The 53,905-nt window shown below is 40.8% G+C and overlaps 2 protein-coding genes and 1 pseudogene across 2 annotated transcripts; 1 reads left to right on the forward strand and 2 right to left on the reverse strand.

The window, feature by feature from the left end:
* Positions 1–1,383: 1,383 nt before the first annotated feature.
* On the reverse strand, positions 1,384–33,594 carry CANX (calnexin). The gene is made up of 15 exons (XM_029217062.1): positions 33,413–33,594; positions 16,544–16,720; positions 16,194–16,267; positions 15,684–15,742; positions 14,854–14,995; positions 14,332–14,413; positions 13,634–13,826; positions 12,013–12,202; positions 9,611–9,724; positions 9,149–9,305; positions 7,808–8,023; positions 6,789–6,908; positions 5,754–5,880; positions 5,489–5,568; positions 1,384–3,715 (listed from the first exon to the last, which is right to left on the reverse strand). Exons 2-15 carry the CDS (start codon positions 16,715–16,717, stop codon positions 3,662–3,664), a joined length of 1,782 nt encoding a protein of 593 aa, XP_029072895.1. The 5' UTR covers positions 16,718–16,720; positions 33,413–33,594; the 3' UTR covers positions 1,384–3,661.
* A 2,430-nt stretch (positions 33,595–36,024) lies between these two features.
* On the reverse strand, positions 36,025–36,594 carry LOC114892179 (annotated as a pseudogene).
* Positions 36,595–49,187: 12,593 nt separating this feature from the next.
* CBY3 (chibby family member 3) lies at positions 49,188–51,195 on the forward strand. The gene is given in 4 exon segments (XM_029216845.1): positions 49,188–49,237; positions 50,509–50,605; positions 50,607–51,071; positions 51,073–51,195. Coding segments are annotated over 4 exon segments (735 nt in total).
* The last annotated feature ends 2,710 nt before the right edge of the window (positions 51,196–53,905 follow it).

Raw genomic sequence — 53,905 nt, forward strand, 5'->3', positions numbered from 1 at the left:
CCCGCCAGATCCAGACGCTCCCGGCACCATAGCGCTTCATAATTTTATTCCTCCTGTAGCTTCTTAAATGGGGCTTTGATAAGTTAAAAAGTATCCAGGGTTTTTCAGTGTCAGCTGTTTTCGTTCGACCTCACGGCTCACATTCAGCCTCACAATTGGTAAGAATTGTACACGGGTGAGGTGAAGAGGTTTCTTCTCGCGCTGTTCTGAATCGAGACTATATAATCTTCCCTTATATAAATTTTGAACAAATTTCAGAAGTTCAATTACTACAACAACAAAAGCCCTAGCAGACAGGAAGAAGAGGATGTGAAGGGGTCTAGCTTCTTTTCTGGTGTGTGGGGGGGGTAGAACTGCAAAGGATGATGCTTCAGTAAAAAAACAGGGAGCCTGGCCTGCAAGCTTTACATTTAAAAGATGGTCTGTTAGGTAAAACTGAATCTCAACAAAATACAACTAAAGACAATTACACTCTAGTATTATACCTAGTAGGCAAAGGGAGTGGGAGACTGTAGGGGAAAAAACAGGAGCAATGAAACTACAGACCGTCTCTGTTGGGCCAAGACAAACTAGAGACAGGTATTGGCACCCTAACTGCTAAAAAGTTAACAGGAGGTGCCAAAAGGCTGCACAATGAGAGACACCATAAACAGCTCAAACTTTGGTATAGTAACATTACTAGGCCAATGAAAATGTTTTATTTTAAAATCAGAAGAAAAAATGGAGTCCTTATTCAAATAGTACTTGTTTTTATACAAATGCAGTAAAAAATACAAGTTGCCCACCAAGGCAATAGTGCTTAGGGCTCATGAACGCCATAACATAGTCTTGCTTTTACCATTCTTCAAACATAAATTTTACACCAGAATTAAATAAATTTCTTTTCTAATGGGAAAGATAATCGTAACTAGGAGCAGTACATTTTGGGTACTCTTCAGTAAGCAATTCAAAAGCCTAATAATACTGCATAAAAAAGTTATGGCCTAATGTTCAAAAATATCTCTGAAATATGTAGGAATATATAAAAGATGGAGTCTGATTCTGAACAAAGATTTATTTTCTAATAAATGTTTAAAAGTCGAATGGTTCCCATAAATCTCAAAGAATAATCTACAAATTACCATTCCCTTTCTGAGCTGCTATACCTATTATAGAACTGAAATACCGAACCCCAATCCAGCAGGAAAAGGATGCAAAGCCTACTCTGAATTATATTCAAATCCACGTGGTGAGATGTAGTAATTATTTCACCGTCCATAATAGTTTCTGCAATATTAGAAAATTTCATGTAGTAGTCAATTAAAGGAAGATCAACCCACTATTGAGCCAGTAAAACACACAAATTGAAGGTTATTATGAAAGAAGGTCAGTCAAAAGCATATGCTTAACACAGGGCTTTAATGTAATACCATTTAGTAATGCAACAATTGGAGAAAAATGAAGAGTATTTTATGGATGAGAGAAACTGAGGAACACATCTGATGGAGTGGGCATTTTACAACAATGGGACAAATAACCAGCATGTAAAATCATAATGTAAGTGCCTTTTAAAGAGCTGAATACTGCTGCTGGTCATTCATTAATGTGTCAGACTTCTAATCAGAAGGCTGCACCTTCAACAAAGAGTGAAAAGAAAACCAAGAAATGACTTTTTGTTTTGTCTTTCTTTTTTTGGACAAACGTTGCTAAATTACCCTTGGAAAGGCAAATGAACAGTCTACTGATTTATGCTTGTTATTCCACAGCTCAGCTGGAAGAAACCGTAATGTCAATGGAGGGTAAAGAAGGCAGATTTCAGGAAATGCAATGATCCCACACACTTGCTTCAAGGAGAAACCTGCAGACATATTTTCAGGTCTTGCTAAGTAACTGTTTATTTGCACTCAATACATTTGGGAAAGTCTGCTACATAGCTAAGGTCACTGTGACCACAGAACAACAGATGAAAAGGATAAAGCACTGAACAGTAAGAAAAATGCATCCCACCCTCATAAGAATTTAAGTGAACCAGTAAAAAAACTGAAGATAAACAAAATAAACAGATACAGCCTTCATCTTTTATGAATATACTTCCTCCCCAATATCTCCCCAATATAAACACTCTGGAGTGTTTATATATTCAGTGCAAGGAACAGTATCATCGGTACATTTGAAACACCTCTGAAAAAACAATAAAGCTAAAAAAAAATCTAATTCTGAATACATTTCAGTGTGGTGTAATAATGATGTTATTACACTATAGTGATGGGGGAGAGGCTCTGATAGCACCCATCTGCATTCCACATGAAAAAACAAACCTAAGATCATTTCTTAAAAATTATACAAGCCACATACTTAAAAAAAGTTTTGAACAGGACTGCTTTATCATGTAATTTAAGACAGAACTGTTACATGAACTGCAAATAAAGACTTAAAAGATTTAGCAGCTACAAAAATCAGAAAACTCATGCTAAAAGTCACTTCTCCATAAATACTTTTAGCCTGTGTTCAATTACAGTCAATTCTGAATTGGCTCGCCTCTGGATTAGACTTCTAAAGTCTTTACACGGAGTAAAAGAAATGGTAAAGATGAAGGACACTATTCTATCGTGTACTTTGACCCTGGAAAGGTGTGGGTCTGCTTAATAAAGGAAGAAACATACACATAATCACAGTAAAGCTTAACACTATGCAGAGCTCATAAGCATTTTCAGCAACGGACTGCAAGCTGTGCTGTGAAGACAATGCATAGCAGAGAAGAAAGCTGGGAATTTGGGGAAATTGAGAAGGTAAAACAGTGTCAACACAGTGGAAGATGTGATGAAAACATCTGCCTCTACTCTGGTAGCGTTCCTTAAGAAGCCACCTGCTTGAGAAGGCTGGAGCCCAGACACTCCCAGGGTGTGAAGAATGAATGCCCGAGTGCCACATTATGCCACCTCCTCCACTAACTGCAAAGCTGTCTGGGAACTGAGCTGTTCCAAAGGCAAAAGAACACACATACTTCATGGCCTAACCAACATCAAGTGAAAAGTTTTTTTCTTTTTGTATGTCTATTTTTAATACAATTTTAACAGAACCTTTATATAAATTTGGGCTTCCATCCAATCACTCTCCTCAATTTCCTTAGGAGGAATTGAATAATGGAAGCAAGCAAAACAAGATTATAACCACAAATGACTGCACTTTAAACATGATTATCAATTTTAAGGGACAAAGACACGTGAATGTTTTGTAATACCAAACTTAAAAAACAAAATCAGTTACTTCAAATTCAGCCCCCTAGCATTTTTAAAGGTTGGTGTTATTTCTGCATGGACAGATTAATATATTAAATTAAGCCAAGATTTTTAAAGACTGACAAAGTTCTATCACTCTATTTTAAAAAACAAAGATGTTTAAAAACAAAAAAATACAAGTTAGTTGCTTCATGTTACATTTCACAACCATTATGTTAAATGCTTTCTTTCTACAGAAACAGGGTCCTTTATGTCACAACTGCAATTATTTACTGCTAGATGTTTAAAATTACACGGGCTAGTGTTCAGCTGGAACCTGTTGATGGTGACTCTGAAGGTTTTCTGAGTTTCAACCTAAGATGTGCCAGGTCCTCTCCTAGGACCCACACTTTGCAGGGGAAGGGCAGGGAGAGGAAATCACAGATCAAGTTCTTAAGATTGTTTCACTCTCTTCGCGGCTTTCTGTTTCTTGGTGATCTGTTCAAAATTTCATCCTCCTGTTGGTTGAAAAAACAAGAAATTCACTATAATTAGCATATTTTTAAAAAAAGTAAAAGTTCACCAAGTTTTCAAATGAGCCAGGCTGAGTATAACCCATCTGAGGAAAAACAGGAAAAGAAAAATGATTGGAAGAAAATGCATCAAAAACAATGTTGGCTCAAAGGTGGTGGGATTGTATGTGTTCTAATTCAGTCTTTGTTTTCTAAATCTAACCTATAAGCATTTTCTTTAAAAAGGACCAGACACCAGGCTTTCACATGTTATCCTGCTTAATCCTGAATAACTACTGGCCTGTGGACACATTAGTCCCACTTTGAGGCTGAGAAAGCCTCAAAGATTCATGAGGACTAAAGGCTATCAAAGCTGAGTCCCACATAAAACTCAAGACTACAAACCCAGTGCTCTTTCTACTCTACACACACTTATTGTGTGAGGAAGTTTGGGGTATATAAAAACAGACTGGTCCCTACCTGAAAGAACTATGCATTCTAGTTGAGACAGAATACGTCCACTGAAAATATAAACAACATTGACCTTTATCAATAGAAGGGCAGAGTTGTGGTAGCTGTAAATGGAAACTGGGTAGTTTCCAGAAAGGATCAGAATGAAACAGCAGTGCTTAGAAAAGGGACCTTGGTAGACTATTCTCTTTCCCTCATACCTCATATCCAATCCACCAGAAAATCCAGATCAGAAGCTCACATCCTTCTCTCCTATCACCCTGCTCTGGGCCACCATATCTTGCCTGGATTATTACAGTAATCTCCTAACTAGGCTCCTTGATTCTCCCTGGTCTGTGAAAAACATAGCAGCCAGAGTAATCAGGTCTGATCACTCCTTTGCCCCAAAGCCTACAATGGCTGCCCATTTCACTAGGAGGAAAAGCCAAGCCCCTACAACAGCCTAGGAGGCCTCACCTAATCTGGAACCTTCCCCATGTTCCTTTTCTCCACCCTCTTAATCTACTGACCGTACTGGCCATCTAGACTACCACTTCAGGCCCTTGTACCGGCTGTCCTCTCTGCCAGGAATGCTCTTCCCATGGACATCTCCATGGCAAAGTCCTTTATCTCTTTCAAGTCTTTGCTCAAATGTCACCTCTCCACTGAGGCCTACCTACCATCTTTTAACATTACATACAACACACCCCGCCTCCAGCATTTCCAATACCTTTTCCTGTACAACTTTTATTTTTCATAGTCCATTGCTTTTTAACATACTGTTCTCATTTACTTCCTTATAACGTCTACTGCTTACTGTCTGTTTCCTTCCACTAGAATTTAAGTTCCCCAGATGTAGCGTATCTTTGTCTGTCTTGTTCACTAACAATACCTGGTACACAATGGGTACTCCACAAATATTTATTGAATGAACGAAAGAATGACTCCATCAGCAAAAGGGACAAAAATTTTAGAATGCAGTGATTTGTCCAATAAATATTTTTAAGGGCACAGTGAGGAGAGGTAGATGATGACACAGAACTAAAATAATAACCTGAAGTTGCCATCTTAGAAAGCATTTTGTTAGTCTTTCCTTACCTTCTATTTATTACAGAAAACCATTTTCAGCACAGAAAATACTTTTGAGATTCAGATGTAATTTGAAATTTAATTTTTTAGTGCTAAGAATTCCACTTTTACAAAATTGGCTGTAATGGAATTTTTACTGCCACAGCCATTGAAAATTACCCTATGAAAATACTCTCTACTTAAATGTACCTTCACTGAGTTGCTTGAAACATTAAGATATACTCTTCCCCTTTCTATTACCTCTGCTTCAGGTTTCCTATCTTCCTCCTCTTGACTGACAGTGCCACCATCTTCTTCAACGTCACTTTTTTGCTTCTCTTCTAAGACAGAAGACAAAGTAAAACAACTGAGCAAAATCTTATACTTGTTTTTGGTAACTAGAAAATCAGCATTAGAACACACCTCTAGAGTCTGAAACAATCTTGACAGTAACTTGCTTATAAGGGTTTGAAACGTCTTCTTAGGATGTTGTTTTAAAGCAGATATTTTGGGGTCTACTTCTTACCAAGTTTCTCTTCACCTTCCTCCTCCTCATCTCCCTTTTCCTTTTCCTCTTCCTTTTCTTCTTCGTCCTCCTTCACATCTGGTTGAGGAGCATCAGTCTTCTTGTACTCCACAGGACTGGGCTGTTTCTGAAATATTCCCCCAAAGCATGACAGTTTTGTTCACATTTTATATATTACGTTACCATATAATTACCGAAGGCCTATGAGCAAAGTTCTGTACAAAGGCTATATGCTGGGGTAGATACAAAGAAATGAGTAAGATGGAATTCCTGCTTGAGAGCTTCCTCTTCACTGAGCATGTGTATGGTTCAAGGTAGAAGGAACAGTAGAAGCTAAGGGGTCAGGCAGGAATGTGCAAATCTAACTAGTCAAAGGTGACTGAGGTACAGATATGCAGAATAGTGGTGGGGGGATAAGGCTGGAAAGGAAGATTGGGGATCAGGTTACAAAACATCTTGAATGCAAGGTGAAGCATAATCCTCATTTAGTAGAAGTAGAGGGTCTAAACAAAATTTTTTTTTTGATTGCATATAACAAAGGCTAAAGAATAAGGCTGTATCAGCCCTACATGTGTTTTGCGGGGGAAGGGAGGGTAGGGATGCTGAGGGAAAAATGGATAATGAGAAATCAAAGACTGAATTATAAAGTATTTGAATAGAAACAGCTATGCCAGAAGGAAAAGCTAGTTTGTGCCCAGATGGCTCAGTTTTATATCTCTAAGTTGTTTTTTTCTTTTCTTTCAGAAAGCTTCTGTCAAATGTGAAGGAGAGTAACATAGTAGGCTAATACTATTAGAAACCGAGGGGCTAACAATCCTACTTCAAACTGGGCACAATAAATGGCCACTGAAAGTAGTGAACAGGGTTTCAGAAGTCAACACCAAATGTGGCCCAGTCACTACTGAGCTGCTACAAAGAAAAACTTCAGGCAATGTATCTTAGTTATTTTTAACAATATAAGAGTGAATCAAAAAAAAAAAAAGAGTGAATCAAAATAAAAAAACAAAGCAAAAACAAACCAGCAACAACTCATACCTTTCCAGAACAGCAGAAGAGGATGACAAGAAATACGGGCAGAGCTACAGTCAAAATGTAGACCACCCAGAGCCATGGGCGCTCCTCGGCTGCCTCAATCATCTGCCCCACTACACCTGGCTGAAAAACAAGACAGGACTCATTTCAAGTTTTGGCTTTTGACACTAAATACAAGCTGTACTGTCCCACTGTTCAATTACCGCATGGCACTACTCAGGCACCTTTTTCAGAGGATTCAAGCCTAGATGTTCACACAATGTAAAAAGGAAATAAGAGAAAAATTTCGATTTTCCTGCTCTCTTTATCATCAAGGGGATTTCCCCTTCCTAGGTGTGAAAGCTGGCTTCTTAATCACCTACAAAGGTTTCCTTAACCTCAGGGACCAGTGAATGAAGAATTTCTTGATCTCAATGTCTCTCCAATTCCCATCTTGGCCTTATGACCAATTATGTGAAAATTCCATTTATTGGGTAAACCAAGATTCAGTATTTAAGAGTGCATTAGCATATACCCTAAATGGCAAATTTTGTTAAATATCTTAAAAAAATTTTTTTTAAATTGGAGTATAGTTGATTTATAATGTTGTGTTAGTTTCTGCTGTACAGCAAAGTGAGTTAATTATACATATATCCACTCTTTTTAGAGTCTATTCCCATATAGGCCATTACGGAATAGAATTGAATAGAGTTCCCTGTGCAATACAGTAGGTTCTTTTTAGATATCTATTTTATACATAGTAGTGTGTATATGTCAATCCCTGTTAAATGTATCTTAACACAATTAAAAAAAAAATACCCTACACATACCACAAATACAGACTCTAAAGCCATTATATTGGCCTAATGAAATCATGTCCAAAGCCCCAGTATTTTGTCTTTAGCAGACAAAGGTCACACTTTCTATGCCAACATCCCCCAAAAAGGGAAAAGACAAATCTTAGAAGATAGCTTTTCACAACAGAAGCAATTAGTTACCTGTAATAAAAGACATAAATGCACAATAAACAAGCAAGCACAAACCTCAGCAGCCCCATCCGCAGCTTTCTTCAGACCCCATCCATCATTGGCCCAATCGTCAACTACTCTTCTATCACCAGAAACAATAAAGTTGTCAAAAAAAATGTCTGAGGTCATAGACCACAGTTCTAAACCAATAGCACTAAAAGGAGTCATCTTGAAAGGCTCCAGATCTTCAAAGAAATCTGGATTTGGTATTTTCCGGGGTTTCCAGATTCCCTAGAGAAAAATATTTTAAAAAATCATTTCAGATAATGATCACCACAAATTTATGGTGAACCTAAATAAGAATTAAGATGAATTCTGCATTACCTGCGAGTTAAGTGCTGACCTTGTAAAACTTAAGTAACAGGAAGAAAACAATAAATGCTACTGATGCCTCTAAGACATCTGGACTCCAGCTACTTTCAATTTCATCCATGACCTTGATCCAAACACCTTGCTCTACCTGGCACATTCCAACAGCCTCCACTCTTATCAACTAACTGCTGGTAGGAGTGGGAGCATAAATCAGTACAGACTCCTTCAGTGGTGATTTAAAATGTACACAATCTTCAACCAGATATTTCACCTCAGATAACTACCTAGAGAAATAGTTACCACATATACTCAGACATTTACAAGGAAAATTACTGCAGCAAGGACTCTAAAAGCAAAAATGGCAATTCACCTAAATGGCCATCAACAAAACAGCTAAAGCGCAATTTTTAACTTATCTTATTGCTTGCACAAGTACATTTAAAAACAGAAAAGTATATACATAGTAGATACATAGAGATACAGACCTACACTTTACATTTTGAAGTGTGACAGAGTAGAAATTAATGATTTTAAATAATTTGACTAGAACAGAAACAGAAGTGAGACCAGGGTCTGAGTTGTTACATTTCCATAGTAAACTTAAAGCTTTAAAATATCACCACCTGTATTACCATCTCATTTGAGCCTCACAGTCTTTTTATAGTTGAAGATACTGAGGTCAAGCAATGAGCTGACTTGTGTTCCCTGACTTGTGGTCAGGCAACCAACTCCCATCATAATCCTCTATCCACCCTACCACAGAGATTGCCAAGTTGGATTCACATGGTAGCAGGGTGCCCAAACCACAAGTTTTCCATTTTTTGTTTGCTTTTAAACACAAGTTACAAAGCAATTATGAAAGTTCTTTCTAGTTTCTAGGTTTACCTTTTCAACACTTAACACATAAGTTTTCTCTCAATTTTGAAGTTTACTTTGTTTTCAGTTCAATAGTTTGAATACAGGGGATCAACCTGGCAGCCTCACTATAGACAAAACTTCTATCTGAACACAAAGAGATCTATGAAACCACAGAGAGGTACAAACCTGGTAGTTAGGATTGTCAATCATGGGCGGCTTCCATTTGCCCTTATAATTAGGGTTGTCAATCATAGGTCGCTGCCAGACACCACACCCAGGAGCCGACTCACACTTAGGGTTGGCAATCTGAGGAGCCTCCCATTCTCCATCCATATCTTCATCCCTGTGGAGATACAAACAAACTACAAATGGGTTCTGTGATGCAGGACTGTGAAAAGCTGCCCCAGGGCTTCCCTGAAATCCTGCAGAAATACTTTCACAATGTCGTACTACAGAGCATCATCTTGTTTCCACATTTCCAGTAGTAAGGGTTTTTCATGACAGATGCATTTAAAAAAAGAGATGAAAATGTAATCAATTTCGTTTGTTGAGCTCTACACTTAAATTTGAGCAGTTAGCTGTATTTAAATATTAACTTTTACTTCAATAAAAAAGCAGGCAATTTCAAAAGTTAACTAAAGCTCATACCAATCCTCTGGCTTCTCTGCATCTGGGTCAGGTACATATTCAGGTTCATCATCTAACCAGCCTTCAGGCTTTGTGGCTTCTTCGTCTGGAATCTTAGCAGGGGCATCTTCATCCCTTAAACACAAAAGAAAAAGCCAATTACTGACAACATTGGCCAGAGAATCACAATGTGGTCCCACTTTGTGAATCTTAAACAGGGCAATCTAAAAATATGTAGGCCTTACTTAATCAAAAAACTTAAAATAGTTCCTCCTATAAATATCTAAAATCATATACAAGGGCCTAGTATGCAGAATTTATAAAGAACTCTTACAACCTAATAATAAAAAGACAACTCAATTTAAAAACCAGCAAAGGATTGAATAGACATTTCTTCAGACATAGAAATGCCCAATAAGCACATGAAAATATGTTCAACATCATTAGCCATCAGAGAAATGCAAATCAAAACCACAATAAGATACCACTTCATACCCAGTAGGATGGCTATAATAAAAAAACTGATAAAACTAAGTATTGGCAAGGATGTGAAGAAAATGAAACCCTCATACGTTGATTGTGAGCAAGTAAAATGGTACAGCCACTTTGGAAAACAGTTTGGCAGTCCCTCAAAAAGTTAAACATCATTACCATATGACCCAACAATTCCACTCCTAGGAATATACCCAAAAGAAATGAAAATGCATATTCACCCAAAAACCTATACATGAATGTTCATAGCAGCATTATTCATAACCACAGCCAAAAAAGGGAAACACCCTAAATGTCGATCAAATAAGGAATGGATAAATAAAATGTGGTATTATCCACACAATGGAACAGTCTTCAGTCATAAAAAGGAATGAAGTACTAATCCATGCTTCAACATGGATGAGTCTTAAGAACATTATGCTGAGCAAAAGAAGCTAGACACAAAGGACCACATATTATATTATTCTATATCCAGAATGGGCAAATCCACAGAGACAGAAGGCAGATTAGTGGTTGCCAGGGGCTGGTGGAAGGGAGAAATACGGAGTAACTGCTTCATGGGTATGGGCTTCTTTTTGGGTGATAAAAATGTTCTGGAATTAGACAGTGGTGATGGTTGCACAACACTGCAAACATACTGTAAAACCACTGAACTGTACACTTTAAAGGGTGGATTTTAGCATGTGAATTATGACTCAAACAGTTACTCTTAAAAGTTCATCAAGAAGTACCTAATTTCAAAGCTTTATGCAGTTATTGTTAGAGCCACTTTAGCTGGTAAGCAGAGACATCTTCTATTCTTGGTCAGGATTATGCTTGGTTTTGAAATTTGCTAGTTTAAAATTGTGTAAGAACTTAAACTTGTATATCATTCAGCTGATCTTTCAAGCTGAACATTCACTTCTCCACCCCCAAAATAAAACAGCTAGTTAAGGAATACAATACTGAACAAGGCTGAGTCGAAATATACAAATAAACTCACCCACTACACCAGTGCAGCATAAAAGTATCAACTAGAATTTAACTGTGAAGCCTAAGAGGATACTTACAAGTGGAACATCAGTTTTATCACTTCTTTGTTCACTTCCTGACATTTCCAAAAGTCACCATACCAGAGTTCAAAGATGGTCACATACAAGAGTACAACCCACCTGTTTTCTTTTCTTACCACTCTCCAATTTGCACCTTATGTAAAAGGCTACTCAATTTCCCCCACACGTGTTAAGCTCACTCCTATTCCTCTACTTTTGCACATGATATTCTCCTTCAACCAGGGAATACCATTTTCCATCTTCACCAGTTAGTTAACTCTTGCCCACTTTCAGTTCTCAATTTGATTTGCCCAACTCCAAGAAACTACTGAAGTTAGGTATACCTGGTGCTCTGGTCACAAGTAACACATATTAGACCATTCACCCCATGCATGCCAACTTCAGGTGCCTGTCTCACAACTAGACTGGGAGTTGTGTAGGCAGCTGGTGTGCTTGTGGTTTTGTATTCCAGTGCTCAACACAGAGCAGAGATCTCCTGAGTATTGTTTAAATAGGAAAAAGGTTATTTTTCAAATTAAAATTTACAATTTTAGGACTCCAGCTTTAAATGTGAATTCATAGAAGCATTGGAAAGGCCAGGCCGAAAGACCCGAGGTTCTGCCACAAACCAACCGTGTCACCACAGGCAAACTCTATCATCAGTTTCAGCATTTGGTGGCTTGTAAAATGGTATGAGGCAGCCCAGATGATCACGATGGCCCTAGTAATCACTAGGTGGTCACTACTATTTTCAGCTATAGTAGTCTACATTTTTCCTAACATTTAGACTGCATCACAGATTATCCAAATTATCAGATTTCAACCACCATTCAATTGTTCAAGCCAAATGGAATGTATGAAATGCTCCACTGCATTCAAAGACAGGTCCCAAAGACTCACCAGTCATCTGGCTTGACAGCATCAGGATCTGGTATTTTTGGTCTTTCATCCCAATCTTCAGGCTTCCGGTCTTCTGGGTCCTCAATTTCACGTGAAGGATTTACAGGAGGAGTCATGTCATTTAACAGATTCCCACTGTTTACAACAGACTGGTCCACTAATATTTCAAAACTATTATCTGGATTCAAGACTGAAAAAATTAAATGCAATTTTAAAAAGTTAATTAGCCACTCATTCCCAAGCTCTCTTTACCACAACACAAACAATCATATTTCTAACAGAAAGCAGAAGTATGGAGTAAAGACCTTGGGCGTTAGAACATGGTCATGGAGCCTTAGGCAAGTTAGCACGCTTTTTCCTTATCTGTAAGTCGTAAATGTTAGTTCTTCAGGTTTTTAGGAATTAGAACAAATGACAGGTAAAATTTTTACACACCAAAAGATTCCATGTATGAACATTAAAAACATCAAAAAAAACAAAGGTACATAAACTAATGCAATATTGGTTTGACACAAATGGTTACACACCAGTCAACAGGCAAATAAGTTTATTTATTATAACTGTCCCCCAACAGAAAAGGCCCATTTCCTCATTTTTTGAGTTGGTATTACCACTATGTTGCCCAAATTTCAAATTACACAAAATTTCAATTACATGTGGTTTATTAAACCACATGTCTACTCAGGTTGTACTTTTGGAATCCAGTGAAGAATGCAAACATAATTTTAAATCCATAAAGGTATCTTAAGTGTGAATTATGCTAAAGCCTGCATCCTACATCTAAATGCCTAATAGGCAACTGACTAGGTCACAGCACATCCACAGTACTATGGAAAATGACAGAGTACTATGCTGCTGTCCTCAATGACAATGAAGGTTATCAATGTTATCAGTGATATCTACTCTCACAGAAAGATTCTCATGCTTTTGTGAAGAGAAAAAGTGAAATATAGCACACTTAACTTCTAATAAAAATTACATGTGTCTATACATATATACATGTTTATTCACATATAGCCAAATACATATCACAGTGTTGATATTTCAGATAATTTTAAATGTTTTCTTTTTGCTTTCTTTTTCCTTTTAAATTCCTATGCTGAATATATATTACTTTTGTTATAAAAAAGAAAGGTTATTGCATTCTTTAGGAAAAGAGGCATGTCTATATGTGATCTTAAAGCAGCAGGAAAAACTTCATTAAATAAAAAGACCCATTCCAATGTCCAAATGATTAAACTCAACTGTCTAGGTGTTGAAGCATCCAAACAAGTTCAACTAGAAGATACTTTGAAAAAAACTGTACACATATTTCTATTGTATGTCCTATAACTTAACATCCCATCAACAAGAAAATAAACAAAGGGAGGAAATGAAGGGTGGGGATCAAGCAAAGAAGCTCTTTATGGGACATACAAGCTTATTCTTAAAATTGTTTCAAACCCTAGCTCTCAATTCAACCTAAGGAAGAGACATTTTAGTGCTGAGAAATTAAGTTCTTCTCACAACTAAGATATTAAGTCAACAGAGATTCTTATTTGCAGGCTTACAATCTTTAAATTAAATGGATGATAAATGTGTAGTGCCATAAAAACCAAAATTTATTAATAGTTTTTCTTACTTAATGTATAAAGATGTGTTTTCTTATCAGTAAAATAGGTCTTCAGATCTGCATCTGGCCTCTTAGCATGCTTTTCTTCATATACACCCGTTTTGGGGTTTTTGTGGCGAAAGATGAAGTGCAATTTATAGTCCTCTCCACATTTATCTGGACCAAACATAATCGTGTAAGGGGTCTTGTCGTGGAACTGATCCTTCAGAAACAAAAATGGATTAAGTAACTCAAAGTGTTGAAAAGCAACCTTTCAAAAGTGTGATATGTCCTCTTATAAAATCCCAAATAGTGTCCTATTAAAGGAAAAGTTTATTCATTTATGAGGTTTGTACAGATACCAGTGAAAAGAAATAACCAGAAATTACCGGGAAATTTTACATGAGAATATGTGAAAGTGCTTAAAAACACAAAATAATGCATATACCTAGATAGTTACTGCTTCTTTCATAAAACAAAGAAATAAGTTTGCTAAAACTAAAAATTACACAGGACAGAAACCAAGGATAAAACAAAACAGCTTTGAAATTTACATTTCAAATAAAAAGCACAGAAATGTCAAGGTCAGTATTTCCAGCCTCCAAAATATTTCAACAGCAGGAAAAATGGCCTTATTTTCACTGGTCTTAGAAAATTTTCTTTCCTTTTCTCTGAGATTCTTAAAAGGTAACTGTGGGAGGCCACATAAAGAAATAGGAAGTACCTACCAGGTTGAGCTCTGGGGTTTTGGAAAGTAGTTTCACATAGGCACCACCACATTCTATTCCATTTTGGAAATTAACCTCATACCTAATTTCAGAGAGAAAGGCAGAGACCATACGGCATTTTGAAAGTTCAAGTTTCTTAATTTATTTCCCTTTCCCCCACTTTGGTCACATGTCTTATCACAGGTCATATGTGAAGATTCCATCTTCTATTGTTATACTTACCCAATCCCCCAAAATTAAATAAGTAAAAGAAAATTAAATCTTAATGCAGATTCCCAGTAAATACTGTTTGCAAAATCCAGAAGTTCATTTGCTATCAGTAGGAAAAATAGCTGAGTTATTTCAAAATAATTTACTGGGCATGAAAAAAATGTTACATTACAGGATGCTTAAATACATCCTAAAATTCCTACTGTAGCATGTAATTATTCTCATAATTTTTTTTTACATAGAGTAATAGTTTTATAATATAATGTCTTCACTCTTCCTAGAAAGGGTCTATCAAGCAATTGTTTCACTCACTGAATAATGAGAGGCTTGGTATCAAAGATGAAGGGCTTGTTCAGTTTAGCAGAGATAGCATGATGCTTGGCTCGAGACATCAATACAAGTCCTTTATCGCCTGGAAGTTTTGTTTCCTTCATTTCATCTACCTCCCATTTTCCTGCAAGACAACAAAAAAGGTCCCACTCCCTAATTACACCTCTGAAGATCCTGAAATCGTAACAAACAAAACTCCAAGTTGTGCAAATCCATCATACTGACAAATGTTTAACATGTTCCATTTACCTCTGAGAGCTGGTCTATTAATATTAAACACACATAATTGACAAATGTTAGGATATGGTTTTTGAAAACCTATAGCACATTCATTCTACCAATGCCTAGAAAAGACCTTCCATTTCCAAAATACAGCACCATGGGTAATAAATCTCCTTCCATTTTATGGTGTAAAAATAAACATTAAACAGGTCTAACCCTATAAAATACAATAGAACACACAAAGAAAGCAAACTTCCAGTGAAAAATCTTAAAATGTATACATACTCTTTTTTTTTTTTTTTTTCCCGGTACATGGGCCTCTCACTGTGTGGCCTCTCCCGTTGCGGAGCACAGGCTCCGGACGCGCAGGCTCAGCGGCCATGGCTCACGGGCCCAGCCGCACCGTGGCATGTGGGATCTTCCCGGACCAGGGCACGAACCCGTGTCCCCTGCATCGGCAGGCGGACTCTCAACCACTGCGCCACCAGGGAAGCCCTACACATACTCCTTTTAAACTAGTCTTGAGAGATACTATGGAAATACATCAAACCTCAATCTGCTATTATATCTAAATCAAATGCAACTCTCACCATCATATTTGGCAATTTCGTCATCAGTGTCATCTTTCTTGGCTTTGGATAAAATCCACCTGTAATTAAGACATACCCCTACATTAAGATTCAAATTATAGTTGGCCTGTAAAAAGAAACAATGTAAACAATAATAAAAATAGGAACTATCCAGCTCTTCTTAGCTTACCTAACCACTCTACTTTCAACTTTTAAATGTCATTCAAGTAGTGATAATATATTGTACTCAACTCAAAATTCTGTAAGAAAAAGTACCAAACCCATGAAATAATTTCACCTTTTAAGACTCAAGAGAAAACAACTTTCTCAAAGAACAAAATACAGGGTGAAGGGAAAAGAAATGGAAGCAAGAACCACATGTTCTAAATCACTATTTTCCTAAAAGGGATGAAAGATATAAAATAGTTAAACATTTCACTATATAAAATAATATCCAAAAAGGAATATACTATTCTATCTTATTTATATGATGTCTGCCTCTAAGATTTTTTCCCTCTAAGAAACACTTACCCTGACAGAGTTCCTCTGTCAAAGCAATCAGCAAAATACACTTCCCCTGTTGGAACTGGAGCTTTGTAGGTGACCTGTGTTAAATATAAAAATGAATTAAGAATTGAAATATTCAGCAACACTCCTTTCTCAGTAGGATCTATTCTCTTGATTTGCTTTCAAACTTTCATAGCTGGCCCTTGAATTCAATCCATATAACTTATCTTTGGGACAATATAACAAAGGCTGACAGAGAGATCAATAAAAATTTTAGCAAATTTTGCTTTCCCTGTGATAAGGATCCAAAATTTACCTTCATCCTTTGGTTATCTCAAGAGGCAAAATGAATAGATTCAAAGACCACTTCAAACCTTTGGAGATGGAGGAGTGCTGGTATCTGCTTTCGGTTTTGAGTCTTCTACCTCTTCAATGACATCATCAAGGTCATCCTCAATGTCAATCACATCATCTTCATGTCCATCATGAGCCTGAACAAGAGCAGTTCCAAGGACCAGTAACACACACAGCAACCACTTCCCTTCCATGATCTAAATATAAAAAAGGGTACAGTTAAATGCATCACCTCCTTTTAAAAAAATTTTGTAAGACCCCTAACCCCTCTTTTATTTATTTGTTTTTGTTTTTTTTTCTTTGCGGTACGCGGGCCTCTCACTGTTGTGGCCTCTCCCGTTGCAGAGCACAGGCTCCGGACGCACAGGCTCAGCGGCCATGGCTCACGGGCCCAGCCACTCCGCGGCATGTGGGATCTTCCCGGACCGGGGCACAAACCCGTGTCCCCTGCATCGGCAGGCGGACTCTCAACCACTGTGCCACCAGGGAAGCCCTAACCCCTCTCTTATTTAAAATTAAGGCTTTCAAATCAGAACTTCATTGTAGTTCATTTTACAGATAAAGAAAGTGAATCCAGAATGATAAAGCGGTTTTCCTAAAATCAGTTAGTTAAAAGATTCAATTTCAATAAAAATTTCAAAATAAAACTCAAACATAAACAGGTGTCCCCATATATAATATCATGTTGGCTACACAAATTTATGGTGTTCAGATACAATTTCAAACTAAATTCCTGCATTTGTAAAGAGCTCTACAATGGACAAAGCCCCTTTTACAGGTTAGTTTAAATGAGTTAAAACATTACAATGAAGTAACAGAGGAGCTAACTAGCCTCACATTAAACACTTAATTTAGATGCTGCTCCTCTTGTCCAAAGACCATCAAGTGTAGATATGGTTTTAAATTAGTGTTTTAAGACTCAACAAAAAAATATATTAAGCCACAGACCAGCTATCTTTACCTCTTATTTTCTAAGCCTGTAAGTGCCTTATGTATTGTATTAGACTGTCATGGATGGTAGTCGGTCCTTTTCCCAAAACCGCAGACCTAAAGATATAAAAACTGAGCCACAAAAAAAAAAAAAAAAAAAAAAAAAAAAAAACTGAGCCACATGGATGCACAAAAAGATTTGGTAGTAGGTAGTATAGAGTTTCAATTCTCCAAGAGGAAAAGAGTTCTCTCTGGAGATGGATGGAGGTGAAAGCTGCACAACAATGAGAATGTACTTAATGCCACTGAACTTAATAATGGTTAATATGGTAAGTCTTATGATAAGCGTTTTTACTACAATAAAAAAGATTTTAGGGGCTTCCCTAGTGGCGCAGTGGTTAAGAATCCGCCTGCCAATGCAGGAGACATGGGTTTGAGCCTTGGTCCAGGGAGATCCCACATGCCACGGAGCAACTAAGCCTGTGCGCCACAACTACTGAGCCTGCACTCTAGAGCCCGTGAGCCACAACTACTGAGCCTGTGTGCCACAACTACTGAAGCCCACGTGCCTAGAGCCCGTGTTCTTCAACAAGAGAAGCCACTGCAATGAGAAGCCCACGCACCACAACGAAGAGTAGCCCCTGCTTGCCGCAACTAGAGAAAGCCTGCACGCAGCAACGAAGACCCAACACAGCCAAAAATAAATAAATAAAATAAAAAATTTTTTTTAAATTTAAAAAAAGAAAATAGCTTAATTTTTTTTTTGGTGTCTTATACATCAACTTATTCCAATGCTGAATTTGATGCCTAATTCCTTATAAACTCTATAATCCTTTAAAGCGAGTAACAGTATGTAGAACTAGATTTTCACATATCATTTGGTGGTATTTGTTTTATTTACATATCTTGGGTACTGTTTTCACAAAATGAAAGAAGGTAAAGTTCACTGGATTCCTAAATGCTTAGCATTTAGGCAGTAAAGAAAATAAAAGTGCTAAAAAAAAGAAGTGCTAAATAAAATCATTGATAATGTTTCCTAGGACTGGTATTAGTTTTTAGGAGAAACTCTCAATGTCAACATTCTGCTCCAGTTTCTAATATACTAGGAATATCAGTAATTTCACTTATTCACTGGAAAGGCCTCTATTCTCTACTATCAAAATAATATACAATGGCACAGCAACATTGCTTTGATTTACAACTACAAGGGATTCTCTAAAACTAAACAGGTTGATTCAACACTTTTATCTAAATCAACTCTATACAACTCCCAAGTCCTCACAGAAACAATGCTATAAATGGTAGCTGGGTTCCCAGGGATAAGCTACAAAACCAAATTAGCCCAAAACATAGCTAAAACAATATATGCATACAATTGTTAAAACTTTTTAAAAGACAAAATGTGGTAAGCCCAGTAGTAATTAAATGAAGCACAAAACCAGTGGATTAATCCGGACTAAGTACTGATGCTGGAACATCGCTGCTCAAGGAAAAGCTAATCAGGGAGATGAGCTAACTACTTACCTTTTAAAAAGGTAAGACTGATTTTTTTTCCCCAATAATTTTTAATTTGTTGATACATTACTGTTGTGGGCTTAACTGTGCCCCCCTCCCCCCATTCACATGTTGAAGTCCTAACTCCCAATGTAATATTTGGAGATAGGACCTTTAGGGAAGTAATTAAGGTTAAAAGAGGTCATAAGGCCTAATCCGATAGGCCTGGAATCTATATAAGATGAAGAGAGCCAGAAGTCCGTGTGCACATAAGTCCATGTGAGAGGACACAACAAGATGGTGGCCCTCTGCAAGCCGAGGAGAAAGTCCACACCAGAAACCAACTCTGCCAATGCCCTGATCATGGACTTCCAGACTCCAGACTGTGAGAAAATAAATTTCTGTTGTTTAAGCCACCCAGCCTGTGGTACTGTTACGGCAGTCCAAGCAGACTAATACAACTGTCCTTAGGTTAAGCATAATTTTATATAAGGCAGTGCTTCTCAAACTTTAGCATGCATCAGGGGGCTTTTTAAAACAAATCACGGGCTTCCCTGGTGGCGCAGTGGTTAAGAATCTGCCTGCTGGGGGTGGGGTAGTGGTGGTGGTGGTGGTGGGATGAATTGGGAGATTGGGATTGACATATATACACTAATATGTATAAAATGGATAACTAATAAGAACCTGCTACATAAAAAAATAAATTAAATAAAATTCAAAAAGAGAAATCCGCCTGCCAATGCAGGGGACACGGGTTTGAGCCTTGGTCCAGGAAGGTCCTACATGCCGTGGAGCAACTAAGCCTGTGCGCCACAACTATTGAGCCTGTGCTCTAGAGCCCACGAGCCACAACTACTGAGCCCGCATACCACAACCATTGAAGCTTGCACGCCTAGAGCCCTTGCTCCACAACGAGAGAGGCCACCGCAATGAGAAGCCCGTGCACCGCAACAAAGAGTAGCCCCCGCTCGCTACAACTAGAGAAAGCCTGCACGCAGTGACAAAGACCCAACACCACCAAAAATAACTAAAATAAATTTATTTTAAAAATTAAAAATAAATTTAAAAAATTGCTGATTCAGTAGATGTGGGCTGGGCCCAGTGGGCTAGGGCTTCATATTTCTAACAAGTTCCAGGGGATGCAAAGGCTGCTAGCTCAGGAATCACACTTTGAGAACCACTGATTAGGGTTTATGAATAATCAATTTGTGCTTTGTTTTCCAGTTAATAAAAGCACTTTCACATAGGCACACTGTTTCGCATAAACCTCTCTTGAGGTATTACTCTAATTTTACTTTACATATTAATAACTAAGACTAGTAAAATGAAAATAACCCAATCATTTACTCATTATCACAAACAATAAGAGTCAAAGAATTCATATCCCATATTTCTATTACGCTAGACAAAATGTAGTTGAATACTGAGGAGGTGTGACAGAGACAGGACAGGAAGACTAGTCAGTAAGGGTACTAAAGGGAGTGGTCTGGAATAGGGGATTCAGGTAGGGTTTAGTGAGGGAAAGTGCAACTGCAGAACAGCTAGCCCTGGTTGGTGGACCAAAGATCCTGGGAAAGGAGGCATCTGTGTGGGGGAGGCAGAATGACCCAATGAAAGGAAAACAGTTTTCAGGTAGGAGAAGGCTACTATCCCTGTCAGGAACAACAAAGGGATAGGGAGTCTCCAGCAAACTTCAGGAAATGCACTTCGCTCCACCACCGTTTCCCCTACACCCTGAGTTGCAGGACCCAGTTTTTCAGAAGTCTTAGGCACATATCTGTTAACTTTCGCATTATCCAGAGGGTTGTAAAGCTGTGGAGGAACCACTACTGCCAAACCATAGTAAACCGATTCTCATAGCTGTGCACTGATGATCCTAAGCCACTGTTAGTTTTACACATGCTATTTCAACATTTGTAATTTGCCAAGACTCCTGAGAAATTGCTACAGCAAACAGGTCTAGTCCCAAGAGCCACTATGAAGCCAGCCCAAACATTTCAAGTTTTGTTAAAGACCTGATCACACTTACAAATAATTCAAGACAATATATTTTAAGGTGATATTAATTCTCTGCTTCATTAATGAAAATCCAATACTACCAAGAAACAAAACCTACCCTCATTTCAATCCTCCTACCCACACTCCTTATATCAAATGGAGTCCAAAAAGGATGTTGCACTATTACGCTTTCCAGATGAAAACATAGGAGAAATTTTAAGTGATCTTGGGTTTGACAATGAGTTTTCAATACAACATCAAAAGCAAGATACATTATTTGCACAGTATATCTTTTCCAATTCTTTTATTCAACCTTTTTGTACCATTATGTTTTGTTTTTTTAATAAATTTTTAAAAATTAAAAAAAAGCAAGATACATGAAAGAAAAAATTGGTTAAACTGAACTTTATTAAAATTTAAAATTTCAACTCTATGAAAGAAACTTAAGAGAATTAAAAAACAAAACAAGGTAGGAGAAATACCTGCAAAATACATATCTAATAATGAACTGGTTTTCAAAATGTACGAAGAACACAACTCAACAGTAAGAAAACAGGGACTTCCCTGGTGGTCCAGAGGTTAAGACTCCGTGCTCCCGGACTTCCCTGGTGGTGCAGTGGTTAAGGATCCGCCTGCCAATGCAGGGGACATGGGTTCGAGCCCTGGTCCGGGAAGATCCCACATGCCGCGGAGCAACTAAGCCAGTGCGCCACAACTACTGAGCCTGCGCTCTAGAGCCCGCAAGCCACAACTACTGAAGCCCACACACTTAGAGCCCGTGCTCCTCAACAAGAGAAGGTACTACAAAGGCCGTGCACCACAACAAAGAGTAGCCCCCCACTCACTGCAACTAGAGAAAGCCCACGTGCAGCAACAAATATCCAACTCAGCCAAAAATAAATAAATTAAAAAAAAAAAAGACCCCCGTGCTCCCAACGCAGGGGGCCCAGGTTCGATTCTTGGTCAGGGGACTAGATCTCACACACCACAACTAGGAGTCCGCATGCCGCAACTAAAGATCCCGCATGTCACAACTAATACCCACAGCCAAATAAATTAAAAAATAAATATTTTTTAAAAATAAGAAAACCACTCAATTATAAAATGGGCAAAATATCTGAACAGATACCTCACCAAAGAAGATATTCAGATGGCATATGAAAAGATCAAACATCATTTGCCATTAAGTAACTGCAAATTAAAACAACAATGAGGGCCTTCCCTGGTGGTGCAGTGGTTAAGAGTTTGCCTGCCCATGCAGGGGACACGGGTTCAATCCCTGGTCCAGGAAGATCCCACATCCCGCAGAGCAACTAAGCCCATGCGCCACAACTACTGAGCCTGTGCTCCAGAGCCCTCGAGCCACAGCTACTGAGCCTGCGTGCCACAACTACTGAAGCCCGCGAGCCTAGAGCCCATGCTCTGCAACAAGAGAAGCCACCGCAATGAGAAGCCCGCACACCACAACGAAGAATAACCCCCACTCGCCGCAACTAGAGAAAGCCCGCACGCAGCAATTAAGACCCAACACAGCCAAAGATAAATTTTAAAAAATAAATAAAATAAAACAAAACAATGAGATACTACTATACACCTATTAGCATGGCTAAGATTAAAAAAACTGGCAAGGATGTGAAGTAACAGGAACTCTCATTTCACTGCTGGTGAAAATCCAAAATAGTACAGCCACTCTGGAACATAGCTTGGCAATTTCTTACAAAGCTAACTATAGACTTAGCACAGGATTCAGCAATCATGCTCACAGGTACTTGCCCAACTGATCTGAAAGCTCACAAATGCACAAAAACTCGCACACAAATGTTTATAGCAGCTTTATCCATAAGCACCCAAAACTTGAAGAAACCAAAATGTTCTTCAGTAGGGGAATGAATAAACAAACTGTAGTACACCCATATGATGGAATATTGTTCAGAAATTAAAAGATGAGCTATCTAAAATGAATCACTTTGCCATACAGCAGAAATTAACACAACATTGTAAATAAACTATAAACTATACTTCAATTAAAAAAAATGAGCTATCAAGCCAAAAAAAGACTTGGATGAATCTTTAATGCCTATTGCTAAGTGAAAGAAGCCAGTCTGAAAAGGTGACATGCTATAGAATTCCAATTAGATCACATTCTGAAAAAGGCAAAACTCTAGATACCAAAAAAAAAAAAAAAGTCAGTGGTCGTCAGAGGTTTAGGGGAGGGGGTCAGGTTGAATAGGTAAGCACAGGGGACTTTCTTAGGCAGTGAAACCATTCTGTTATGATGCTATAATTATGGATACATGACACTATCCATCTTTATAGCACGAAGAATGAATCTTCATGTATGAAAAAAAATTTTTTAATGTATTTTTTTAAACTTATTTTATTTATTTATTTTTGGCTGCATTGGGTCTTCGTTGCTGCATGCAGGCTTTCTCTAGTTGCGGTGAGGGAGGTTACTCTTTGTTGCAGTGCGGAGGCTCCTCATTGTGGTGGCTTCTCTTGTGTGGAGCATGGGACCTAGGTGTGCGGGCTTCAGTAGTTGTCACACGCAGGCTCAGTAGTTGTGGCTCGCGGGCTCTAGAGCACAGGCTCAGCAGCTGTGGCACACGGGCTTAGCTGCTCGGTGGCATGTGGGATCTTCCCGGACCAGGGCTCGAACCTGTGTCCCCTGCACTGGCAGGTGGATCCTTAACCACTGCACCACCAGGGAAGCCCCATGTATGAAAATTTTAAAAAAATCACTGAAGAGGTTAAGTGATCCAAGGATGGCACACAGGATGTGACAAAACAATCTAACTGTATTACAAACATACAAAACAACCTCACTGAATGGGGTGGAGGGAAAAGATGTCAACCTAAGTAACTCTGGAAATGAGTGGAGTCTGTAAAACCAGACTGTACAAAAGCACTGTTCAAGTTGAGTAAGTTGTTTCACGTGAATATACAGGTTAAGAATTCGGATACTGCTATATATGTATATCAAAATTTAACAACTAAATAAATGGATTGTGGGAGCCACTTTCAGTGTTGGGTGTGTGAATTTTACAGATAAGCAAGGGAAAGAGGCTAAAATAATCCTCATGGTAATTGGCGAGAGAGACTATAGTATGAATTCATGTTTATCTTAATATACAGAGGGTTACACAGAGAAGTATTTATAGATATGTGCATATATACCAGTTAGTATACACACATATATTTCCTTGCTCTGTCAGCTAAGAGGGCATACAAGAAACTGCTACACCCCAGTAGCAATAAATACACCTAGTAGCAAGGATCTTGGTTTCCAATATCATCTCGAATAAAAGGAAACAGTGTTCCTTGGCTGACTCTAGGATTAGGGCAGGAAATATACAAGACGAGCCTGGAGCATCTTGTGGTGCCAGAAAGGGAAGTGTTCAAAACAAAAACAGAACACCCACAGTGATGGGGGCTATGTCAAAGGAACACAAGAAAAAGCAATGGCCAAAGCTGGAACAATACAAGCAACAAAATAAGTGGTACTGGATTATACCTCAAATTATAAAATAATGCCCATGAATCTACACAATACAAATATATTATTGAGTAAATAAATAAATGAGGAAGAGACAAATTTCCCATGAAGAAATATTCCAAGTAACAGATGTAGATACTCCACTGTCAAGGAGGTGGAACATAACCCCCCACTCCTTACGTGTGGGCTACACATAGTGATATTGATATCCTTCCAAAGAGCACAGTATGGAAAGGGGGAAAAACAAAAACTTTACAGTGGAGAAACCTAGCAAACACTACCTCAGCCAGCTGATCAAGGTCAACATCCAAAGTAATAGGTCATGTTGATAGTATGTACCCTTGATAAAATGTGATGAAAACAGTACTTTAACCTCTGTGGTCTTCTTCCCAAAAATCCATATTCCCTCTCGTCATGAGAAAAACATCAAAGAAATCCCAATAGAGGGACATGCTACAAAATAATCTGACCAGTAGTCCTCAAAATATGTCAAGGTCATCAAAAAACAAAGAAAATCTAAAAAACTGTCACAGCCAAGAGAAGCTTAAGGAGACATGATGACTAAATGTAATGTGGTATCATGGAACAGAAAAAGGGCAGCAAGTAAAAACAAAGGAAATCTGAATTAAATATGGGCTTTAGTTGGTAATTATTTATCAATATTGGTTCATTAATTATAATAAACGTACTATACTAATGTTGTTAATGATGGCAGAAACTGGGTATGGGTTATATGGGAATACTCTGTACTATCTTTATAATCTTTTTGTAGATCCAAAACTATTCTGTAAAAATTAGTTTATTTTTTTTTAAAAAGATGTTCCATTATTATGCACCAAATGTGATTGATTTGCCAAAAACCAGTTATTGGCAGAATCAGGATCAGAGGCCAAGTCTCCTGTCTCCCAATACCTTACTTGGTAATTCTATACTGGTTTTGTCTTAGAAACACAAAATAATTTTTCACATTTTAGTGTCTAAAAAGATTTCAGAGGCTTTTTTCTCCCTTTAAAACCCTTCATTTGGGGACTTCCTTGGTAGCACACTGGTTAAGACTCCATGCTCCCAATGCAGGGGGCCCAGGTTCAATCCCTGATCAGGGAACTAGATCCCACATGCATGCCACAACTAAGAGTTCGCATGCCACAACTAAGGAGCCCACCTGCTGCACATAAGACCCGGCACAACCAAATAAAAATAAATAAATATTAAAAAAAGAAAACCCTCTTCATTTGTCTTAACATTTACAGACTCCTAAGCAGAGAGCGTATTTCTCTGTTGTCACCCACTATTTCTAGGATTATCAATAGGAAATACGTAACAAGTAATACGTAACAACAACAAAGCAATTATGCTTTTAAAAAACAAATAGCACATCTCCCCCACCCCCAACTTGCCCAAAGCCACAGAGCAAGTGATTCCTAGATCCGGAATGCTCAGGAATAAAAGTGAATAAAGAAATTAGGTACCTTTAAACCGAGTAACTTTCCAGCAGTAAATAAACATTTACTACATTTTCTAAGTCTCTTCTACTTCACAGTTCATGCTCACTAAGCTACATTAGCTCTTCTAGTACAAGATTTCTCATATTCCTGAATGCCATTATAGCAGTTTCTCCCATAATTTTACTTTCTGCTTGAAAGCCATCATTTTCTTGGAGCACTTCATTTCCTGGTTTTCTTCCAAGAGCCATTTTCTCGCTCTAATTTTTTTATCACTGCAAGACCGTTACTCTACAGCAGTGCCCCTTTGAGCTAGGGTGCAAATGCTGGGTGGATGTCTAACTCATGACTAAGCTGCTTAATGCCACAAACTGTCCCACAGTAGGCCCATTTAAATTCCTGTCTTGGCCAAATTACAAATTACTTACAGGCATAGACCTCCAGAAGAGCCAGCAATTAAAAATCAAAACCACGAACAAGAAAATCTTTTAATATTTACGAGTCTACTGAAGTGAACTTTTCTTTAAAATACCTTAAGTTATATGTAAATTTGAGTTTTTAACTAGAGCAAAGCCTAAGTCAATAAAACCAATACTATGAGGGCCAACACTATATAGTCCAAGTTCTGATTTCTGTTAATCCAGAACTTGATCTACAAATAAAACTTACAATTTCTAGGTTCTAGAGAAGTGAACAGACTGCACTTCCTTCAAATACTCATCAATAAATCTCTCAACTGGACTTTATCTTTTTTTTTTTTTTGGCCGCACTGCACAGCTTGCAGGACCTTTGTTTCCCCACCAGGGATCGAACCCAGGCCCCAGCAGTGAAAGCACTGAGTCCTAACCACTGGACCACCAGTGAATTCTCTCAACTGGACTTTTAATACATGCTAGGTGGCAGAGTTCAAGACTGTTTTCTGGCAGTCACAAGACTGAACTGTCGGAATTCTGCGTTACAAAGGGTTAAAGGAGAATATATCTGATGCCCATCAGAAAACCCAGCACATGTTAGAAACTAAATGAATGTTTGCTGATAGTGGTCAATTCCATGAGTGTCAACTAGTTACTAAGGATTAAAAAAAAAAAAGTCTCTGACCTTCAGGATCAATCTATATAGGGTGTCCTTAAAGTCTGGAAACATAAAAAGTATTTGCCCATGTTTTCAGAGTTTATGAATATTCTGTAGTATTAGTTCTATTAATCAAATGTTGGGGGTTTTGGGGGGATAATACCAAAATAAACTCATAACCTTTTATCTAACTAGGAAAAAAATGTGCATAGGTATGTTAGTACTACTTAACGCTCTAGCTTGAGTATTTTCCTTCTATTAAAAAAAAGTCAAACAAATAAAAATTTCAAAAATGAATTAGTGTCATGATAAAATTGCACATAACTATGTACACACAAGGGCATATAAAACCTGGAGAAATCTGAATAAGGTCTATAGACTGTACCAGTGCAATTTTTTCCTAGTTTTGATATTTTACAATAGTTATCTATCTATACTACTATTGGGGGAAGCTGGGTGATGGGTACAAGAGACCTCTCTGTACTATTTTGCAACTTTCCGTGGGTCTGTAATTATTTCCAAATTAAAAGCTTCTTTTAAAAAATTTATTACTGGATCAGTATAGATGGTTCTTTAGACTTGATCAAAGTTGTCTAGAAAACAGCTTTAAATTCTAAAGCACAGAAGTACAGAGGAAGACTCAGAAATGAGTTGGATTAGAAATATGAACCTCTTACTCCCTTCCCTCCAGTTAATAAGTGTTTTGTTTTTAATAATAAAATATAATTATCAACCTATATCCAAGTCAGAGAAGCTCTACCCTCTGGGATCACATAGACAAATGTACACAAAGCCAAGAAAACAGGAGCTAAACATATGCACATTTGTAATATATATTTATAAATAATATAAATGATTTCTGACTTGCTTCTCAGTTTCCCAAGGACAGAGCAAAAAACCCAGTTCTCAAAATCTGAGTCAGAAGGATTCTTCAAGAGAAACTAATCTACTCATTTTTAATGTTTCAGTTCACTCTTTTAACTTTTCAAAGAGTGAATTTATCTTGAATTCTAGAGATGGAAGTTTTCTATTTTAAAAACTAATGATTCAGAAAATGAACTCCTTATACAAAAGGCAGTATGGTGTATGTGATGGTGTAAACTGTCAAGTCAGAGAAAGCTGGGTTCTAGACTTTCCTGATCCTCTTTGTGGCCTTGGTCAGCTTACTGAATTTCCATGAGTCTTTTTTCCCTATTTTATAATGTAGCTAGTAGTATTAGTGGCTCGAAGGCTTGCTGTGAAAATATAAAAAGATAATACAAAGTCTATCAGAGTCCAGTACTTCATAGGAGTTCCCAAATGGTTTATTCTTTGATACAAAATTAGTACAACCACAGTGAATACATTTTCAATTCCCAGAATGGGCCAAAAGGTGTAACTGTGCCCGTACACCTCCTATATTTCAACAAAGCTGAATGATTTTATGTAACAAGAAACACTAGCTTTCCTCTGATTATATTCTATGATTTCGTCTTTAACTCTTCCTTGCAAAGGTGTATATACAATTACAGCATTTGGACAGGGAAATATCCCTATTTATCTGTGATTTTCTTTTTTCCTGCTCTTCCACCAATTTTCTTTGTGAATTCTCCCAAATTTAACTTATTTTTGGTTAATGATAATTCTGTTCTCAACACACATTCTAAAAAAAGTCCGTATTATTTTACTATACACATTTAATAATGTACATGAGACTTCAACTGAACACAAAATATTCTATTTAATGGAAACAGACACATTCTGTATTGAATTTTAACAAATCCAAAATTGATCAACTTTAGGAATGGGCAAACACTAAAGAAATATTACATTTGTCACCTCTCATTGGCAGAATCTTTATGCTCAGTAAGGGTCCATTCAGAAAAAAAATCTTTAAAACAAAGGGAGGCTCAAATTATTTTTAAATTAAATTTAAACTTTAATATTTTCAAGTTAGTCTAGTTTTGCATCTATTTTCTTAAAAGATGTATCGGTCTACGGTTTTCTTATGAAGTCTTTGTCTGGTTTTGGTATCAGGGTAATATTGGCCTCATAGAATGAGTTGGAAAGTGTTCTCTCTTGTATTTTTGGAAGAGTTTGTGAAGGACTAGCGTTAATTCTTCCCTAAGTATTTGGTAGAATTCACCAGTGAAGCCATTTGGTTCTGGGCTTTTCTTTGTAAGACTTTGTTTCTTAAAAGTAGTTAGGAAATTTCACCTCTAATTCCTTTAATCCATGAGAAATTAGAAAGAGGAACAGAAGGAATCCCACAGAAGGGATTATTTGTCTCAAGAGGGCTGAGGAAGTTCCTTTCTATTCCTAGTTTGTTGAGTGCTTCTATCATGAAAGGGTGTTGCACTTTATCGACTGCAATGATCATGCGGTTTTTGTCCTTTATTAATGCAGTATATTACATTCTTTATTATAGTTTGGTGAACCAACCTTACATTTCTGGGATAAATCCCACTTGGTTGTGGTGTATAATTTTTTTTTTTTAATTTTTAAATTTTATTTATTTACTTTTGGCTGCACTGGGTCTTCGTTGCTGCCCGCGGACTTTCTCTAGCTGCGGCAAGTGGAGGCTACTCTTTGTTGCAGTGCGCAGGCTTCTCATTGCTGTGGCTTCTCGTTGCAGAGCACAGGCTCTAGGTGCTCGGGCTTCAGCAGCTGTGGCACTCAGGCTCAGTAGTTGTGGCGCACAGGCTTAGTTGCTCCACGGCAGGTGGGATCCTCCCAGACCAGGGCTCGAACCCGTGTCCCCTGCATTGGCAGGCAGATTCTTAACCACTGCGCCACCAGGGAAGCCCTATAATTCTATATGTTGCTGGATCCCATGTGCTAGCATTTTGAGGATTTTTGCATCTATTTTCTTAAGGGATACTGTTCTATGTTTTTCTTTTCCTGTGAAGTCTGTCTGGTTTTGGTATCATGGTAATATTGGCCTCATAGAATGAGTTGGGAAGTGTTCCCTCTTCTATTTTTTAGAAGGGTTTGTGAAGGATTGGTGTTAAAACCATTTGGTTCGGGGCTTTCCTTTGTGGAATTTTACCTCTTAAAAGTAGTTAGGAAATTTCACCTCTAATTCCTTTGATCCATGAGAAATTAGAAAGAAGAACAGAAGAAGTGGTCCAGCTGGTGTTCTAGGTTTCTGTGGGGGAGGGGGGAAGATTTTTATTTTTTGGCCATGCCGCATGGCTTGTGGGATCTTAGTTCCCCAACCAGGGATCGAACCCCGGCCCCCTGCAGTGGAAGAGCCAAGTCCTAACCACTGGACTGCCAGTGAATTCCCAAAAGTGATTTTTTTTTAAAAGGCAGTGTGTAATAAAAAATGAGGCAGTCTTTCTTTCATGTAGGCTATCCATTCATCTATTAATATACCCTTTTATTTTTTAAATTTATTTATTTATTTATTTTGGCTGCGCCAGGTCTTAGTTGCAGCACGCAGAATCTTCGCTGCGGCATGCGGGATCTTTTAGTTGCGGCATGCATGTGGGATCTAGTTCCCTGACCAGGGATCAAACCCGGGCTCCCTGCATTGGGAGCACAGAGTCTTAATCAATGGACCACCACGGAAGTCCCAATATACCCTTTAAAAATGTTAAGTCTTACCTTAGGTTGTCTAATTTAACCCTCAGAAGAACCCCAGGAAGTTCTATCATCCCCATGTGACACACGACAAAACCAAGGCTAAGAGAAGTTACATAAGCTGTCCAAGGTCACAGTTAGGCGTAGAACATAGAATAGTGTTATGAGCAGGAACTCAGAAGTCACAATCCCTAATCGACTACTTAATAATTTCAGGGCCTCAGTTTCTTCATCTCTAAAATGAGAATAACAACACTATGTACTTCTTAGGATTGTTATATAAACAAAATGCATGTTAAGTGTTTATGTCAGTACTTGGCTTACAGTAAATGCAACATTAGCAGTGATTTCTACTATTACTAGGTATTGCCTAGTGACACCATTTAAGTTTTGATGGTTCTAAAACGCTGAGTTTTAAGGCAATAAGAAATTTGAAGTCTTAGATTGAAAAGGAACCACTTAAAAGGAATTTGATTCCAGTCGCAGATAACCATTTTAATACTACTACTTTCTGTCCCTCTGATATTACTACATGTGCATCTAGTCAAAATATAGAAGCACTTAAAGGGGGAAAAAAGTACATAAAATTCAAAGTGGTCTTTATTGTAAATGATCATCCACTTAAAAACAGATATATACTACTGCCTAGTTTACAGTTTTGAATTTTGCTTTTCACTGACAGGAACATTAAAATTTATTTTTCCATAGCACTTTCTTTTCTCCTACAAACTAAGTAGGTTTAAGATGTGGATACGCAAAACATTGCTGAAGATTCTAAATTATTTAAAAAACAAAATTCTCCAAATAATTTTCACAGCGCACAGTTAAGCTTAATTTAAAGGCACATCTGTTTTAGTTAACAAAGCATTCAACATGCACTCTACTGACAAAGTTCTACGGTAAGCTATATAGGTTATAACTATGTTCAGGCACTTTTATTATTTCCTAGGAGTTGTTATGAGCTGCCAATTCTTCTATTTGCACAGTTCACTATGCCATTCAAAGTAATTTCATGTTCACCATCTTATTTGTCCCTCCTGGTAAGGTATCCAGGGCACTCTTCATTCCCATTTTAAAGAGGTGGAAACCAATGTAGTTTCATTAAGCTAGTTGCCATGCTGGGCCTGGAATTCAAGTCTCTCGAGCCTGCATTTATGCTTACCAACTGTCACTTCACCCCCTTCAGCTATCTCTCAGGGCAAAGTGAACTCTGTAACTGAAAGGATGCAAGAGCATGATTGCCAAAACTGCAGCAACAACTTCCGTCAAAACGTTTACCCCTCGAGGTCCTTGAAAGATAATGTGCTAGTTGAAACTGCTGAGTTAAGATAGTAAGGTATGGAGGGATGCTAACACCCATTATCAGATAGGTCAGAAAATCTGTTTGTTGTGCGACACATTTACTCCAATACAAAGTTCATTCTGGCCATCTCATAATCCAGTTCCCCCGCTTATTTGCTTGTGTACTCTGGGTGGTGCACAGAACTCCCCACACCATCTTTTACCTCTGCTCTAACTATAGCAAATGTATAATTCAGCAGTGATTTTATTCATGGCCCTTAAACAGCACTGTCAAAAGACTGAGATACAGAATGATTTTAAGATCAATACAGTTCCTCTCTTAAAAGAAACTAAACCAAAACAAATCAAATCCTCCCAACCCACCAACTCTACTTATTAAAAAATTAAGCAAAATGTTCCATTTCCTAAATTAGAGGTAAAGAGCCTAACTGTGGCTCACCTTTGTCCTCCCAACCTTTTAATATCCAGCTCAGTTTAACTTCCTTCAGCCAGCATTCACTTGTGTCATGCCCAGCAGTTAATCCACTAAATCAGTTTCTTCCTCTATCTCCATAAATGTGACTTTAGGTCCCAGGGCTTAACCAACTCAAAAAGTAGGATGCTGGTGTAGTGGACCAACATCATTCAAACCATAACAATTTATTTCAATCGTTTATCAAGCAGTTAGAGTCCTTTTTTATACACAATTTAATTCTAACAACTCCACCAGGTATTATACCCATTATTTGGAGAGAACTGGGGCACAAAGGGGAAGTAAACTGTCCAAGTTCACATAGCAACAAATTGCTGATGAAGGACTTGAATCAGGGCTTAGCCTTAACAACTACACCAAATCTGCCTCAACAGTAATTCCAACGTGATCATAAAATTAATCGCATGACCTTGAGCCAATCATTCAGAGTTCTGGGCCTCAGTTTCCTCCACTATAAAACAACCTGCCCACAGAGAGCTTTTGGGAGCTTTCCTGCTTTAAAAATCCTGTGAATTTACTAGTTTACTTACTCCCCATCCCCGAATAGATGTAAATGTTAGGACTGAAATTTTTCAACCACTGCGTGTTCTAGCACATTCTCCATACTCGTCAGGCTACTAGAGTCCAGTCTTCACTTTGTGGTTTTAATTTTCAAATACTGAACCCGTAATGCTAATCCTAAACATTCTCTCTCGGCCCACTATCACCCTTCCCCACTACTAGGGATACCGACTAGGCCCGGTCCTATTCCAGACCTTTACCCGGTTACACCAGAACACCTCGCAGCTTCACAAGCAGCCAACAATAGGCTTAAGAAAGCCCTAGAAGCAAAGCCAGAAGGAGAAGTTAGCTTTCCCAGAGGTCAAGAGAGGCTCTAGGGCACCTGCCACGCCTCCCGACCCCGCCGGCGCGGCTTGGGCCTGGCTACCCAACTCAGGCGGCCCAGGTTCGGGCCTCGCCCTTCATGGCCCGAGCGTCCGCTTGGGCCTGAGCTCTCGAAACCCAGCCGGACCCCTCGGCCCCGGCCACGCCCGGCTCCTCGGGCCCTCGGCCGCGGCGCCGCGTACCCAGGCCCCCAGGGGTCCTCACAGGCCCGAGAACACGAGCAGGCCTCCCGTCTCACCTCGAGCCTCAGGGGGACCGCCGGCGGCGCCGCGTCTCCTCCCGCCCGCACACCCAGCCCCGCGCTGCAGTAAAGACAGCGGCTGAGGCAGCACAACCGTCACGTGCTGCTGAACCAAGAGGCCTTGACTACCGCGACCGCCGCGCGAGCGAGCCCCACTGCACGAAGCCCGGCCCTGCGTCCGCCCCTCGCTCCTGAGTAGCTGCGGCCAGCGCTAAATCCCGCCCCCCCGCGCAAGCTCCGGGATTCGGTTGGTCGATGAGACCATCGCTCTCTTCACTTTCCCATACGCCCCCTAGGGCTATTCTTCGTGGAGAGTGGGGATTGGCTGGGAGTGAGGCAGGAAGTGGCCGTTGGTTGGACGGGAGGGAAGGGGTCGGGCTGCGGCGGAATGGAGTACCGCCCAGGGCGCGCGCCCTGAGGCGGGGCCGGCCGGGCCGGCGTACCCGCGCCGTGTTGCCTTCGTTCCTTACAGGGCCCGCTGCCCGGCGTTGCATCCCAGTCTCTGTGGTTCCGACCCCTCCTGGGCCTGGACCCGGGTCTCGGGGTCTGGCATCCCGTTTCCTTCTCTGGAGGGGCAAATGGCAGCTGGCAAGAATGGGTGGGAAGTCCGGTGAGATATCGGGAAGGGCCTGGTCCCCAATGCAGCGAGTGCGCGGCGCTGACGGAACCCGTCACGGCTCCTTAAGTCAGGCCTGAGGTCGACTGCACCACGCTGTGTAACCAGGCGCCACCGTTCCTGCAGAGTCACTGCTCTGGGCCCAGCAGCCTGAGGCCACCCTGTTACCCAACATCAAATACAGTCCAGAACACTACCCTCCAAGGTTATTTCATCTTTCAATTTGTGATGTTTCCTTAAGTAACATTAGACAAAGAGGGCACAAAGACACACTGACAACAGGATTGAAAGAAAAGGATGGTGCAATGGAAAAATTTCAAACACACCACAATTTTTGTAACTCACTTTTAGCACATCTTCAGTTTTCAGTATACTGAGAACCTCAGAAAATGGAAGTGGTCTATGGTTTTTCTAGACCTTTATAGGTCCTGGTCTCTGTCTTCCATTTGTTTGGATACCCAAAGGCTGAATGCTAGGCAGGGAAAAACTAGACTCAGTAGGTGTATCAACTACCCCAGGAGCCAGCTTTATTCCCTCCTGCCATCTGGAAGGGAAAATGAGAAGTCAAGAGTTTGGTGTTTGCATGAGTTTAGTATTCTCCAACTCTCATCCCCCAAATTTGTGTTAAGAGCATTTGCTTCCTTTTTACGTGGGGAAGTGGATATTCGAGGCAAAATGATGTTCTGGATGTCACAGTTTCCAAACAATGAGCTTGAAATGTAGTTACAGGAACTGTATGTGACCAAAAGAGCTACTGCAGCAAAGGTAACTGCTAAAACATGGTGGTACTGAAGAGAATTTAATGGGATTTTGAGTTGGGAGGAACTGCTTTCATCTAGAATGGACAGGGAAATAGGTAGGACTTGAGCTGGGCCTGGTAGGATATGCAGGATTTCTATAGGTGGAGACTTGGAGAAAGGCTTCTTTGGATGAGGGAATGGCATATGCAAAGGCAGGGAAGTGGATATTGTGTTTGGGGACACCATGTATGAGTATTTTGGCTGGAGAAAGGTGTTCAAGAAAGTAATAGGAGATCGGTCATCTCCAGTGTTGGGTTAGGACCTAGCCAAGGAGTCTGTAGAGAGATAGTTTAAATTCTAGGTTTGGGTTATGATTTAGATATTTAGGGAAGCTTTTTTTTTTTTTTGGCCACACCACGTGGTATGCAGGATCCTAGTTCCCCAACCAGGGATCAAACCTGCCCCAGCAGTGAAAAAGCCGAGTCCTAACCACTGGACCGCCAGGGAATTCCCTAGGGAAGCATTATTTTAATATTATTCCAGGGCGCAATGGATAAGAATCTGCCTGCCAATGCAGGGGACACAGGTTTTATCCCTGGTTCGGGAAGATCCCATATGCCGAGGAGCAACTAAGCCTGCGTACCACAACTACTGAAGCCCACGTGCCTACAGCCCGTGCTCGGCAACAAGAGGAGCCACCGCATGGAGAAGCCCGCATGCCGCCACTATGAGGCTGGTTAGGAAGCCACTTCTTGAAGTTGATTAAAGCGCAGAATTAGGGAATGACAGGGTGTATAGGAACAAAAGCATTAAATGTTGATGCTGAAGAATGCTCCACTGGATTCAGGAGGCTAGGGAAAGAGAAGAACCAAAGGCAACGATGAGAGTATGAGCCTGAGTGACTGGTGGTAAAGTATAGAGCCCCTAAAAAAAAGGGAATTCAGGTTTAGCTGATCCTGGGAATCCTGGGTCTGGGCCCAAGACAGAGCAGGACTGTAGGTCCTGCCAAGAATCTTGGAATTCTAGGGGTTTTTCTGCTAAAGCATAATGTTCTTAAAAAGAAGTTGAGGAAAAATCCCTGCAGAATGAGTTTTAAATTTTTTTATAGTCTGAAATCAGTCACTGTTTATTAACTGACCAGATTACAAAAATAATCATGGTAGACACACCTCAGTTCATCCATCTAATAAGCCTGTTAGATCTGTTGATCTGGGCTCCTGGAGAAGGTAATTTGAAGGGCCACAGGAAGCCCTTCAAATTAGACCCTCCATGTAGATGATGCCATATTTACCAAGGGATGGAGCAAAGTGTTATCTGTCAGGGCAATTCTCTTCTTGTTGATTTTGCCATAACAATAATTGTAGATGCATTCATTTTCTGACTTCAGGTTCAGGTACCCCCATGAAATATGTGGTTCCACATTCCTCAAGTCTTAACTGAAGGCTTGCTGAGCTTAACAAATGTGCCGTTGAAGATGCAGCGAAAACGAAGAAGCTGTAACACCTTTCAGATCTTCAGTGGGCTCACACCACTGATACCTGTGATCCTGATGAGGAATGCCCATTTGGGTCCAGCAGGTACACCAAACTTGCCCGCTTTTCTTGTCATCCTTTCCTTCTGAATCTCAGTTCTATCTGCCTATATTCCTTGTGACAGTGATTAGCTTTTACATAGATAAGCTTCTTCCTTGCCTTTTGAAGCATCTTTTGGGCAAACTTCTTTCTCAGGCACTCGATCTCAGGCTCTGTAAAATCCCTCCACTTGTTTCTTAAGGCTTTTCCTTCTCTTCTACACCCACCATGGTTCCAGTTGGAAAAAGGCATAAGATCTTTTCTTGATAATGCAAAAGGTACTTTGAGGTATTAGAGTATTTCTTTAAAAGAAATAATCATTTTATAATTAGATGTCGAACATGTGGGAGATTGGGTTGAATGTATTTTGACCTTATAATCTGCAAGATGATTTTCAAAATAAATTATTTATATTCATTTAAAAATGCACATATGGGAACTTCCCTGGTGGTCCAGTGAGTAAGACTCTGCGCTCCCAATGCAAGGGGCCTGGGTTCGATCCCTGGCCGGGGAACTAGATCCCACATGCATGCATGCCACAACTAAGAGTTTGTGTGTTGCAACTAATAGTTCAAATGCTGCAACTAAGAAGCCTGCATGCTGCAACTAAAGATCCTGTGTGCTGCAACTAAGACCCAGAGCAACCAAAATGAATAAATTTAAAAAAAACTTTAAAAAATAAATAAAAATAAAATAAAAATGCACATATGCTTTGGCCCAGCAATTCTACTCCTGGGAATATATCTGTATCTATATCTAGGTTTGATAGAATATTCACATGATGTACTTGTGTTTAAAAATATACACGGGCTTCCCTGGTGGCACAGCGGTTGAGAGTCTGCCTGCCGATGCAGGGGACACGGGTTCATGCCCCGGTCTGGGAAGATCCCACATGCCAAGGAGAGGCTAGGCCCTGAACCATGGCCGCTGAGCCTGCGCGTCCGGAGCCTGTGCTCCGCAACGGGAGAGGCCACAACAGTGAGAGGCCCGTGTACCGCAAAAAAAAAAATATATATATATATATACACACACAATGATGTGCATTGCAGCATTGTTTGTAGTATCCAAATCCTAGAAACAACCTAACCACCATCATAGAGAACTGGTTAAATAAAATATAGCTCATCCATATAATGGTTCTGCATTGGAAAGCATTCGGTGAACACATATGTATATAGATATGATTGCCAAGATTTAGTGTTATGTGAAAAAGCACTGAGAAAAGTATGTTTCCTTTCATGTTGCAAAGGGAGCTATATTCTCATGGATATGAGCTTGGACAAACAAGCTTTCTGGAAAGGTGCAGGAGAAACTGCTAAGAGTGGTTGCTGCCCAAGAGGTGGCTAAGACTTTGGATATGGAAAGGAGATATTTTTATAATGCGTATGTTATTTTTTCAATAAGTAATCAAATTTCTGCTTTTGTGCTTAGATTTTCAAAAAAGATAGAATATATATTAAAAATCCACCATAGGGCTTCCACCGCAAGCCTAGAGCCCATTCTCCGCAACAAGAGAAGCCACCGCAGTGAGAAGCCTGAGCACTGCAATGAAGAGTAGCCCCCACTCACTGTGACTAGAGAAAGCCCATGCGCAGCAGTGAAGATCCAACACAGCCAAAAATAAATAAATAAAATAATTTTTTTTAAAAAAGTAATCTTTTGATGTTCCGACTACCTGGTTTTTGTTGCAAAACCCCCTATATATCTTGACTCCTACCTTACCTCTTTGGAGCAGTCCCTCTGAGCTATCTGAGAGGCTATTCCCTGGGCTTAAGTCCTCAGCAAGCCCACCAAATAAAACATAATTCTCAACTTTTAGGTTGTGCAATTATTTTTTTTCAGTTAACAGACTGCTCTTCAGCCACTGTCACTGGACCTCCTTGTACCTCCTCCTGGGTCCAGATCTCCTGTTTCCTCAACTCCTAGACCCCACATTTTAAAAATTCAACTTTATTGTACAGTTCCATAATTTTGATAATGTACAGCACATACCATGTAACCACTACATAATGAAGATATAGAACATTTCCATTACACCATAACTTTCCTCTGAAGTTCCCCAACACCAAATATGAGTTCTCTTCTGACACCACTTCTGTCAGTTCAATTCAATTTTGACACTAACTACCCGGTTAGTCTCAGACACCACAGGTTTAGAGGCTAAGACTGCCCCCACATCAGATGCCCAGCTGCAAATGAGGTGCACAGGCTACCCACATGTCTGCTTGACCAGCTACAAATTTGGGGGTTCCATGACACCCCCCCTTCAGGTTCAGTAATTCAAGAGAATAACTCACAGAACTCAGGAAAGTGCTTTACTTGCTATCACAGGTTTACTAAAAAAGCTACAACTCAGGAACAAATGGAAAAATGCATAGGGCAAGGTATGGATGTGTATGTGTGTGAATGTGCAGAGCTTCTGTACTCTCTCTGGGCATGCAACCTCCCAGCACCTGCATGTGTTGACCAAGCTGCAAGCTCTCTGAACACCATTATTTAGGAGTTTTTATGGAGGTTCCATTAGTAGGCACAATTGATAAATCGTTGACCATTGGTGATTGTACTCAATCTCCAGTCCCTCTCCCCTTCCTAAAGGTCAGAAGTGGAGCTGAAAATCCTACTCCTCTAAATCACTTGGTTTGGTTTCTCTAGCACCCTTATCCTGAATTGATCAAGGGGCCCAGCAATAATCACCTGATTAGCATAAACTCAGGTGTTGTTGGAAGGGGACATCATCATAATGATATGAATGATGATATGATATTCATAATGATATGAATAACAAAAGGTTCTCATCACTCAGGAAATGCCAAGGGTTTTAGAAGCTCTGTGCCAGGAACCCAGAATAAAGACCAAATGTATTTTTTATTATACCACAGTTTCCTCATATCCATTCCCATTCCGTCCCCACCACCAGCATCAGGCAAAAAATTGATCTGCTTTCTGTTACTATAGAAAAGACTGGTCATTTCTAGAGCTTAATATAAATGTAATTATATAGTATATAGTGTTTTGTATCTGGCTTATTTCACTCATATTGTTTTGAGATCCTCATCTGTGTTGTAAAATGTATCAGTAATTTGTTGCTTTTAATTGCTGAGTAGTAGTCTATTGTACAAGTATGCCACAGTTTGTTTATCCATTAACCAGGTAATAAGACAACTGGGCTGTTCTCAATTTTTGGCTATATGATATACAACTGCTATGGACATGGTGTACCACTCTTTGTATAGACATATATTTTATTTTTCCCTTAAAACCCAACATTTTCACTTTTTCTTGGTTTACTACCTCAATTAATAGTTACATCTATCCCAAGAAAGACTGTGTAGTAATTTTTTTTGAAATCTCGCACATGTAAAAGTATCTTTATTCTACCCTCACATAGTTTATTTAACTTTATTGAAATATAATTTACATACCATAAAGTTTTCCCACTGTAAGTGAATGATTCGTTGATTTTTAGTAAATTTATAGAATTGTGCAACCATTACCACAATCCAATTTTAGAATAACTCCACCACCGGACTTCCCTAGTGGCGCAGTGGTTAAGAATATGCCTGCCAATGCAGGGGACACAGGTTGGAGCCCTGGTCCGGGAAGATCCCACATGCCGCGGAGCAACGAAGCCCATGCAACTCAACTACAGAGCCTGTGCTCTAGAGCCCGTGAGCCACAACTACTGAGCCCGTGTGCCACAACTACTGAAGCCCACGCACCTAGAGCCCGTACTCCACAACAAGAGAAGCCACTGCAATGAGAAGCCCGTGCACCACAACGAAAAGTAGCCCCCGCTTGCTGCAACTAGAGAAAGCCTGCGTGCAGCAATTAATACCCTATGCAGCCTAATTAATTATTTTTTTTTTAAAAAAAGAATAACTCCACCACCAAAAAGTTCCTTTGTGCCTATTTGTAGTCAACTCCCAACCAACCCAAGGCAACCATAGAACTGCTTTCTCCCACTATTGATCTCCCTTTTCTAGATATTTCACATAAATGGAATCATTATCTGACTTCTTTCACTTAGCATAATGTTTTTGCACTTCATGTTGTAGCACGTATCAAGAATTGATTCTTTTTCCATTATTGAATAATATTACATTGCATAGATATACATTTTGTTTATCCATGGCCACGCCGTGCAGCTTCCAGGGATTGAACCCCGGGCCAGGGCAGTGAAAGCGCCGAATTCTAACTACTGGACCACCAGGGAACTCCCTGTATACAAGTCTTCATATGGACAAGTTTCCATTTGAGTAGTACATAGGAATAGAATTGCTGACTTGTATGCTAAGTTTATGTTTAACTGTTTGACACTACTAAATTGTTTTCCAAATTGGCTGCTGATTTTACATTTCCCATGTAGGAGGATTTGTTTCTCCACATCATCGCCAATAGCCATTTTAGTAGATATAGAGTAGTATCTCACTGTGGTTTGCTTCGGATTCAGTGAGCCCCCCTCTGGCAGTGAAGCTGTTGGTTTGTGCAGCCTCCCCAATTCTGGGACAGCTAGCTTGCTGACCAAGCTGGGGGAATGTTAGCAGCCTCAGACAAGAATGCCACAGACTCTCACTGTTCTAACCAGAGTTCAGAAGTTTTTCATGGATAAATGCTTCTCAATTTCTCATTTACTTATGGTCAATTTCCAGAGCCCTAAATCTTTAAAAAAATCTTTTTTTCCAGTTTCATAATTGTTTTCTGGGGAGAAAACTTGCTGACTACTTTTGGTTGAAAATTTTTTTCTCTGTATGTTTTCGCTGTTTCCTTTCAGCTGTTTTCTGTTTGCTTGCCTTGGTCTCTATGTTTTACATTGCAAGGGTATTTTTGTTTTGTTTTTGTTTTTTGCCTTGTCTGCACATTGGAATTACCTGGAAAGCTTTTAAAATCCTAGTGCCCAAGCTGTACCCCCAGAACATTACATCAGAATCTCTGGGGGAGGGCCCAGCCAGCTGAGAATCAAAATAATTAAATGAACTATAAACCACTGAAAAAGAGAACTGTAAACAAATTTTAAAAAGGAAAAGAAAAATAGAATTAATAAGTCTATACCTGTAAAGAAAAAACTTACACTCCTCCTGTGTTGCTTTTTTTTAAAATAAATTTATTTACTTTTTATTTATTTATTTTTGGCTGCGTTGGGTCTTCATTGCTGTGCATGGGCTTTTCTTTAGTTGCAGCGAGTGGGGGCTACTCGTGGTTGCGGTGCGCAGGCTTCTCATTGCAGTGGCTTCTCTTGTTGCAGAGCACGGGCTCTAGGCACGTGGGCTTCAGTAGTTGTGGCTCGCAGGCTCTAGAACGCAGGCTCAGTAGTTGTGGCGCACGGGCTTAGTTGCTCCGCGGCATGTGGGCTCTTCCCGGACCAGGGCTCGAACCTGTGTGCCCTGTATTGATAGGAGGATCCTTAACCACTGCACCACCAGGGAAGTCCCCCTCCTGTGTTTCTTCTTTACTGTCACACTACTACCACATTCACATCACTTCCTACACCAGATGTGTGGGAGTTTTCCCCATTGCAAGCAATTCTGTGACACCAGCTGGGTGTCCTACAACTTAATTCTGACACTAGCTACCTGGAGATAGCTAGTGTCAGATCCCACAGGTTAAGGGCTTAGTTCTGTAAGACTGACCCCACTTCACATGCTAATCGCAAGAATTGGATCCTCAGCTTACCCGCAATTTCTGTCCGACTTGGCTATAAATCAGAGGTTTCCATGACTTCCTCCCCCTTGGCTTCGATTATTTGCTAGAACAGCTCACAGAATTCAGAGAAACACTTACCTGTATCAGTTTATTAAAGGATATGATAAAGGATACTGATGAGCAGCGAGATGAAGAGATACACAAGGCGAGGTCCGGGAGGGTCCCAAGTACGAACTTCTGTCCCCGTGGAGCTGGATGTGTTACCCTCCCAGTACATGGCTGTGTTCACCGATCTGGAAACTTTTTGAAACCAGGACTTAGGGGATTTTTATGGAAGCAGGATCAATCATTAACTCCATTTCCAACCCCTCTCCCCTTTGGAGAATGGAGGAGGGGAGGAGGGGATGAAAGTCCCAAGTGTCCAATCATGGCTCTGTCTTTCTGGTGAACAGCTCCTATCCAGGAGCCCACCATGAGTCACTTCATTAGACCAAAAGACACTGCTATAACTCAGGAAATTCTGAGGGATTTAGAAACTGTCAGGAACAGGAGTCAAAGACCAAATATTAGAACAAAAGATGCACCTGGGGGCAGATATATATATATATATATAGATATAGATATAGATATAGATATATATATATATATGTATTTTTTTCTCTATTATCTCACCATACCAGCAGAGGAGAAAGAAGATCTCTTGCTTACAGTAGAATGCTGAGGGCCGACTGATAAGTATGTGCTAGTGTTGGAAAAGCATAATTTGGCAGTCATAAAGATTGGATCAGGCAAGAGTCACCAGTGGATGCTAACTTTAGTGGGAATTTTGAGGAACAGGACATTTAAATGGTCTTAAAAGTGTCTGCCCACAGTAGGGAAGGTTCCTTTGCAACACTTAAATGCAATACCTATCCCTAGATGGGATCCTGTACTAGAGGGAAAAAATTCTATAAAGGACATTCTTAGTAAACTGACAAAATTGAAATATGGATGGTTGTATTATATCAATGTAAATTCATAAGGTTGATAACTGTACTGTGGTTACGTAAGAAAATACACATTGAAGTATTTAGGGCAAAGGACTATGATGTATGTAAAAGGTTCAGAAATGATCAAGGAAATAGGGTAAAATGCTGAGTGCAGGGGAATCTAGATAAAGGGTATACTGGTGTTCCTTGAACAATTTTTATTAAAAAAATTTTTTTTTCCTTGCACAATTTTTAAATTTACAACTTAAAAAAAAAAAAAAAGCCAGGGGATTTTCCTGGTGGTCTAGTAGTTAGGATTCGGCGCTTTCACTGCTGTGGCCAGGGTTCAATCCCTGGTCGGGGAACTGAACTGAGATCCTGCAAGCCACGCAGCAAGTGTGGCAAAAAAAAAAAAAAAAGGTCAGGCTCTCACAATTCAAGACAATTGTTCAGAGCTGTTCAGATCCTATAGAGCCTATTTTGGAAGTTAGAAGCCCCCAAATAATTCTGTTTTCTGCAGGAAGCCTCAGATTTTCATTTAAATGATAACAGGTACCTGTATAAAAAGGAATATTCAGGACAACTATATATGGGCTAATCAGAATATTAACCCACCACACATTCTTGTTTAAATGTCTATAAACATAAGCCTACCTATTTACAGCTGTTATACAAATATAAAACCACAATAAATTTATAAATTACCTATAAAGCATTTAAATTAACATTTCAATAGGACAACAAAAGATGTTTTTCTGCTGAAAATAAGTGCTATTTGACCTGTGATCTGCTCCCAGTGCCCTGAGGCAGATGTTTCCAAATTCAGCTGGCACACACTCTGTACTGTGTCATGATGCACATTCTAAGTCCACTTTTCACTCTTCAGAAGACTTTGAAATCTTCCATTCTCAGGGGAACTCAGTGCTCTCATGCCTGTCTGCTTACCTTCCCCTCTGGTTAGCCACTACCACTCAAACCCAGGTGCAGACTCTCAGGTTCCAGGGTGCTTCCTGATGGTTATCTAGAGCAAATAGAACATCATCAACACTTTTTTTTAGTTATTTTTTAAAACAAAATTTAAACATTTTCTATAGAGTATTGCAGATTCCAAAGAACATGCATGTAACTAATTTTAAGGCAAAATGGCTTGGGAGCAGCATGGGTATGAGAGAGGAAGCAGTAGCAACACTTAGACCACCACTGTGGTTACCCCTCATGCTGCATCCCACCCCTGCTGAAACTACCAAGCCCAAGAGGAAGGCAGAAGGAGAAGCTAAAGAAGAAAAAGCCCAAGGGAAGGATGAACCACATAGGGGATGGGCATCCTTTCATGCATCCTAAAAAGGCACCGTGCAGAAAATGGAAGTACCAGGTGAAGCATGTGCATTTTGTATAACTATGTTCTTCTTGTGTTCCGCACTACTTGAATTACTGTTTTAATCAGGTCTTATACAAATGCAAATATTTGTAGTTTTTAAAAAACTATGTTAGCACAGAGAACCCCTCATTGTTTCAGAGAAGGTTAAATATCACTAACAGATTATCATAGAAGCTGGATTGAAATGGTCATGAGGGTAAACAAGATTTTGCTTCCTTGGTTTTGGAACTATTACTCTTGGTTGCCAAGAGAAGGGATCCACTGACATTTACAGCCACTATGGCTGTGAAGAAATGAAAATTCTTTTTTAAGTCCTCTCTCCTTTCCTCTGTGCCATCAGAATGAGCTTTACGTCCTTAAACTCAGACCTATTGGGACCTGGTACTCCTTTCCTCACAGGCTCCAAATCTGGTCTTTTCAGTGACATTTAGACGGAGTGCCTCAAAGGAGCCAGGAACCATTGTTATTGACTGTGCATTTTTAAATTCTACAGTTTTCGGGACTTCCCTGGCAGTCCAGTGGTTGGGACTCCGCGCTTCCACTTCAGGGGTCATGGGCTTGATCACTGTTAGGGGAACTGGGATCCGGCATGCTGCACCGTGCAGCAAAAAAAAAACAAAACAAAACAAAACTAGTTTTCATTAAATTTCCTCAAAATCAAGGTCTGTTTGTGAAAGGAGTTAACATGTTAAGTGGGAATTATTCCTCCTCTAAACTTTTCCTTTTCAAATCATCAAAAAAGACTTCCTTGGGTTTTGTAGCTTTTCCTCTTTTGTAGACCATGGAAATAGGGAAATTGAAAGTTGCTGAATACCATTCCTGATATCACTCAGGACCTTCCTGAAATGTCATGAGTGTTAATGAAAAGTAGCTTTAATAACATAGACACAATTGGGGGGGTGGTGGAAGAGGGAGTGAGGGAGAGAAGGTGAATATGTGATTGGCTGGGTTAAAATATTCCTGGGCTCTGATTCCATGTCCATTAGACAACCTTCTGAGGGCTGATTCAAGCTTATCCTGATGATAAGAGAGAGCTTTGAACAGTGAGCATAAAGGTTTATTTGTGGAAACTGACATTCTAATTCTAAAATTAGGATAGAAATTCAATTACATGGAATTGAAATTATATGAAAATTCCAAGGACCTAGAAAACCAAAGCAGTCTTAAAAAAAACTGTTTGAAGATTTACATTACCAGATAAAGACTTACTGTAAGCTACAATAATTAAGAAAATATGGTATTGGTACAAGAATAAAAAGAACAATAAAGAGAATAGAGAGCCCAGAAACAGTCATACATACACAGTCACATGATGAACAATAAAGACATAACTGCAAATAGTGGGGAAAGGCTAGTCTTTATAAATGGTGCTGGGTCAACTTGACAACCATACGAAAAGAACACTATCAACAAAAATTAACTCAAAATAGAACACAAAATGTAAAGCTAAAATGGTGAAACTTTTAGTTTGGCAAAGCGTTCTTTAATATGACATGAAAAGCATGACCTTTTGAGGGTCAAAGTAAAAATTGATAAATTGTTCTTTATTAAAAACTTTTGCTTTAATAGGCAAGCCATAGACTGGGAAAAAAATATTTGCAAATCATATCTGACAAAGGACTTTTATCTAGCATTAAAGAACTTACACTCAACAAGACAAACAATCCAGTTTAAAAAAAAAGGTCAAAAGACAAGAACAACTTCAACAACAAGGGTAACAAATAAGCACATGAAAAGACACTCAACATTATTAGCCAACAGAGAAATGAAATCAAAATCACAATTTAGACACACCCACTAGAATAACTAAAATTTTTTTAATAAACTTATTTTATTTATTTATTGGGTGCATTGGGTCTTCGTTGCTGCACGCGGGCTTTTTCTAGTTGCAGGGAGTGGGGGCTACTCTTCGTTGCGGTGTGCGCAGTCTTCTCGTTGCGCTGATTTCGTTTGTTGCCGAGCACGGGCTCTAGGCGTACGGGCTTCAGTAGTTGTGGTGCACGGGGTTAGTTGCTCCGCGGCATGTGGGATCTTCGCGGACCAGGGCTCGAACCTGTGTCCCCTGCATTAGCAGGCGGATTCTTAACCACTGCGCCATCAGGGATGCCCATAGAATAACTAAAATTAAAAGGGTTTACCATACTAAGTGTTGGCAAGTATGTGGAGGAAAAGGGACAGAAACTTTCAATGATGGTAGGGATATGGTACAACCATTTTGAAAAACCTTGGTAACTTCATAAAAAGGTAAATACACCTACCATATTACCCAGCCATTCTACTCCTAGGTATTTATTCAAGAGAAATTAAAGCACGTGGCCACACAACGAGTAGTACACAGATGTTTATAGCAGCTGTATTTGTAATAGCCCCCCAAATGGAACCAACCCAAATTTCCATCAACAGGTGGATGGAAAAACAAATTGTGGTATTTCCATATAATGGAATACTATTCACCAAAAAAGGAATGAATTGTTAATAAATGCAACAACATGAATGAACTTCAACTTAAAATAATTATGCTGCAAGAAGCCAGTGCAAGGACTTCCCTGGTGGTGCAGTGGTTAAGAATCTGCCTGCAAATGTAGGGGACACGGGTTCGAGCCTCGGTCCAAGAAGATCCCACATGCTGCAGAGCAACTAAGCCCGTGAACCACAACTACTGAGCCTGTGCTCTAGAGCCCACAAACCACAAGTACTGAGCCCGCGTGCCACAATTACCGAAGCCCACGTGCCTAGAGCCCGTGCTCCACAACGAGAAGCCACTGCAATGAGAAGCCCGTGCACTGCAACGAAGAGTAGCCCCCACTCACCACAACTAGAGAAAAGCCCGCGTGCAGCCACGAAGACCCAACGCAGCCAAAAATAAATAAATTTATTTTAAAAAAGCCAGTGCAAAAAAAACAGTACATACTAAATAATTCTATTTATATAAAATTCTAGAAAATTCAAATTAATCTATATAGTGATGGGAGCAGAGGAAACTTCTGAAGGTAATGTGTATCTTCATTATCTTGATTTTGGTTATGATTTCTTACATCAAATTATCCAAATATATCAAAGTGTGCATTATAAATATTGAATATATGTAGTTTATTGTGTCAATTATACCTCAATAAAACTGTTACAGAAAAAGGTTTCCCAGAAGGTGACACTACCACTTGGCTCTGCCCTATGTTGTGAGCTCCCTGGAGCTGGGTGACCCCTTCTAGAGCCATCAGGATGCTGGATTAACTAGGAGGCCCCTGCAAGAGACCCTTGGGGTCAGGAAAGCCAAGTAAACGTGATGGCAATTGATTGGGTGTGGCTGGCGAGTAGGGCTGACTTCATTTCCTTCCACAGCTCAACACAGCACTTGTCCTTCAAACAAGCCCAACTCCTTTGTACCTCTAGCCCCTGTCTTCATGTAGCTAGAGTCTCTCATCATTCAGGTCTTAGTATGAATATCAAGTGCCTTCATCGAGTGCCAGGTCTAAATTGGTTCCAACACCTCATTTTGTCCTAAAGTCACTTTCTGTATTTCTCTATTTTCTTCATGGCATGTATCACAATCAGAAATTCTTATTCATTTAGTTATTTCCTTTCATTAAAAAAAATTATTTATTTTATTTTTATTTCTGGCTGCTTTGGGTCTTCGTTGCCGCGTGTGGGCTTTCTCTAGTTGCGGTGAGCGGGGCTACTCTTCGTTGTGGTGCGCAGGCTTCTCATTGCGGTGGCTTCTCGTTGCGGAGCACAGGCTCTAGGCACGCGGGCTCACCAGTTGTGGCTCGCGGGCTCTAGAGCACAGGGTCAGTGGTTGTGGCACACGGGCTTAGTTGCTCTGCGGCATGTGGGATCTTCCTGGACCAGGGCTCCAACCCGTGTCCCCTGCATTGGCAGGCAGATTCTTAACCACTGTGCCACCAGGGAAGCCCCATTTCATTTTTATTACCTATTCTCTTCCTCCCTCGTTTTTTTTTTTTGTTTTTTTTTTTTTTGTTGGTTTTTTTTGTGGTACACGGGCCTCTCACTGTTGTGGCCTCTCCCGTTGCGGAGCACAGGCTCCGGACGCGCAGGCTCAGCGGCCATGGCTCACGGGCCCAGCCGCTCCGCAGCATGTGGGATCTTCCCGGACCGAGGCACGAACCCGTGTCCCCTGCATCGGCAGGCGGACTCTCAGCCGATGCAGGCGGACTCTCAACCACTGCGCCACCAGGGAAGCCCTCTTCCTCCCTCTTTTATGCTGTTGACATCCTACAAATCCCTTTACTGGGGGTGCACCCACCCCATAGGTGCCTTAAGTGTTGGCTGACAAACTCACAGTTGCCCCTGACAATGACTGACTGAGGGCTGGGTGGGGGAGAAGCGCACAAAAGATTGGCTCCCTTGCAGTAAGGAGACCTAACTCTGTGGCACAAATTCTACAGTTCCCCGTGAGATCTGGCTAGAGCTAGTCTCCACTTGAGGCCACATTCCTGCTTAGCTTTAGCTCTTTTCCCTGCCCTGTCCTGCTTCCCTTACTCCCTTCTCCCAAAAACACTTCCCCAGTAAATCCCTCAATAATTCTCATCTGAGGCTCTCCTTCTAGGAAACCTGACCCATGACACCCTTGGTTAGCTTCATGAGGGACTGTTTTGTTCAATCCCCTAGAACAAATTCCTATCTTAGGCTCTGCTTATGACCTTCTCCCCCTTAAGAATGATAGCTTGATGACGGAAGATCTTCCTCACGTTGGAAGAACAGTGTCTGGAACAGAGAAGGCACTCAGTAAGTGTGCTGAATGAATACAGGGGAGAGCCCAGGGGTCTGTTTTATAGATTAGCTGATCTGGCCTAGAGGCATTGTGAGTCATAGCCGGTAGACAGCAACTGAGTGGTTCAGAGATGGGGCCAGGCCTGGGACAGCAGCTTGGCACCTCCAACACATCCTCCAGGTGAGGTACAACATGTGAGTATTATCGGGGAAGGATCCTCTGGAAAGATGCAACCTCAAGGGTGGGCCAGGTTCTAGCCTTGGGCTTCCAAGAGACATGTCCCTGAGCCAGACCTAGGGGGTAGTACTGCCCAGCTATGTGTGAGGAGTAAGTGTGTGTTGAATTAATGAAGGCATGACAGAGGTAACCCTGTCCCAGGGTTCCTTCTCTTTTCACTCTCCATTGGGAGAAGAGGAATTCAAAAGAAAGCATACAGTCTTCTTTCTCACACAACAGAATCAGCACGTACAGGAATGGGGGGAGAAGGAGTATGGAACATGTCTGTTATCTGGACTTTAGTTTCCTTGAGCATGTAGTCTGCTTTGGATAACAGTCACATCCAGTCTGCGCAACCCCTTTTGGCTCAAGCCCTAAGCATAGGTCCTAGCCCATGGCACATGCCCCTACTGGACTGACCACACCAGACTGTGATCTACACACACACATCTGGCTTCCCAGCTGGACCAGGAGCATCTTCAGGGCAGGCATAGGCTGTGCTGGCACCCTCTACCCAGACCAAGGCCTGGCACAAAGCAGATGCCAGTCAGTTCAAGGTTGTAAAATAACTGAATGACGAGGGCAGTAATGCTGTTGGGTATGCTAGACATCCACCAGATACTTTTCAGAATGTAGATCCAGCCCTGGCTTTGCAATGCTTCAGCAGCGCCCTCTAACCCACGGAAGGAAGTCTAAACTTTTAAGCCTGCCTGTACAGCACCCTCATATAGTGTCCTGGTCCCCCTTTCCAGCTTCCTCTTCTGCTATTTCCAGCTCAATACCCTACACCAATCCTACCCCAAGCTCTTCCTCACATGTGCAACATTCGAGCCTTGCCTAGCTCTTCACTCTGCCTAGCGGCTCTCCCTTACCCCCCCCCAATCTACCTGTCAAATTCCTGTGCATCTTTTAAGTACCTACTTGTCTCTGCTATCATTCCTTCCTCCCTTAAGGGCCTATTAACCCCTTCCAGCAGCCACCCAGCACTCAGAGAGCAGGGTTCTGGTCCTTCACCTGCCCATCTATCCCCAAAGCCTGACAGAGTAGTCTTTGGGGAAGGGGGTTTCGGGGAGACTTCTGCTAGTACGAGTGTGCAGGGATGGACTCCTCAGTGGCCAGCAGCTGGCTAACCCTGAGCGCCAGCTGCGGGCCTGAGCCCTGCCCACCAGGCCTCGCGGTTTGAGGGGGCAGCACGTCCAAGCAGGTTGCTCACCCAGACTCTTGCTCTCCAGCAGTGCCCCTGGCTCGCCTTTATCATTCTGGACATCGAGGCTTGCGAGGCAAGGGAGCAGCCTGGGTCGCCCGCGTCCTCGAGGCCCTGCTCTGGGTATCCCGTGCACCTGACGAGGCCCACCCGGCCCTTGCCCTGGAGGCCTTCAGGTGCTCGGCCTCGGGCCATGCGAGCCGCCTGTGGGAACAGCTGCGGCAGTTCTGGGCCCACCATTTCTCGCGGCGCTTTGCGCCGCGGCGCCCTCCGCTGCGCCGCATCTCCTCCATGTCCACCTTCTACCTGCTGGACCACCAGACGCGCCAGGCAGAGCTAGGCCTCAGCTACGGCACACCGCGCACGCGCCTCAGCGACGAGGCCTTCGTGTTCCGCGGCGGCCGGTGGACCGCGGAGGGCCAGCCGGTGCGGTCGCGGCCGCAGCTGCCCTCGCCGACCACCCCGGGCTGGAAGGCGCAGGTGCAGCGGATCAAGAGCCAGGTGCTGCTGGAGGAGAACAACTACCTGAAGCTACAGCAGGAACTGCTCATGGACATGCTGACGGAGACAACAGCACGCATGCACCTGTTGGAAAAAAAAGATATACCACGAGGCAAGCACTGCCGCTGCGGCGCGCGCCTGGCAGAGGAAGATGCGCAAGCGCGAAGGCGCGTGCAGCGTGCTCCTGATCGAGCCGCTGGCTCCAGAGTCGCGGTGACGCAATAAAACCCGTGCAGCGCATGCGCACCTCGCTCCTCACCTTAGGCCCGGGCTCGTTCCTGTGGCCCCTAGAGGGCCCGGCCAGGACTGGGCTCCGGGTGCGCGGGGGGTCTGCTGCGCGCCTTCAGGGACCATCACTCCGGGCCTGGTGTGGAGGGGAGACTCAGCCAGCAGCCCGTCTCGGGAGGGTGCGATAGGGCGGTGGAGGAAGGTGTTTGCAGCCCGTTGGAAACGCGGAGTGGGAGCCAGGCTTGCAACAGTGCAGCAGGGGGCGGGGATGGCCGGCGATGAGAGGTAGTGGTAGCAATGGCTTTCTTGGCCCAAGGGACGGAGGGCAAAGTCCGCGAGGCAGGAAAACCTGGGCTCAGGGATGGAGGGTGCGGTTGGGCGGGCGGGCGGGGTCGGTGACCTTACAGTTGGCCTTTCCCTCCCTGAGGCGATCCCGGGAGGGGTTTCAGCCCGAGTCCAGGATAAAAGTGTATTTTACGACCTGGAAACTGTTTCCCAAAAGAATCCCTCGAAACTTTGAGCTCTGCCTCCCCCTCCTGGCTGTGTGGCTTTTGGCGAGTCGCTTTTCGTTGCGGGTTTCCTTCTCCTCTCTCTAGAATTATGGGTCGGGGATACAAACAAGCACTGTCCAGAGCTAATCCAGCGCACAGATAGGATTTGCTCGACCCACTTTATTTTACAATTTTGCATGAGTTGCAAACATTTAAGAATTTGGAGATTTCACATTAAAAATCCAGACTTCCCGTGTTCTCCTGAAAACCCAGAAGACTCAGCCATTGCTGGACCTTGGTTTTGCCCAGCAGCAGTTGCCTGAATTGTGGCTGTCAGCTCCTGCTCAGCTTCACTCCTTTCCTCCTATAGGTGTCTGATTTTGGATCTCCTTCTATATCCGTTCTAGATCGATGTTCTCTCCTGGAGCATAGGGAGCCCTGTGCCCAAGGTATCATATAAAGTGCTTTTGGTGAGGGTGTTGTGAGTGATATGGCTGCACAACAAAGGTGATGACACTGGTCCTTGCAATCTGCAACCTTCCCTTGGAATGTAGACAGGCCCTTTCAGCACCCAGTGAAACTTAAGTCCGGTAGGATTCCAACACATTTTCCTAGAGTCATGTGAAAACTTTGAGAGAAGTGGGTGTCCTTCTTCGGCCTAACTTGCTTTCAGGAGAAAGACTAGGGATTACTAAACCACTACTTTGTATAAAAATGTGGCCTAATTAAATCAGCAAAACAACACAAAACATGTCATTAGACACTATGCTTAAAAACATTTCTTTTGAGCAGTGCTCTTTTGTATTTTAATAATTCCATATATTAACATAGATTAAAATATTTTTAAATAGTTGTAAAATATAATTTCCTTTTAGAATAACTTAGAAAATAAAAAATATACAGAAAAGGAAATGAGAAGGGAATCAAAACAATACCTAGAAAAAAACACAAAATAAGGCACTGATGGAGAAATTATACTAAGTGAAAGAAGCCAGATGCAAAGGACCACATATTGTATGATTTTGTTTATATAAAATATCCAGAATAGACAAATCCACAGCCGGGGGATGTGGGGAGGAAGGAGTGACTACTTAACAGGAGCAGGGTTTCCTTTTGGATTGATGAAAAATGTTTTGGAGCTATAGTGGTCGTACAACATTGTGAATGTTCTAACAGCCACTGAATTGCACACTTTAAAACAGTGAGTTTTATGTGAATTTTACCACAATAAAAAAAGATTTTTTTTAAGGAGGAAAGTGCTTTACATTAAAACATGAGATAAAAACTATGTGGTATGGGGAAATAGCAAAAATCATAAAGGTGATCCAAGAGTACCTAAAGTTTAAGGAATATTGCTTTGGCCAGAGCACTTGCAAACAAATAGTTTATTTTCTAGAACAGAGAAAAGTATCTGCCCTGCCAGATCAGCAGCAGATGGGGAGCCCCATGTTTAGGGAGGGGTATCCAAGTGGATAAAGGACCCAGATCAAATGGGGCAGAATGATATCTTAAGATATCTGACTTTGTTCTTTCTGCTCTGGAACTTCACCCCCTGACTGAGGCAGCAAGCTCATTGCCCCGGGGGTGGGGGTGGGGCTGTATGTGTGTGACAGAGCAGAAAGCAGGAACAAAGAACTCTTTGTGGCTTTCACCTTCTACAGCTCAGAACCCTCTGGGGAACAGAGCTTTGAAAACGTATTTTTTGGGCTTGAGGAGGGAGGTCAAAAAGGCTGTAGATTTGTCTACAGCAAGAGGAAAGATGAAGGGAAATAGAAGTAGAGATCCTTCCATCTTGGAAAGAAGTCCTTTCTTGACCCTACATTACTTTCCAGCTACTGCCCCATTTCTCTGCTTCCCTTTATAACTAAGCTCCAAAAAGTTGCTTATATTCACTGTCTTCAATTCCTCCCCTCCCTCTTTGCTCTTAGTTCCCCTCAGCTTTGGATTTCTCCCCTCCAAGTCTCCCCAGCCTGCTCTTGTCAAGGATGACATTGACTCCAGTGTTGTTAAGTCCTTTGGCTAATTCTCCATCCTCATCTTGGCCCATCAGCAGCATTTCATGCAGTTGACGCCTCCTCATCTTCACTTGTCTTCTAGGATACTACACTCTTCTGATTTCTCTCCTGCCTCACAGTTGCTACTTCTCAGTGTCTTGCTGATTTTACTTCCTTCAGGTGTCTACTTAAATGTCACCTTTTCAGTGAAGTT

This window comes from Monodon monoceros, unplaced genomic scaffold (assembly GCF_005190385.1).
Source record: "Monodon monoceros isolate NGI ecotype Baffin Bay Population unplaced genomic scaffold, NGI_Narwhal_1 Super_Scaffold_12, whole genome shotgun sequence".
In the NCBI taxonomy this organism is placed as follows: domain Eukaryota; kingdom Metazoa; phylum Chordata; class Mammalia; order Artiodactyla; family Monodontidae; genus Monodon; species Monodon monoceros.

Bases quoted from the DNA above. Each gene is read 5' to 3' on its own strand.
- CANX (XM_029217062.1), bottom strand. From the start codon at position 16,717: ATGGAAGGGAAGTGGTTGCTGTGTGTGTTACTGGTCCTTGGAACTGCT. The intron at 8,024-9,148 runs GTTTGTACCTCT...ATTTTTCTCTAG, and splicing joins TTGACAATCCTAACTACCAG to GGAATCTGGAAACCCCGGAA. The intron at 5,569-5,753 runs GTAAGAAGTAGA...CTTCTGTCTTAG, and splicing joins GGAAGGTGAAGAGAAACTTG to AAGAGAAGCAAAAAAGTGAC.